Source organism: Pseudorasbora parva, chromosome 4 (assembly GCF_024679245.1).
Source record: "Pseudorasbora parva isolate DD20220531a chromosome 4, ASM2467924v1, whole genome shotgun sequence".
In the NCBI taxonomy this organism is placed as follows: Eukaryota; Metazoa; Chordata; class Actinopteri; order Cypriniformes; family Gobionidae; genus Pseudorasbora; species Pseudorasbora parva.
This window is the reverse complement of record NC_090175.1, coordinates 17,912,628-17,984,716: the sequence shown is the minus strand read 5'-3', so window position 1 is coordinate 17,984,716 and position 72,089 is coordinate 17,912,628. Positions and strand designations below refer to the sequence as shown.

The 72,089-nt window shown below is 37.4% G+C and overlaps 1 protein-coding gene across 6 annotated transcripts; it reads left to right on the top strand.

Moving 5' to 3' along the window:
* Positions 1-23,632: 23,632 nt before the first annotated feature.
* On the top strand, positions 23,633-70,551 carry rnf24 (ring finger protein 24). 6 transcript variants are annotated; one of them, XM_067441152.1, is made up of 8 exons: positions 29,896-30,004; positions 30,137-30,242; positions 33,596-33,649; positions 46,670-46,819; positions 53,907-53,949; positions 54,122-54,163; positions 62,773-62,852; positions 66,060-70,551. In XM_067441152.1, exons 3-8 carry the CDS (start codon positions 33,633-33,635, stop codon positions 66,199-66,201), a joined length of 474 nt encoding a protein of 157 aa, XP_067297253.1. In that variant the 5' UTR covers positions 29,896-30,004; positions 30,137-30,242; positions 33,596-33,632; the 3' UTR covers positions 66,202-70,551. The 6 variants fall into 6 exon arrangements, with proteins under 6 accessions (XP_067297254.1, XP_067297257.1, XP_067297253.1 ...); XM_067441155.1 differs by lacking the exon at positions 33,596-33,649 and having other exon boundaries at positions 29,898-30,004; XM_067441153.1 differs by lacking the exons at positions 29,896-30,004; positions 30,137-30,242; positions 33,596-33,649; positions 66,060-70,551 and adding exons at positions 23,633-23,782; positions 52,618-52,663 and having other exon boundaries at positions 62,773-62,826.
* Positions 70,552-72,089: the final 1,538 nt, after the last annotated feature.

Genomic DNA, 72,089 nt, shown 5'->3' with positions numbered 1-72,089 from the left:
TTGCCATCTTGTGAGCGAGTCAACGTGTGTCACTCCCGGATAACAGAAAATGGGCAAAAAGGCGGGATGTGCGCGGAGCTGAGGTCACGCAATAACTATAGACGGCAGATAAATGGCTATCCACTTGTAACCACTTCATTTAATTTAACTTAATTATGCAGAACTTTAAGGCTTTATATAACGTAAACGAATGAGTTATAAAAAAATTCACCCCCCTCAGAGTTGTCATGAAGATCAAAATTAGCCTTATAAGCCAAAACCACAATTTGTACCAGGCTGTAAAAAAATTTTTTTTCTGCTTTAAAGTTGAGAATTTTAACATGGGGCTCAATGAGATACTGCTCCCTTCTGGAGCCTGTCCCTAGTGGCCAGTTGAGGAATTGCAGTTTACATTACTTCCGTATTGGCTTCAAGAGAGATCGCGGGAGGTTGCCGCTTGCTTGTAGGCTTACTTTATCTGAAATGTTTCCAAGAATGTTTCAATCCAGAGAATTCAGCAATTTTAACCAGGACACGTTCCGTGCATTGCTTATCAATGACATCATACCTGCATCATCCTCGATTTCCGGTTATTTTGTAGAAACCATGGAAACACCAAATACGCTATTAGACATGCAGTGCAACTGTTTGGATGCATTCATCGACAGAAAAATAATCATTGTGTAGCTCAACACAGTTAGTGTTTAAATTTCCTTTTTCTTGATTTACCGTGAGCATGTTTTATCATGCCTAATATCTATCTAGCTAAATGCAGTGTGCAAGTGTCTCATAGCAGCTGCCAAGCGAATGCACAGAGTAGCATTATAAAGCAAAATGTTTATAATGCTACGGTCATCTGTGGCATAATAAAAGCTCTACGAAATCAAGGCGTCATCATGCCTTTTTTTTATTATTAAGCGGTAAATAAATTACATATTGTGGCTCTAAATGTTTGATTGTTTTTAAATAATGGAAAGGTTAGTACATGTATTCAAGGTATATTTTATTTTAAATAGGCTATTTAATATAATTTTCTTTTTATTTAAAAAAGGTTTGGCACACATAAAGTCAGTTCTTATGACAGTATACAAAGAAAAAGAAAATTCCATAAAATCTGGGTTGTTTTAAATTGGTTGTATTATAGACCTATATTTATCTGTTCATGTCTCTTTGCATAATGAAATACACAGAACGAGATGGGTGCAAGATGTATAATGATTAAATGCCTTTGAGACTAATTTAATCAAGTGGCAATTAGTGCATATTTGTATCTTTAAAAGGATTAATCCCATCAAACTTGTATTCATTTCGCTAGTTCTCATCACTTGTTAGTTTAGCAGATTCAAATGGCATGGTACCAATATAACACTGTGTCCTTGTTGTGACAAAATGTTGGTTACTCATTTTGTCATTTTTCTACAATTCACGTTTTAAAATGGATATGATTATTTCATAATCATTAAATTAAAGTAAAATATGATGGTGAATTAGTTCTGGATGCTTTGGTTTATGCTGTTATCTAATCATTTTACACACAAAGTTCTGTAGTCTGTTCGTTGTACATCAGGGTTTTTTAAAATATTTTTTTACACAATTTTCATATTCATTTTTTACAGTTCTATTTTTTTCACTTTGATGTATTTCAGCATGCACATGCAAAAGAGAAGGACTTCATGTGCTTGTTTTGTAAAGGGATCAGAAATCTCACATTTTAAAAACTTACAATGTTCATCAACTTATTCTTGGTAGAATTATATGATCATTATTTACATTTGAAGGATCCTTGTATTAGAAAACTTGATTTGATAAAGGCCTAGTTTATTCCAATGCCGTGTGATTTAAAGGCCTGCTTTCTGCAAGCTTTTGGTACATAAAAAAAATAAAAACAAAAAACACAAGAGGATTAGCACTGACCAGTACGTTTCTGAGATGTAGTCCCAGGAGAATAAACTAAATCTCATTCATGAATGGGTGCCAAAGCACAACTCATTACAATTAAAACACTGAGGATTAGAAGCGTTCCATTTGGGAATTAGAAATATCCCAGATATAGTTTTTTTTTTTTAAGTCCAATGTCAGCCTGTTTTGTTTTATAAACCCGGCTGTACATTGTAAACCCAAATAAGTTGGCAAAAATCAAAACAATTGAGGCAGTCACCTTAATTTTTAAGTTAAAAAGTTTAAGCAAGCCGATCTGCCAGATTTATTTGTACTTATACATTTTATTTTTTCTTAACCTGAACTGTTTAAACACTAATTCATACATTTAAATTTCCATGTAACCTCAATGTGAAAAATTTGATTGGTATAACATTAGCATAACATAACATGAATCATTACTAAATCTCCAACTTAACATTAATCTACACGTTATATAACACTTAATTTTAGCATTTGCGGTCCCTTTCGTGGGCCGTGGGCAAAGGATGCTGGGAAATAGAAATCCCAGCCCGGATTCAGTTTAACTTAAGTTTGCCTAAATTAAAATCAATAATTTCATAAAGCCCAAAACAATAAAAAAAAGTTCAGTTTTTAAAATATATCAGTTCTGTGACTATGAAAGAAAAAGAAAGGGTTAAATACTCATAAAAGTTCATCTGATTTAACAAATTTGCTTAATTTAAGTTTGTCCTACTTCTTATGTTGAGCTTTAGGGTTTACAGTGTAGAGATATCATTTGTTATTCAAAGGTTTATTTGACTTTAACGTTTTAGTCTAAATAAAATTGTGTTGGGAACAGTTTAGAACACTCTAGAGTAGGGGAACACATTCACAATTAACACAGTTGAGTTTTTCCTCAATAAACCTCTAATTGCTGTGAGTTATTGATAGTAAGGTAGCGGTTAGGTATATTGGGTAGGATTAAGTAAGGAGATGTATAATATGGTCATGCAGAATAGGGCATTTATATAAGTATAATAAACAAACCATATGCTAGTAATATGCATGCTAATAAGTTGAGTGGTTAATATTAATTAAACTATTAATAAGTTATTGGTTAATATGTGTTACCATTCTGTTTGATATTTATCAGAGTGAGGAAACTGTGAGAAGTGGCGGGTGGAGCATAAGTCGTTGTTGACATGATAATCTTCCGATTTAAAAGCTGGTCAAATTCCTCTGTTTTGAAAACACTGTAGAGGCTACAGCTAATTAACATTTTCTGTTTGTTTTGAGAAAAGCCATTTGTATTTTACACAAATACACAGATAAGCATCTCAGACATGCTTCTTGTTCGGTTTTGTAAACTCTCCAAATTATTGTTGACTGGATGGAAAATGCTTATCCACTGACGAAGGCTTTTGTGCGTGCTTGATTACCCATAAACATAATGAATGCCTTTAATCTCTGAGAAATCACCCATTTTGAGTCTCCTTATTGCTAAAAAGTAAGGACTCGCTTTAAACAGTGTGTCACTGGTTTCAGTAACACATGGGCTGCACTTTGTATCCGTTATCTTGGTGTTTCAAAGCAAGCTTGGCCACATACAAAGGCAGCCATTATTAGGCCAGCACGTGAATGGACACAAGCCTCGCGAATAAGTGGAACAAAGTGGAAATGTGGTAAAAGGCCTTCGCCAATAGGCCGGTCAACTAGAATGGCCCTTCTGTTGGAGACTTCAGTGGGATGCATAGCCTGCACATTGTCAATTCTGCCCGCCTAGCCTCAGTTTTCTCTAGCAGTCCAATTGGCATTGGCCATGTGCCTTAACAATACAAAAGAGAAGGAAGAACGTGTCTTTTCATGAATAGGAGGAGAAAGCAAACACAGGAACTGGGTGGACTTCTATTCAGGCAGCTTCAAAGTTGATGTTGGCAGTGGTTACCTTGTGGGCTGAACTAAGATTTTGTGTTGGTTTACTTATTAAAGTAGCCTAAACTTATTTCTTTAGTGTTCCACTCCAAATGTTTTTTTTTCTCTGTATCAGTAAGCTCTGTTTGTGTACTCTCTGAAACACCTCGACTAGTCTTGAGTTTTCTTCTGGGAACTTACACTGCACAATATTCCTCATTTAAAAAAATTCCTGCCAAAGGCATATACAAAAAAAATAAAAAAATAAATGAATCACACAGCACACTGATCATGCAGCCAACCACATTGTGCTTTTCATAGAGACTGCAGTTTAAAAAGACATCTGTAAAAATAGGGCACAATGTACTGTATTAATTTGATGGAATATTCATATTAAATACAATATTTTACCTATATTTCGATTTTTGGCCTTCAATGTGTTATGATTTGGGGTTAACAGAAATGTCTGTAAAACTACTGGATAATGGCCTGGTAATAAGCTGTAGCACTTTGTCTGTTATGATCAGTGTTGGGAGTAACGCATTACAAAAGTAATACATTACAGTAACTTATTACTTTTTGCTGTAACGCAGTAGTGTAAGGCATTACTAATCAATTTTCAGTAATATTTTACTCGGTACATTTTCAGTAACGCTTGCCGTTAAATAGAACGCCTTTCGGTTAAATAGAATAGTGATTTAAAAGCCCAGATACCGGTGATGTCATCACACTTTGATTAACTGGTCGGAAAATGTCCCCACCGTCTCATCCCTACTGTACATTCGCGAGATGGATGCGCATTGCTTAGTTTATCAGAGATAAGGACAAGAACGTAGGCTAGTCAAATGCAAATGCAGTCAAAATACAACCTTTTTCTAAAACCGAAATAACTATCTCGCAACTATGTCGCAACAATAAGAAAAGAACAAAGTTATTGTCATAACTTAGAGTTTACACAGTTCTGTTCTGTCTATGAACAGACCTAAGCTATTTCCAGATATTGCCAGATAATCACTTTACCTCTAAAATAATACTTATAACAGAGTTGGATTGTCATGATTTTTTGCATTGTCTTGAGCATTCACTTTTTTGCCAATTCTCTATTGTTAGCCTGGATAGCCCATGTCATTATTCTTCATCATATCGCCTACTGGATGTAAAATGCTCTCTGCCTACATTTTAGAATGTTAAGAGCTACTTCAGAAGTTATTTGGTGAAAGTAACTCAAAAGTAATACAGGAGTAATGTAACGTATTACAATTCTGAGACCGTAATAAAACAGTAATAAGTAATCTATAATATATTACAGTTTGGAAGTAACTTGCACAACACAACTGGTTATGATCCACATTTTTTTTTTTTTTTTTACAGTGTGGAAACCCTGGTTACCCCGAAAGAATTGTTAGCCGTCATTAACAGCATAGTTCAACGAGTCAGTGTTTCATGAAACTTCCATCAAATGTTAGCAAACAGCATCGCAAAGTTTGTGTGGTTGGAACGACAGCTCTCGACCTGCATGTGGTTAGAAGCAGTTTCTTGTTTGGATGACATGTTGACTTAATAAATCCTTATCTTGAGCAAAATGAGCAAGCTGACATTAAGTACAATCTCTATCTTTTATTTAGAATACATACAAATGTCATTCACGTCTTTTTAGTTTGTCAAAAGATTTAAAGCACTGGAAATAAAGCAAAACAACGGAGAGAAATTAGAAATATGTCCGTAATTTATAGCAACACATCTAGCATTAGGCCGTGTGTCCGCAAAAGCGTTTTTATCCAGCTGAAAATGCCAGGCGCTCTGCTGAAAACAACTCTCTGTGGGAGCTTGAGTGCGTTTATATGAGACTCTTTTGCTTGTTATGATATGGAATATCTGCGAAAGTGTTACTAGTGTGTAAACTGTTGTCTCATTTCACAGATAGTTTGTTTCTGTGTTGATTCTATACAAAAATGCTGATACAATGTAAAATATTTGTTTTAAATAAATTTTCTTTCTGTTATTATGCTGCTTGTTTTCATCTGTTCTGTTGATGACGTTATACAGGCAGAATGTGGCGGTTGGCCGGTGTTGTATCTCTCCCGCCCCTCCTCCAGTGTGATTGGACGGCTGGGTGAAGAGTGACTGTGATGAGCTCTGCGTTCTACTCTCAGTAAAACCAGTAAAGAAATAGCATTAAATAATCACTCGGCACCTCGTTACGCTCCATGCGTTTTTAAAACGCGGCGCTCCCGCATTGAAAACATTTGAATATGCCAGCCGCGTGAAAAAACGCTTTGGTGGACAGACACATGGCCTTAATTCGATCTCAAACAGATTATGTAATGTCTTTATACACCACTGAAAACTTAGTTACTGTATTAATATTTTATTACATTTATGTCAATAGATCCTCATAAATACTACACACTGCTTCTTTAAAGCTAAAGCTATGAGCTAGAAGGTGATTTCATGATTTCTCCAACATCTTTGTTGAACCTGGAACAACATTTCAATCAACCAATCAGACTTGAGGGACAAGTTTACAGTTTGTCAAGTTACTGCTCATGACCGGGGTTCGGTGCTTCTACATCAGTGTTATTCACCTGTTATTTTCCTCTGATTTTAGGGATAAGTTATGGGTAGAGTTAGGTTTTAGGGGTTTCAGACAGAAGTGCTGTTCCAGGATCAACAAATTATGTTAATCCAGGAACATGTCTTGGCAAAATCACAGTGGCTGAGCAATAATATACTGTTCACACATTTAGGGTAATTAAGATTTTTAGTTTTTTTTAGTAAGAAATTACTACTTTTTATTCAGCAAGAATGCATTAAATTGATCGAAAGTGACAGTTATAGACTTTTACATTGTTACAAAAAAAATGTGTTAACTTTCTCTTCATAGGATCTACTGCAGAACTGTTTTAGAAGGATTTCTGAAGGATCATGTGACACTGAAGACTGGAGTAATGATGCTGAAAATTCAAATTTGCCATCAGTAAATACAAAGAAAAGGGTACTTATTTAAAATTGGGACCCACTTTATATTACACTGTAAAAAAAATATTGTTGTTTTTTGTTGGTTTAACTTAAAAAAGTAAGTAACCTTGCTGCCTTAAAATTTTGAGTTTATTGAAATAAAAAAATTGAGTTGATACAATGAAGGAAATTTGTTTAATAAATAGAAACTCAAAATATTTTTGTATCTGAACCACATAAAAAATTTGATAAATCATGAAAATAGCACTATTTGGCATGTTTCACTGCGTCATCAGAAATAAAACGCACAATTACCCAATATGCAACCAGGTAACAATTTTTTACAGTGTAGGTGTCCTTAACTACTATGTACTAACATTGTTATTAATCATTTGATACAATGCACTTATTGTATACATACATGTTTTTACATTGTACTTACATTTTAAAAAATACCTGCATGTAATTATGTCTGTAATTAATATCTGTAGTTACATTTGTAATTACACAGTTGTTACTTCCCTTACACCTGACCCTACCCTTAAACTGACCCACACCACCACACCTGCCCCTAACTCTACCCGTATCCCACCTCAGTATCAGCAAAGGTGTTTTGCAATACAATTTGAACACAGTAAGTACATTGTACTTATTTGATGTAAGTACATACTTAAGGCCACCTAATATAAAGTGAGGCCAAAAATTGTAACAATATTTCACAACAACAGTTTTACAGTGTATCACCCACTCTAAACATATGTTGCATGTATTATAACATTTGTAAAGTAAAACCATACTCGGGTGACCTAAAAATGTGCTTCATGTCGTAACATCTAAACGAATTGGTTTTATTTTAATTTATTCAAGATCATCACAACCAGACTACATTAGGGTACACAGACTTTTTTTTTTTAAATGTATTTTTTAGAGTAGACTTTGTTGATTTTATCATAGAAAGGGTGAAAAATCTATATTTGTGTGTGTGATTAAAAAGCATGATACAAGCATAGCCAGCTGCTGTACCTAAAGTGAGATGAATTTTAATCAACTGCACATAAAGACTGTTCTCTTCGACAAGAATGAAAGTGTTCCAGTATGACCCAGGCAAGCCAAGACAGACTCGTTCGCTATCTCCCTCTTGTTCCCTCACCAGCTCTTTTGTATGCTTTCCCTCACAGCTCTGGTTGCGCAACACTCTGGCTAAAGAGATGTGTTTCTCTTCATTGTGGTTATGTGTCACAGTGCGCTGTTACCATGCGTTACGAGTAAATCCCGTTTTCCAGTGTACTATAACTCACCAGGGCCGCACACCCTCCCATTTTAAGCTTCTTACGTAAAGACTTAACAATGAAAGAATAAATAAGTTATTTAAGAACCTGAAACCACCTGTTGTGCTTAATGCAGTTTTTTTGTTGTGCTACACCTGTCATTCAGTCTTCAATGCACATATTTGTGGTTTGTAAAATATGATGAAATACCGGTTATCCTAAAGGTTAAATAAATAGAAACAGAGTTTAGGTAAATAGAAAATTGTTGGTGGTTTAACTTAAAGATGAATCAAACAATACGTTTTTTGGAATGGCCTCTGAGATTTTAAATCTACTTATCACTTTCAGTTAATGTAAAAATGCATTTACTTAAGAAAAAGAAAGGCAAGCCCTAAACTCTAACACAAAGAACCATGGAATAAAATGGTTTTTCAGGATAATTATGATTTTAATATAACTGTTACTCTATGTAAATAATCTTTTAACCCTCTGGTGCTTGTTGTGTGGCAGTCAAAAAGGACAGATTTTTTTCTCTCTCAATGAAATGAATGTACCAGGCTATTGAAGAGTTCAGATGCAAAAGCCACTTCTCACAAATGAGATGGCAATACTGAGTGAATGCTCTCCACATATAGTATACATTCATAAAATACTTCCACGTCAAACCACTAAATCCCAGCCTCAGCCCATTCAGAAATACCGGTACTTATGTAGAAACGTAGGAGCCTGACAGAAATGCTTATTTTAAAGAAAAGCGTCAGACGTACTTGGCTTTAGCATCTGATGTCTTAATTTGAGGTTAGATAAATGTTTTATGTGATTAAAATACTTTGTATTAAAATGATAAAATGGTACTAAATGGTACTTTTATGGTATAAAATGATATAAAATGGTACTTTTAGTACCAATGGTACTTTTATGGTACTAAATTATATTTATGGAATAGTTATGATCCATTTATCACCTGTTAATCAGCACTTTTTGATCATAGAATCATAAATTTCCCAACTTAAACTGTTAAAAACACATATAAGTGAATGCTTTAGGATATACACCAATGAAGTGGACTTGACGCTGAACATTGGAGGCATCCTCCACTAGCCATTGTATGTTCCTTGTGCTTTCCGCCCTGTTATTCTTAGTGGTACTCTGGGTGAGGTGACAGTGGGCGTCTGTCCTTCTGTCCCGTCTCGTTTTGGGTGTGTCTGTAATAACATGGCTCATATCCTCCTTTCTGAATCATAGGAAGGAAGCCTGTGACAATGACAGACCTAAACAATTCATGCATCCTCCTTTCAGGTCTTTCCTCAGAATGGGAAAGACGAGACCGGAGAGGGTGGGATGGACTTGGTTACCTGCATCTGTCTTAGGTCTCTGTGGGGGACATGGGACACAGGTTCATTTTGCAAATTTGAGTTCAAAGACCTTCTGCCTATCAGGAATCCGGTTCAGTTTTTTTAAGCATATTTTTGTGGTTTAATATTAAGGATCAAGATTGTGTCTGGGAAGTTTAATGTTAGTAATCAAATTTATATTTTTAATTGGATTAAATATGGATGTTTTCTTAACCTATTGGGCAGTCTTATGTTCCATTTTAATATCTAAATTAAATTAAAAATTGTTAATTTAAATACTCTTTATGTATAATTTTATATTCTTCATTTTAAATCTTAAACTACACTGTACATTTTTTTTTTTTTTAAATCAGGCCCCAATTAAAACATTTCTAGTGACTGAAATCATCAAAAATTTCAGTTGGCCAACTTGAATTTCTGTGAATTAAATTGCATCTATTTACAGAAATTCAATTTGGCCACATTGAAAATCTGATCAGTCACTAGAAAATTTTTAGTTGGGACATGAATTTTTTTTTACAGTATATGAAAATGTTGTCACAAAATTGACAATTAAATAAAATCTGTAATTTACATAAACTATACAGTAACAGTCAAATTTTGGAATAATTATGATTTTTTAAATTTAATTTAATTTAATACATCTCTAATCACAAATGCAGTATTTATTAGATTTTTTTAAAGACATAACAACTGTAAAATTGTGAAATATTATTCCAATTTAAAATAACTTATTTTATTCGAATATATTTTAAAATGTAATTTATTCCTGTGATGCAAAGCTGAATTTTCAGCATCATTATTCCAGTTCACATGAAATTTCCTTCAGAAATCATTCCAAAATGCTAATTATTCTAGAAAAAATAACTTAATTATTACAAACTTTTTAACCAGAATTGTATGTAAATATTTTTGCAAATGGAAATACTTTATACACTTTTTTTAATTACCACTGTCACACAGTCAAGCCAAACAAACATTTTTCCTCAAATAACATTTTTAAAAAGTTATTAATTAATATTGCATAAATACTAGCGATAAAATTCCCAAAACATTTAAATGATCATTCTCATCACAGAATGTTTCTAAGCGCAATAATAATAAAAAAACTTTTGGATGTGGTTAAATTAGTCACAACTATTAAAAACACTTGCTGTTTAGCTCAAGTAGATGGCAGACCAAATCTAAATATCTCACGGTTCCATGACGGCTAACTGAAATTAATATCTACAGCTGTCCAAACACACAATACAGTAAAAGGTACAGTCTGTGTTACTTTAATATCTATTAGCAATTTGATTTATCACCAATATGGAAACATGGTAGTTGATAACACAAATCAGCAGAGTGCTGTAATACTAGCAGAGATGGTTCCCTTCCAGGTTTCTTACAGCGGAACACTTGACCTTCACAACAACAAATATGTCACTCTCCCACAAAGTCAAACCGCGCAAATACAGGCGCATTACCCACTGATATCAAGTATGTACTCATGTGTCAGTAAATAAACATTTGATACCAGGAGCACTAAGCGCTTTGAAAAGAAGGGGTCGTTATCTTTTATCAAAAACAACAAAACCAGTGGAGAGGGTAATTGTGGCCGGTTATTAACGTCAGAGGCTATACAGGTTCAAGCTGTTCTTGCCCCCCTCTGCCTCTATAGGCTGTAAAATGATACTGTAAACAGTCCATCAGCTGAGTTAGTCAGCATACCTTCACTGTAGAACCCGACTAAGAGACGAGGATCATGTTATACACAAACACACTCTTACCCGCAGAAGGCTGAAGTTAGTGGTGAATTAAAGTCACAGTGAAATCAAATGTATTTTTATTTTTTTATATATACACCGATCAGGCATAACATTATGAGCTTATATTATGTTGGTCCCTTTTGCTGCCAAAACAGCTCTGACCCATCAAGGCATGTACTCCACTAGACCCCTGAAGATGTGCTGTGGTATCTGGCACCAAGATGTTAGCAGCAGATCCTTTAAGTCCTCTAAGTTGCAAGGTGGGTCAGTCTAATCATATTGTATCAGATTTGTCGGTTGGAGTCCTGCATTTACTTATTTTACAATGATCTAAGACCCAACCTGCTGGTCCTTTTTCCAGTAATGAATATTAGTACGTGTTTGGTGTTGGTGGGGCTGGTCTGTGCATATTAACCATGCCCACCCAGAACTGATGATTTCACATTGACATTCATATTTTCTGTCTGTCACACAGCAGATGGGCCAACAGCTGTGCATATCACAGATAACAGGGTGCTATTCTCCAGCTAGCAAAGATTTCTAAACCGTCTCAGTCAGAGCACAGCACAGTGCAGATGTACAGGTTATCGCTAACTAATTTTCAGTCCCAAAGTTCTAGCGGATTATAAAGACAAAAAAAAAGATTCATGCTAAACCCATTAGGGCACCATCTCTTGGGGGGTGTCAATTTAGCCTATACGAAGCACAATACATGCTGAACCAATTCCCAGTAAAATGGTGTGTGTTTGTGTATGTACTTGTTTATATTACATTGTGGGGACCGAACGATGGTAAACCCTACCTTATGGGGACAAAATGTCCCCACAAAGATGGCCATATCTGAAATCCTTGTCCTTGACATTTTTTGGTCCCCATGAGGAAAACATCTTATACCAAGTGATGTTTTTTGAAAATGTAAAAATGCTGAATGTTTCCTGCGATGGGTACAAGCAGTGTAGGGGGATAGATTGTACAGTTTTCTTTTAATATCAATGTGTGTGTATTTATATATAAATAATAATTATACACAATAGCAATAACTGACTATTAGAGTTGTTTTATCCCAGGCTCAACTTGCTGTAGTAGACCTATTTATAAGGTATAATTCACCCAAACACAAATTAACAAATGTAGTACACACTTTAACACAAACTTTGTCTGTCTGTCTGTCTGTCTGTCTGTCTGTCTGTCTGTCTGTCTGTCTGTCTGTCTGTCTGTCTGTCTGTCTGTAATCTATTATTTGTGAATACCGCCGGCGACTCTTGGATCCAAATTTAGAAAAAGCCTGGATACAAAACGATTACAAGAAAAACAAAACTTTGTACTCACATTTCGTATGTATAATACGCCATAAAATGCGTGTCATATGCACGCGAAAAACAGCGTGCCATAGACACGCCAAAATGAGTTTTGGAGTGTGCAATGTCGTGGAATGTATACGCCAAAACTCATTTTGGCGTGTCTATGGCACGCGGTTTTTCGCGTGCATATGAGACGCATTTTATGGCGTATTATACATACGAACCCCCCACCCCACCACCCTAAACCTACCAAAGCGCGTGTCATATATACGCCCCGCTACCCTAAACCTACCCAAGCGCGTGTCATATATACGCCCCGCTACCCTAAACCTACCCAAGCGCGTCATATATACGCCCCACTACCCTAAACCTACCCAAGCGCGTGTCATATATACGCCCCACTACCCTAAACCTACCCAAGCGCGTGTCATATATACACCATAAAGTGCGTATCATATGCACGCGAAAAACAGCGTATCATATGCACGCCAAAATGAGTTTTGGCGTATACATTCCACGACATTGCACACTCGTACTATTTATACGCATTTATGTGTGATCGGGTTGATTTATACGCATTTTTATGAGAATACCCTGAATAAATCAATGGCTAAAATGGCTGTGCACATGCCCCACCCCACGTCCTGTCACCGAACCCAGTCCAGGGCTATGCTGATGATGTGGTCGTTGCATCCTGCGATGAAGGCGGGATTAAAAACATGTTGTCATGCACTGACAGATTCATGATATGGTCTGGCCTGCAACCAATCTGTCATCGTGGAAGCCAGGCTGCACCATAACAACATTGTTCACCTGCTCCAGCCAAGAACTAGTCTGATCTTACCAGACTCTCGTACATTTCATTTGTACATAGAGTCCGGCCACTCTCCATTGACAAGTGTTCACTTCCGCGAAGGCGGTATATTGAAGTTTAAAACTATTGGATCTGCTATAACCAATCATTAACGTTTGATCGTGACGTATGTCATGCACCCTTCGCCTGTTTCACACATGGAAAGTGCAGCCGTATGCAAAGTGCAGCCATAAGGTGCTCTGCAGTGGTCAAAAATGATTGATACCTTCCCACCCCACGAGAAACCATTACTGTCCAAATATGGCTTCTGCCAACTCCTTCAACACTAACGGAGCGAGCTGGAAAATCTAACTTTTCCCGGCTTGTCCCAAGGGCCACAACATCATGGTCACCAACAAACCCCAGCAAAGATTGTTATTGCTCCGGCTTTACCTTCTGGATATTTGGCAGCGGTGCCATAACGGAATGAATGGTTTTTGTTCGCATCTTTCTCCGCCACCATTACTGAACTACAACTCAAACTAGCGTACAACATCAACATCATCGTTCTCACTCCCTCTGCTTGCTGATTGGACCGGTAAAAAATAGTTCGGAGAAAAGTTAAAAAATACACCACAGTCCCAGACGTAGTACTGAAGGAAAATTAAAATTGAGCAGAAGTACATAGGAGGGCAGAGCCAGGCTAGCCTAGAACATCAAGGCAGACTATTTTGTCAATTTAAAGAGTCAAAAATTTGGAGCATTGGTCCAGTTTAAAACTCCAGGGAATGTTGGCAAAACTGTCCTGTACGGACCACTCTATATCCCACACCATCTACAGCAATCCCTCCATCAGTGAGGCGATCCTTGTTTTCTTTTTAAAAGCACGTCTGCTGGTTCTTCTTGCAAAATAAAACTTATTTCTGTGGTTTCCCTCTGGATGGGAACCCTCCCTCCCTCTCTGCATGGGAACTCTCCCTCACCCATTTACCGCTCTGCATGCTGCACGACCCTCAACACCTGGAGTCAGTCACCCATATCATGAACAGCTGTTCATCATTGAAAGGACTATATACTGCCAGACATGACAGACTTGTGGACCTCATTGCTGCTCAGATTCCCTGTGTGGCTGATGAACAGATCTTTTAACACACTATTGTACGGTCTGAATGGTTAAATTCTCCTGTAAACACTTTTTTTAGGAATTGCGAATACACCCGATATTGTTGACATCTTAGAATGGCAAAACAGTTCAATTATTTGAAGTGTCATGTGCATTTGACTTGTTTATGGAGGACTCTTACTGCTCTAAAACTCTAAAATATCAGCCATTGTTCCCTTTCGAAAGGGAACTTGAGCTGCGTAAGCTGACGCTATGGGGGAACGCCTCCAGTGTGACCGGTGTCTGAGCTACTATCAAATCACAGCAATCCTATTGACCGGTGACAGCCTATGATGTCATCAAGGTGCGACCAGGAAGTATATAAGGGCGCCTTGCAAACATGACACCAGCTTCTTCATCTTCAGGGACTGTTTTTGTCTGAATGCTTCAAGTCTAAGGTAATCCAAATTCATTTATTTTCTGCCTGGGATTAAGAGCATGCACAATCAAGCTCTTGTGGAGTCATTTGTTTGATTGAGTGTAATGTGAGCGAAGTTTTCAATCCGAGATCGCTCCGTTCTCGTCTAGCGCTCTTCCTGAGGGAAGAGCGTTTTTGCATCTGAGATTAGTGATGTGGTCCCCGCTCACACCGAGGGTGAGCGCGGATGCACGTCACAGTCCCTCGGATGGGGTCGCCGATCGCCGCGAGGGGCGATGTTTCCCTCCGGCGATCTAGCGACTGACGAGATTAATCACGAATGCTCGTAGGGATGGCTGGTGAGAAGGGAAATAAATTTCTCGGCCATCCTGACCGTGTATGCTGAGCCGATGGCTGTTATGAGCGCGCTGCATGCAGGCTGCGGCCGTCATGCAGGCGCATTAAAGGAGAGATCGCTCGTCGGAACGATCGATTTCTCCCCGGCCATAAAACCGTCGGCTCAGTTGAGGTTTTCCATTCCTTCCTGATCTCCTGACTGAGATCGTGAGGGTAAGGAAGAACCCATATTCAGTGTATTCACGGACATCAGCAGGTGGTAAACGCTGATGTTTGGAGGATGGGTGGATATGGGTATGTGTTCTCGCCCCGGATTGCCGTTAAGAATAATCTAGAAAGATCCGGGTAGGCGGGGACACTAAGAGCTCCAACCCTGCCATCTAAGCTTCTTTCGACTATGTTTCAAGAAGTGTAGATGGCGGGGCATACACGGCAGCGGGTCAGCCTGGTGCTACTTTTACACCATGTCGGTGTTGCAAGTGTACTGGAAAGACCTGCTGAGGGATCTCAATCAGGGAAAATACCCTGACGCACTGCGCAGCTGTGCGCCATATCAGCGATAGCAGGGCCTGAGGGCCAGTGTCGCAAAAGCGCAGGTGGTGGTGTGTCCGAGGACCCGCACACCGCGGAGATCCGGGTCCCAGGCAGGTGGGAGACATCACGGTCTACGGACCAGTGACGGGGCCTGAGTGCCAACATCGTTTCTCATGCTCCCCGTGGTTAAAGGCGGGCCGCAAAGAGGCGGACTCCCACAGAAGAGGAATAGTATCACAACGCTGTTGGTGTGAATGAAATATCCCTCCCTTAGGTGGGTGAGTTAAGAATTACATCTAATTTACTGCTCTTCTTCATTTTCTCCCCAGGCGCTTCTTACATCCGGCCCTGGGTGGGGCCATGACGATGATACTCTAGACCCTGCCTCCCCTAAGGGGGTGTTCCTGGGCTCCAGTCACCAGATGGCAGGTAGCAGGCCTCACCAGGCCTCCCGGAGGGCCTGCTGGGTTGCAGCAGGCCTCATCTGGCTTCCCCTGAGGTGGTGGTCCAGGGCCTCGGCCACTGGGTGACAGGGATTAGGCCTCGCTAGGCCTCCCGGAGGGTGAGCCCCGGTTCCCGGTTCTTATGACAGTGAGCATGGTTGCTAGCCAGGGCTCCCTAAGGTCGTTCCCCGGCCTCAGTGCCGGCTACGAGTAGCCTGGCAAGTAGTAGGCCCTGCGGGGCCTCCCTGGGGGAACGAGTTCCTTGGATGGAGACACATAACTGGCTCAAGCTGACAGCTAGTGGTCCTACCATCAGGCTTTGGTCCTAGCCGGCAGCACCGGATGGCGGGCGCATACTCTAGCACGATGAGTTTACACTGCTGCTATGCGGTCCCTACAGGACAGGGACCTGCATAGGTTGCCTACAGCATGGTACCTACCAGGCAGGCTTAAGAGCTCCCCTCTTATGAGGGTTGTCTGTGAGCTTACGGCCGCCTGGGCCTGGTCAGTTGGTCGTAGGCCCCTCGGGGCCTCCCTGTGAGATCAGCCTGTAGGCCTTCTCAGGCCTCCTGAGCACCCCTGTAATGTATGTGCTCGGTAGATCCTAGGATCGAGCAGCTGACTCCCCTCGCTAGCAAGGGTCGGAAAGCACTACGCTGAGCGCTGTTCTCCAGGATAGCCCGTCTCTGAGGTCCGGCCCGAGGCGGACACTGCCAGTTCGCAGTCCCTCAGCTGGATGCCTCTCCAGAGGCGAGTTTCCATTGGCTCTGTTGTTAACAGACTGGGCTGGCAGACAGAAGCGTCCCGCATAGTGACGCCAGGTCAAGCCTCCCTGGTGGCATTCGGTGAAGTTCTTCCCGAATAGTGACTGGCTGGGGCGCCCTCGGGTCACCTAGCCACATTCCCTTAAAGGAACCCCTTCTGTCGAACAGGTTGGTTCCAGGCCTTTGAGTGGCCGGGGTAGGGTACATGAAGGTGCCGCAAGGCCATGGCTCGGGCTATGACCATAGGGAATGCTGTCACTGACAGCCTAAATGTGACCAGAGGGGGAGTGGTTCAGGCATTTCAGTTGAGTTTGCTTGTCCTGACAGTTGTCACGGCCGGTAGGTATGCACTCCCCTCGGCATGGTGGCGTGGGTATATCGTTCTCCATAGCGTCAGCTGACGCAGCTCGAGTTCCCTTTCAAAAGGGAACGTCCCCGGTTACGACTGTAACCTTAGTTCCCTGAGAACAGGGAACGAGACGCTGCGTCACTTTTGCCATGCCTCGGGGCCTGCCTGCAAACAGTCCCTTCAGACGAAGAAGCTGGTGTCATTTTTGCAAGGCGCCCTTATATACTTCCTGGATGCACCTTGATGACATCATAGGCTGTCGCCGGTCAATAGGATTGCTGTGATTTGATAGTAGCTCAGACACCGGTCACGCTGGAGGCGTTCCCCCATAGCGTCAGCTGACGCAGCGTCTTGTTCCCTGTTCTCAGGGAACTAAGGTTACAGTCGTAACCGGGGACGGTATCTACCATTGAGAACCTTGGGTAAAAGGTTGGGTAAAACCTCGGCTGGCGATCCGTGGACTCTGCATCGGGGGGATTTCTAAAATGGGCCAAACAGTTGGCCAAGTACTGCTCAATTTCAGCTACTATAGAAAGCATGTTTATCTGGAAAAGGCGATGTTTTATGTACCCTTAGAACTGCATTATCCATAACAATGTGCTGTTTTGTTTTAATCTGTTAGATTATTCCAAAAAATGTGATTCCTTGTGCAATTGACTTGTAATGGGGAATCAAATAAAGTATATAAAGTGTGTCTGTAATTGCATTAAATACTTTATCATTTACTTTATCAATGTCCCTATCAAAACCCTGATGTAATGTAATGTTTAGAATGTTATGCTCGTGTCTCTGCCCTCGCTCCTTTCCCACAGCTCTCCGCCCCGCTCTGCTTGCCACCGTAATCAAGAGGTAGTCCAAATACATTATCTTAAGTAATCCATCTGCAATCTGCAATGGACTACTATTTGTAAGTAATCTACCAAGCACTGTAACTTATGTGTCTAATATGCATTCTGCTAGTGTCACCCTTAAATCGTTCAGAAGCAACTGTTGAGAATCCTTCTGATTGACCTGACTGTAATGCAATGTACATGCATTATCAATGCAAAACTCTGCGAATTGCAGAGAGAGATTGACAGCAGTCAACATGGGTGTAGGAAAGTCAAAGAGCTCCGTGTTCACATCTTTTCATTAGCAAAAGAGGCCCTGTTGATGTGTTATGCAACTGTTCTCTAGCTGTAAGTAATGCCACAGGCTCAACTGTGAAATGTCTGAAGTGAAGTGTCCTCTAACGGCTAGCAAACAACCGATTACTTGGGGTTTTTAAAATGGTATCTTCTTTTGACAGTGAATTGAAGAGGACTCCATCTTTGTATACATTGAACAGACTGCTAGTTTGGATTGACTGGAATGGTCTTTTTAAAAAAAAAATATCCCTGACTTGGAGATATTTAATCTTATTTTACTTATATAGAAAATGATAGCTGTCTTTGCGCCTAACCCGTTTAATCACAATGACATTTTTTCCATCATACTCTATATTGCCAAAGGTTTTGGGATGCCTGCCTTTACATGCACATGAACTTTAATGACATCCCTTTCTTAAATCCATAGGGTGTTTAATATGACGTTGGCTGACCCTTTGCAGCTATAACAGCTTCAACTCTTTTGGAAAGGCTTTCCACAAGGTTTAGACATTTTGACCATTCTTCTAGAAGTGCATTTGTGAGCTCAGGCAATGATTTCGGATGAGAAGGATTGGCTCGCAGTTTCCGCTCTAATTCATCCCAAAAGTGTTCTGTTGGGTTCAGGCCAGGACTGTGTGCAGGTCAGTCAAGTTCATTCAACCTCAGCTTGCTCTTCCTTGTCTTGCTTGTCTTGACCGTGCTTTGTGCACTGGTGCTTAGTCATGTTGGAATAGGAAGGTGTCATCCCCAAACTGTTCCTACAAAGTTGGGAGCATGCAATTGTCCAAAATGTCTTGGTATGCTGAAGCATTGAGTTCCTTTCACTGGAACTAAGGGGCCAAGCACAAGCCCTGAAAAATAACCCCACACCATAATCCTTCCTCCACCAAACTTTACACTTGGCACAATTCAGTCAGGCCAGCCCGTTTTCCAGGCATCGGATTGCCAGACAAAGAAGTGCAATCTGTCCCTCCAGAGAATACATCTCCATTGCTCTAGAGTCTAATGGTGGCATGCTTTATGCCACATTTAACGCATTGCATTGCGTTTGGTAATGTGAGGCTTGATTGTAGCTGCTCGGCCACGTAAACCCATTCATTGAAGCTCTCTATGTACTGTTCTTGAGCTAATCTGAAGGCATTAAATTTGTAGGTCTGCTATTGACTCTGCAGAAAGATGGCGACTTCTCTGTGACCCCGCTCTGTGATTACTTGTGGCCTACCACTTTGTGTCTGAGCTGCTGTTTTTCCCAATTTCTTGCACTTTGTTATAATACCACTAACAGTTGACAGTGGAATATTTAGTAGTGAGGAAGTTTCACAAATTGACTTTTTGCACAGGTGGTAACCTATCAAAGTACCACTCTTGAAATCACTGAGCTCCTGAGAGCGACCCATTCTCAAACGTTTGTAGAATTTTATTTTATTGGAACACCTGAATTCAATTATTTAAATTTAACCTCATCCTAAAAAGGGCCTCATTTTTTGTCCTCTATTTCAGGCACTTTTGGGATTACGGTATTCACCTCTTCATGAGAAATCGCTGCCTGTATTCCTCAGTTGTAAGTCGCTTTGGATAAAAGCATCTGCAAAATGAATAAATTAACATTTTGGAGGGGTGTCCCAATACTTTTGGCAATATAGTGTATGTTACTGTAAGCTCTTCTTCTTCTTCTTTTCCAGCCATTTTTTTTTTTTTTTTTTTTTTTAAACAAATACCAATTCAGATTTGTCAAGTAAAGATCTTGCATCAATGCTACAGAGAAAAACAATGAAATAAAGTATTTCAGGCAAGTATAATTGAAAAGTATTACATTTGAGAATTGTACAAGTATGCGTTTCTTATACATATAAGCATGGTGTTCTATGACAAGTGCTTAGAAGAGTCGTTTCTCCAATAAATAGACGGCTGAGCAGTGTAGAAAGCATTCTTGATACTGTTGAAAGAGTAAATCTCATTCAGTCATAACAGTAATGAAGACATCTGCTGTGATTGCTTGTGTAGAAACATGTGAATAATCTGTGTTTGATTTTCTATAGAACCATGGACATTCATACATCTTCTCTAGCTCCTGTAAGAGCAGATCAGTCATTCACACTTTCTCTGGTGGTCATTACCATCAGTGCAGCTCCAAATGAGATGAAATTGGGCTGTGTGTGAAATGTCTAGTCCTTTCAAGACATTACTATTACATGTAAATCGCTACCCAGTTCTATCAAACATGATAATCTCATTTTGTATAAATTGCATAGCCATGAAGAGTATTTTGCTGCCACCTAGAGGATACATACATGTAGAACAAAAAACTGAAAGCCTGTTATGGAAAGTTATTTATTTGTGTAAATATTTCTCTTTTTTTTTCTTTTTTTTGTATTATTTAATTTTTATTATACTCTTAGTCTTCAGCTCCACTTCTTCCAGCCATGACCTCTGTCAAGTCTCTCTCTATCTTTAAAGGTCAATTGTTGCCTTTAGCTGTTTAGTATTACATTCCCAATAACTGTTAGAACAGCTGATGCACCAATCAATCTACAAAACAACAAACAAAAATGACACTGCCCAGGGTGTGTTTGATGTGTCAGTTCATCTTTAGATAATCATATTTAGAAAATAAACACAGTCATTGGAACTTTATCCCACTGGTGCCAAGATCTTTCTCTTTCAGAGATTTCTTAATTAGATTGGCATCTTTCATTTAACATTTTATGCAGTTCAGTGTATTTAAATTTTTTGTTATACGCTTTTATACAGCAAAAATGCATTCAATTGATAACAAATACAGTAAAGACAATGATAATGCTACACATTTTGTAAACAACTAAATTATGGTTTCCACAAAAATAAAAATAAAAAAATAATTAGAAGCACAACTGTTTTCAACTTTGCTGATTTGATGCTTAAAGCGATAGTTCACCCAAAAATGAAACTGTGATGTTTATCTGCTTACCCCAGTGCATCCAAGATGTAGATGTCTTTGTTTCTTCAGTAGAACACAACTGAACATTTTTTTTTAAACTTCAGCTGTTGCTGTCTGCCAGTAATAATCCATTTGAATGGTTAACAACACTATAAGAGTAAAAAAAAAAAACATGCTTAGACAATGTGCACAAAAACCCTGCTGCTCATGATGACACATTGATGTCTTAAGAAACAAACCGATCGGTTTCTGTGAGAAACACAACAGTATTTCTTTTTTTACCTCATATCCAGACAAATCTCATAGTGTTGCCATCAGTTTATAGATAGATAGATAGATAGATAGATAGATAGATAGATAGATAGATAGATAGATAGATAGATAGATAGATAGATAGATAGATAGATAGATAGATAGATAGATAGATAGATAGATAGATAGATAGATAGATAGATAGATAGATAGATAGATAGATATAAAACTATGATCGCGCCAGTTTTGACCTTACCAGACAGAAGTAATGACGGACGGGAACACTCAGCCGGATCTCACGAAAAATGCGTATAAATAATTCGAGTGTGCAATGCCGTGGAATGTATATGCCAAAACTCATTTTGGCGTGCATATGATATGCTGTTTTTTGCATGCATATGATACGCATTTTATGACGTATTATCAGAGGTGGACAAAGTACACAACTCTATTACTTGAGTAAAAGTAAAAGTACTACTGGTCAAATATTACTCCATTACAAGTGAAAGTTGTAAAAAAAGATTTTTACTCAAGTAAAAGTACAGAAGTATTTGTTTTCAAAAGTACTTAAGTATAAAAGTACATTTCCTTTTTTATGCCAACGCATTATTTTATTATTGTTGTATAAATGCACACTGTCATAATAATTTAAGTCATTCAGTGATGCTCCATCTGACATACTACCATACGACTAACTTAAACTCATTTAAATACTTGTATATAAGTTACAAAGCTCTTTACAAAGCTGATGTCACTTTAAGGCCGAATGCACGGATCCAATACACTGATACACATCTGATATTCTCCCAACTTTACCATTCTCTTTCTCCCAGGAGTTTATATTTTTAATATTTTATAAGACACGCACCAAGTGTATGCCAACTAAACTAATCTTGATTTTTTTTGAAAACTGAAACATACTTTCAAAGTATGGCTCAGGGTGCACACACTTGTGCCTAAGAACCATCTTCTTCCATTTTGCTATGAACAGATCAGTGTTCAAAAATTTTGGGGGAAATGTATATGACTATAAGAGCGATTCCTGATAGACTGTCTACAACAACAACAACAAAAACTAGAAAACCAAAAAAAAAGTAGGAAAAAATCATCCACCGACTTTCAGAGGTGCAACTGAAACGACTTTCGACCTTGATAGAAATGTAGTGGAGTAAAAAGTACGATATTTGTCTTTCAAATGTAGTGAAGTAAAAGTCATAAGTTTCCAGAAAAAATAATACTCCAGTAAAGTACAGATACTCAAAAAGTGTACTTAAGTACAGTACTCAAGTAAATGTACTTAGTTACTGTCCACCTCTGCGTATTATACATACGAACCCCCCACCCCACTACCCTAAACCTACCCAAGCGCGTGTCATATATACGCCATAAAGTGCGTCATATGCACGCGAAAAACAGCGTATCATATGCACGCCAAAATGAGTTTTGGCGTATACATTCCACGACATTGCACACTCAAACTATTTATACGCATTTATGTGTGATCGGGTTGGAACACTAGATAAGATTCGTCTGATACGAGGTTAAAAAAATGACATAAATATTACTAATTACTATCTAAATCCCAAGTCAGCCCTGACCAGTTGAACAATACAGGATGGACATGAAACTGCTCTTTCAAATAAATAATATAAATATTTCTCACAGAAGCCGATCAGTGTCTTAAGACATCAGTGTTTCATCACGAGAAGCAGTATTTTTGTGCATGTTGTCTAAGTGTAACAGAGTTTAAATCATGTTAGTTAAATTCATGCACAAATTGGCTGTTGCATCACTTGTACGTATGTTATACCGAGAGGCGGTGCTACATATTTGCCAGCAGTTTCGCGATGGTCATGACTCTTGTTGCTGGTAAGCCGCTTTGATCAACGTCCTGTCTTAATAACTAAATTTGGACTGTTTTCAAGTGCAAAACTTTTATACTACACACAAGTTTACAGCTTTTGTGTGTCATCTCCTAGCTCTGTCATTCAAGTCAGATATGTTATTTGTGGTGATAAAATGAGTGTGTGTATTGACATGCTTGTGAACTCTGAACTGTTTATTTTGCCTCTAATCATTCTTTTTGGCCGTGTATTTTCCCCAGGCCAATAAAGACGCTTTGAGTGGCCATGCACCTGATTCTCTGCTTAAAGTTATTACCATCAAGATCAACATAAGCATGCTTTTTTTTTTTTTTTTTTTTTACTCTCATAGAATTGTTACCCATTCACGTGCATGGCAGACTGCAACGGTTGGAGTTAAAAATCTTAATTTGTGTTATACTGAAGAAACAAAGACATCTACATCTTGGATACTCAGGGGGTAAGCAGATAAACATCACATTTTCATTTTTTGAGTGAACTATACCTTTAAGAAATATTTCTCATATTAGAATGATTTAAAGGATCATATGAAAAAGTCTACAGTAATAGCTGCTGGAAATTCAACTTCGTAATGATAGGAAAAAAATTACTCTTTAAAAAAAATATATTAAAGTAAAAAAAACGGTACTTTATTTAGTAAATTCCTAACATTTTTATTTATTTTTTAATTTAAAACAGTAATATTGTGAAATGTTACTAAAATATTGTGAAATATAATAATAATAATAATATTGTTAATATTATATATAATACTGTTTTACTTCAAAATATTTTTGTTTTTTATATATGTACAGAAGAGACTTTTATCAAAAACATTTAGAAATCTTTCCAGCCACAAACATTTAAATGGTAGTATATAAAATATACTATGACAAACCTAGATTGAGATATGGGATTTTGTCTTTTAAGTTTTATGTGTAATATATATATATATATATATATATATATATATATATATATATATATATATATATATATATATATATATATATATATATATATATATATATATATATATATATATATATATATATATATATATATATATATATATATATATATATATATTCCTAAAGTGTACATAGTAGGCTACCGAAACCTGAACTAGTGACTGTAACATTCTAAGAGTGTTAGCCATTTGTAAACACTAGGGGGCGTACACATACTCTTCAGAAGTAGGTTTGCAGTTAGATTTGGGCCTGTATGCAACACTTCTCAGAAATGCTCTTAAGAATAGTCTTAAGCTTTGACTGAAGTGTCAAACATTCTTAGTAAAAAGCAGGACTTGTCTAAGAGTAGGATACTTTTATAAAGAAGCTAAAAGCATCTTTCAGTAAAGTCTAAGACTGATTTTTGAGTGCTGACTGATATCGATTTCGATCTTGATTCAGTATCAATTTATATGTAGTATATAGCCTACTGTACATAATAAGGAAAAATTTGTTTGTCTTAGCACTATTTTAAACGTTTCTTGGGTCAAATTACGTGTTCGCATTCATTAATATTCACTTGTGTGTGCTTATTTAAGTTGTATCATTATTCATTAAAAATATTAGGATGCAAGTTAATAGCGTTTTAAAATGTCACTTTTAAAGAAATTTTTGTGTTTGATCATATCTAAATATTTGTTAAAATGCAAGAATGCAATAATTTTTTGAGCAACTAGATTAGATACATGTATATTAAGCGCCATAAGGCACCTACTGGGTAATGGCATTACAAATGAACATTATTATTTTTTAGCCACAAAATGATTCTAATTTACCTCTTTGAATTGGAATTCTCTATTTTAACCTTAATTACTACACACATTGTAATATAAAAAAGAGAAATATTAGAAGAAAAATATTTTAAGTGGTCATTAATTGAGATCGCCTCAAAATATTCAATAAATATTATTGAACTAAAATATAGAACATTTATTTAATTGGAAAATAGTTCCCGTGTATGGTCACATTTGAACATCAATGATTATGAGTGTGACCAATTAGTAAGGCTTTAGGGAGGCTAAATACAAGAATAACATTAATGTTACCAATGTTGCATCTCTATCACTCTCCATAATAAAACTATCCTGTAAATATGGTTGATTTTTAACTTAAGTCATTATATTTACAGGATAGTTTTAGTACGGAGAGTGATAGAGATGCAACATTGGTAACATTAATGTTAGCACAATGAAACATGCCAAATTGTACGGACATAATTTTCCAGGCTGTCATAAAGGAAATTATGAATGTATGCAAAAACAAGAGAGGACCAATAGAATATGAATAACTGATTATGTTGCAATCAATGTATGATAGACTATATATTATTTTTATCTGTTTCATTTTTCTAAAACATGTACTTGTAGTTTGCCTTTTTTGCCAAATAATTTTGTCATATAAGTATCTTCACTATGTCTAGTGTTTTGTTCTTCCGTCATATTTTAACATATATAAGTATAAAAAACATTGTCCTAATATTTTGATGGTTTAAAAACGTAATAAAAAAACAAACAAAAAAAAACACATCAAAAACACAACAAACCTCCACACATCACTTTTGGCCACCACTGTAGGTTTGGTGTGGTCAGTGCATTATATTTTCGTTGGAAAGTGTGTCTTCTCCTCTCTGCTGGCATCTTGTTACTCCTAACTCTGGAGCTGAGACCTAACACTTAGAAACCTTTATGAATCACACTTATTCTTAAGTCTAGAAATTAGAGTAAAATGACTTCATTCAAATTACGAGCGGCTTTGCCCCTGAACTTTTGATTGCAGCTTCTATGGTGGCCATGGAGACTATAGATTAAGCTTCCTAATGTGCTGTTCTCTGTTCATTTGCTCAAAAATGATTCATATAACTATACCTTCACATCCTTTTTATGGAGAAAAAATATATATATCAAGAGGATGCTTTCATCAGTTGGCCTCTTTACACAATTTGAGGCGAAGTGCATTGCAGAAATGTTTCAAAGGTTTCCTAGAATTCTGAGAGTCAGAGGTCAATGGATCCTTTTTCTGTAAACTTCATCAGTCTTTGACTGACATCTCTATTGTGTGGGATATATTCCAAATCACAAGCTGTGAAAAAACAACGCCACAGCTAAAGGGCTTGGACATTTTGTAATTTGAATCGCATCGAGAACTCGGCACTTATGTGTCCATAAACATTTAATCTCTGCACATTGAATGGAGATGTTAATTAACAGATCAAACAAGGAAATGAATTCCTTTTGGCTACTGGAGAGATTCAATACATGTTAATAACCTCATTTGAAAGAGAAACACTCAACAAGCCTAATATTTATAACGCCTCAATCTCAAAGTCATAATTAAAAGACAAGCGTATAATATATAATTTAGATAAAACATATTATGACCAATACTTTTAGAACATGTTTAAGTACTGTGATCATAATGTGGTCAATGACTAGGATCAAGAAAAGGAAAAATAGCATCAATTTAATCAAATGACATGATATCTGTTTTTATGCAGAGATTGATTTGTTTACATGTGGTGGTTGTCAAAGAGATCACTTTAACCGTCATTCCAGAGGTATAGAGATGCAACATTGTTAACATTAATGCACAATGAAACATGCCAAATTGTACGGACATAATTTTCCAGGCTGTCATAAAGGAAATTATGAATGTATGCAAAAAAAAGAGAGGACCAATAGAATATTAATAACTGATTATGTTGCAATCAATGTATGATAGACTATATATCATTTTTGTCTGTTTCATTTTTCTAAAACATGTGCTTGTAGTTTGCCTTTTTTGCCAAATAATTTTTAATAATTATTTTATCAAATAATAATTTTTGCCAAATAATTTTCAATGTCTCGATACCATAGGCCTTTAATATTCCATGTGTAATACTCCATTCTATATCATTGGCCTGTACCAAAGATAATGCTTCCTGCCTCCTTGCACCCTTTATTACCCCACATGTCACTTGATTCAGTGCCAGTCTAGCGCCCGGTGTGTCGGCCTCAATAGGGCTTTGTAAGCGCTGCCATCCTGGTCTCTCGACCCACCCCCAGGCAGCTATTCATGGGTTCCCATGATTCCGCTCAGTTGGCTCTGGTACAATATGTGTCTGTCAGTGGCACCTCATTGGCATGCACTGGCACACGCACATAGGCTGTGTCTCAACCAAGTGTGCCCACTCACTGCTTTCCAGAGATGGTTAAATCCAAAAGGGTTTGCAATGGGCACGGATTCGCCCTAGATTCATCAAATATGATTGCTACTTTCATATTTAATTGCCAAACATTTTCATGTTAATTAAAAATACAAAGAAAAATTATATTATATTATATTATATTATATTATATTATATTATATTATATTATATTATATTATATTATATTATATTACATTATATTATATTACATTATATTATATTATACATTCTCCAAACTGCTTGGGTTGAATTTATTATGTTATTAATATAGTATTATATTTTACAAATAAGAACAAGAGGCTACAATTTGCACAAGCTCACAAATTGTACAGTTGAAGACCATGTTGCCTGAAAAATGTTCCCTGGTCTGATGAGTCTCGATTTCTGTTTAGACATTCAGATGGTCGAGTCAGAATTTGGCGTAAACAGAATGAGAACACGGATCCATCATGCCTTGGTACCACTGTGCAGGCTGCTGCTGGTGGTGTAATGGTGTGGTGGATGTTTTCTTGGCACACTTTAGGCCCCTTAGTGCCAATTGGTGATTGTTTAAATGCCACGGCCTACCTGAGCATTGTTTCTGACCATGTCCATCCCTTTATGACCACCATGTATCCATCCTCTGATGGCTACTTCCAGCAGGATAATGCACCATGTCACAAAGCTTGAATCATTTCAAACTGGTTTCTTGAACATGACAATGAGTTCACTGTACTAAAATGGCCCCCACAGTAACCAGATCTCAACCCAATAGAGCATCTTTGGGATGTGATGGAACAGGAGCTTCGTGCCCTGGATGTGCATCCCACAAATCTCCTTTAACTGCAAGATGATATCCTATCAATATGGGCCAACATTTCTAAAGAATGCTTTCAACACCTTGTTGAATCAATACCACAAAGAATTAAGGCAGTTCTGAAGGTGAAAGGGGGTCAAACACAGTATTAGTATGGTGTTCCTAATAATCCTTTAGGTGTGTGTGTGTATATCTATATATATATATTATATGTATAATGTATGTATATATGTATGATATAGACTGATAAGATTATACACACACACACACACACACACACACACACACACACACACACACACACACACACTGGTTCACTATCTTTGTGGGGACTCTCCATAGACGTAATGGTTTTTATACTGTACAAACCGTATTTTCTATCCCCCTACACTGCCCCTGCCCCTAAACCTACCCATCACAGGAAACATTCTGCATGTTTACTTTCTCTAAAAAACTCATCCTTTATGATTTATAAGCCTTTTGAAAAGTGGGGACTGCTGGTTCCCACAATGTAGGTGATCTCAGGTTTTACTATCCTTATGGGGACATTTGGTCCTCATAATGTAATATAAACAAGAACACACACACACACCCACACCCACGTATATATATATATATATATATACACACACACACACACACACACACACACACACACACACACACACACACACACACACACACACAAAGCTACTTTGGTTACTACTTGTGAGTGTATTAAGTTATTATAATATATATTATATTGCAATACATTATATTATTATTTATTGTCCATACTACTTATTCAAATGTAGGGTTGTGGGTGTTATATATTATATTATATTATATTATATGCATTATATATATATATATATATATATATATATATATATATATATATATATATATATATATATATATATATATATATATATATATATATATATATATATATATATATAAAATATGTACAACTACACTGGACAAACAGGACTTGCTGAATCACAGGAGGATATGTCCATACAGTTTTTTTTTTTTTTTTTCTCCAGAAGAAACAAATGTTTCACATATCCTTTAATGAATTCCATAGCATCATAAAACATTAACATTTTAACATCAGCTCTGACATGAACATTAAGGACAACTCAATCGCATATTATAGAGGAAGAAAAAATGAACAGAAAAGTGTAGCCTATAATAAAAAATAAAGAAGAGGAATTTAATTATTCGCAAATATCCATATTTTCATTGCTTTGCGGTTTTAAAAAAATCCTTGTAAGGTTTCCAAATAAATCTTCATGTGTTCGTAATAGTGGGCATCCTTTCGGACCTTTTACATTTGCGTATGTAGAATTTCCTAAGAGATATTATAAGATTTAACATAAAAACATGACTTGGAATTTTTTTGTCGTCATAAAAAAAAAAAAAACGTCCGTAGCCTATGGCTACTCTATGTAAGGAGATACAGCAGGATTACGTACGCATCTACCCCTCCCCACCTCTCTGAAAGCATCCGCATCATCCCTCCCTCCCTCCCCACCCCGCACACACTGACTGGACTCCCCTCTCTCTGTGATGAAGGAGGAGGGACCTGCTCGTGTCGTGAGCTACGTGCAGAGTTCACATATACCACCAAAAATCTCAATCTACCAGCCCATGCAGACGTATCAGGAGCGCACACACTTCACTACATTCTCAAGCGATTTTAGGGTGTGTTTTACAAGCATCTGTGAATTTACAACCTACGATGCTTGTGTTTATATGATTATTGATTTGTAAATATCGCGCTAGAATTGCTGCAGATTAAAAGTCGTGGTTGACTGATTTATGGTCGGTTGTTAGAAAAAGGTTGGAGCTGAATTACACTGCGGAGGCGCTGCATTTGAGCTCTTTTCATCTGTTTGGGTCTGAGATCGAGCAGGAGGGAGGAGTGGCGGAGAAACGGCTGGTAAGTCCATAACACTACACCACATGAGCAAATTACAGTCATGTGGCTGTTGCACTATTATAAACAGACATTCTTCCTTGGCATAACGTATTCCTCGAGTGCACTGATTGAAGCGCGAGACTAACGGTTAAAATAAACTGATGAAACAAAAACTGATGTCTTGTATCAGACTCCGTTAGCCTGCTGCTTAGCGATGTCCTCGTTCTTTTGAGTCGGACTCTTAAAAAGATTTGGTTGAGCCGTTCATGAATTGGACTGAATCGGTTTGCTCTTGAATCAACTCGCCGACTCATTGATGCGCGAAACGCCTCGTTCGAACATTTATAATCAGATATGCGATAAAGATAAAGCAAAAATAATAATAATGAAAGTTACTTTAAAAGCTTAAAAAATACTCAAAAAATGTGCATAAAGCCTTGCTTTTTATTTAAAAAAGCACCTTATCGACGTGTGAATAAGCGTTTCGGTTAATAGATTAAAATATATTAGAAATTCAGATTAGCAGTTTGTAGCAACTGAACTCACAATGTAATTTTATAAAAATGTAATTAATTTGCAATAACTGAAAAAAAAAAAAAAAAAAAACTACATCCAGTCTAAAAGTAGCCTACCTGGGAAATGCAACATTTAAATATTTGTGCAATGATTATTATTAAGTTTATATTTTTATTATATATTTTTAACAACTTTTTCTAACAACCGTCCATAAATCAGTCAATCATGACTTTTAATTATATATTTATATAAACACAAAGCATTTGAATTCCTTTAGAGTACAATTAAAAAATCGAAATCCAGTCTTACCCTGCCTACAAAATCCAATAATAATAATAATACAAAAAATAATTGCATGTATATTTAAAACTGTTGCAGTTCGTATAGTTTAGTACTGGATTTAGATTTTCTTAAAATAAAAATATTTTATTACAATAATGTAATACTTCGCCTATTACATCATGTGCAGTTTTTACATTTAATTTCTACATAGTTAAATAGAAATGCAACATGCATTTATATTCAACATGCAATGGTGCACCAATTTACAATACTAGTGTTATCAGTAGGCTATTAATAAAATGTAACAAATACATAATAAACAGTAATATGTGCTTATACTTTAAAGCGTGATGGACCGCGGACGACTAGCTACGTCATAACGTAAAGAACGCTGATTTGTTTTTAACTGATTTTTTAAAACGAACTGTTCGAACGAATCGATTCGCAGAAATGAATCTGACTTCCTATTACTGTTGCCGATAGCAGAATGGCTAGTGAGCTCATGTAAGTTTATCTAAGTGTTTAATGGTGGCTATAGACGTATAATGTTTATGTTAATTACAATTAGACATTTATGGGTTTGCTTCTACAAGCAGAGAGCTTTGATTTATCCGTATAGTCTCAGATGACAGAGACACCGCCTACTATCAGACGAATACAAATATAACCGGATTAATACATCCAGCAACGGTTTAACTAATCGAATGCGAGTCTGCGTTTGGATTTCCGCAGCACCGAGGCTTTTTATCTGCTGTGTGAGAGTCTGCCACTGCGACGAGCGCTCTTTAGCTGAATGCTCGTTTATTCGTTTGTGTTGTCAAACATTCTCGACGTCATAATGATAATAACGAAAGCGCGTGAGCAGAATGTTCTAGTCGCGTGCTGGCCTGACCCCAGCTGTTTTTTTCCCCACGTGCTCCTTTTACACAATGTAAACACAATAGTAATCGGTGCCCTTCATTATGAACTCCAGCGCTGGAGACTGTTTGCTGCATCGACACTAGAAAAAACACGTTAAAATTGTATATTGAGGCTTAGTTTTTTAGGGGTGAACATATTTCTGATCCTGGACCTAATTTTTTTTATATTGAGATATAAAAGCTGAATAAATAAGCTTTCCGTTGATGTTTGGTTTGTTAGGACAATATTTGGCCAAGATATTTGAAAATCTGGAATCTGAGGGTGCAAAAATATTGAATTATTCAGAAAATCGCCTTTAAAGTTGTCCAAATAAAGTCCTTGGCAATGCATATTACTAATAATAACGATGTATTAATAGTAGAAAATTCACAAAATATCTCCATGGAACATGGTCTTTATTTAATATCCTAATGATTTTTTGGCATAAAAGAAAAATCTATAATTCTGACTATATATTTGATATTTGCTATTGCCACAAATGTACCCGTGCAATTTATAACTGGTTTTGTGGTCCAGGGTCAATGTTATAGTTATCTTAGTTATATTCAGTGACATCTACGAAATGAAAGGCCAATTTACTGTCCTACACTGTCAGAAAATTGCACTCAGTTACATTGCTGTCACTGAGGCGGTACCCTAAGGTACAATACCAAAAAGGTACAAATAAGTACATTTATGGCACTAATACACACTTAAAGTACTGATATGTACCTTTCAAGGTAGGAGTGAGTAAGATACAAAGTTGTACCTTTAGGATACCGCCCCAGTGACAGCACTGTACCTTTTTTTCTGACAGTGTATAGCATGCACAATTATAGCATATTAACATTTGTTTGAATTCAAACGTCCATGACCCTATCAGAACAAACCAAAGGTTTCTCAGGGTGAACGACATGTACGGCATGTAATAAGAACTAATCAGGAACTTGTTTTTGTGCACAATGTCCAGAGATGTCAGTTTGCCTTATGCCATCCTGGCTGCTTGGTACTAGACAATGAAAAGAACAGCCCCCTATGGTGAAGAGGTCAACAGTGTGACCTAACGTGGAGCAGTTCTCAAAAAAATATAAACATTTGCCCACAACTCACTGTTAAAAGCAGTTTATTCATGGGAAGTTGACCCTCGAAATCCACCTGTTTTCACCCTGCGTTCAGATACAAGCAAGTTTATTAATGTTTCAACATGCTGACGTTTAAAACAGATTTGATCATTTGCGATGTTTTTGCTTTGTGATGTACAAAATGCTTGTATGTTGCTGTATGCTTATGACTAACAAATATTCAGCTTTGCTAATATAACTTTGAGGCTACTTAACATGCAAATGAGCTGCTGAACACATATTGGCCAGTCTTTGATTCGTACATGATGCTTATGAATAGTTTTACACATTCCAGACATGACTCATTGGTCATTTGTGGTTGGTGTTGTTAATTTTCAAGCCTAATTATGTCTTTCTATTGATAAGTCCAGAAATTGTTTTATTCAGGTAGAATATATGTGGAAACGCATCCTGGATAAATGAAGCGATTCGTCATCAGCTGGATTTGCATGTTTGTTCCCCTCAATACTATTTTATGTTTAAAAAAAAAGAAAAGAAAAAAAGATTACATAACTTTCAAAGACACAGATGTGAATTAGTCATCATGTTTTACAGGCTCCTGAATTCTGAATCCTGCCTAAAATCCACAAAGATGATATATCTGCCAGTGTAAGTGTTAACATAATGCTTTACAACATATTTGATAGCTGAGTTGTCTGGTCATTTAAGGACAATTGATCACCGAAATGCAGTTCTATAGATTGTCTAAGCAATATATTCTAAAGGAATAAAACTGTCTCTTGTGTGAACGATCACTCGGCTGAGATCGCTCGCCTACATAATAATGTCTTGTATCAACAGCCTGTAAGTCTTTTTAATGAACAGTTGCTCCGGTATTTCCGGTAACTGTGTTTTTATAGACTCTTTGAAAGAAAATCACCCTGTGCTGTTTTAGAAATGCTGATTTTTGTAGCACTAGCTAAAGATACTTTTGTAATAGTGATACTGTACCAAAGAGTTATTGTGTGCATATTTGTGTATGTATTTACATGGCCACATGATGAAAAGAAAATGAGAAATAAGACTGAAAGACTGTGGCAAAACAAAATACAAAGTTGTTTATGAGATAGCCCTGTGGGAGATGTCGTCTGAGAGGGTAAATTAGGGGCAACAGCTGCTGGTGTCACTTCTACAACTTGTTTGTACCATCTCATGTTACCTTTTAAGCTCACAAGACAGGACACTTGCCCTCTTAGTTGATATAGGTTCATCGAATCCCTCATAAAAAGCGACTGCAGATCTGTCAGATCTATCGGAGAACAAGCCAGCTTGCACTTTCAGCAGAGCAGAGCATTAGGGGAGAATTGTTGCGAGATAAGCTATTTGTTCGCCTGTACAGCATTTATTCTGGACGTATAAACGTATTTTCTCTTCCAGTGCTTAGTCAACTCAGCAGTGCGTATTCCCTTTCACCCCGACATGAAAATTCTGTCATCGTTTACTCACCCTCATGTGTTTCCACACCCATATGACATTCTTTCTTCTGTGGAACAGAAAAAGGACATTCTTTTCCCTTTTGTGTTAGTTGAAATAAAGTCATATGGGTTTGGTTTGTCTTCTCTGTCCTGTCTAATCCCTCACCTGCAGCTCTGCTCCTGCCTAAAGTTGATTAATTAGCTGTTGGAGTAGCACCATTACCCTGGATTAAACACTGTATTAGATGACTTTCACACTGGGCACACTGGTTGGAGTCCGAGCGCGATTGTTTCCCATGGTGTGCCGAATTCTGACCCCCACCAGATTATTCCCCGACTGAGGGTACGTTTACACAACAACGATGTACTAAAAAGGGCTGCAAGTCGCTTGAAACAGACAGCGAGGAGATTTAGATGTTCCAAACGGTGTGGAAATGAACAGGTTTTTATCATTGCAGAAGTGAGCCACAATAGGATCGCAAATGGACAAAAAAGCGAACTTGACACACGAGCATATTCAAGGAAAAGCCAGCATATATTAGTTCTCGGCTAATGTCCGTCATGTGTGTCTTGTGTTTTGAATAATGATGTGCACTGAGCACGCTCCCTTCTCACCATCCAATAGTAGAGACTTCTCCATGCGATGAAGACCTCCCTTACCTGCTGATTGACTACAAGTTTGTTATTGGAGTCTTGAAAAATCAGAGCTTTGAAATAACACTTACCCCACCTTTGACGTTTCCCTCATTAATGTGTTGAGCGCCACCTCGAGGAGTCATGAAGTATCAACACTGGGAGCAGGGAAATCTATTTAGAGTGCCTTATTTTATTAATTAAAATATCAATATTTGGTGACAGCATATTTCGGTTCTCGTATCGCATGGAGAAGGACAACGATATATTGCCCTCTCGATATTTTGACCGACCCCTAGTCCACAGTATAGGTTGGTTTAGGTGTGGCTGGGGTGGCTAGGGTTAAGATAAGGCAACCAGATAGCAGACTCAACTAGGGGGGGGTAATCATTTGGCAGGGAGTTAAAATTCCGCACAACACCGGTGCCCCCCGCAGCAAAAGTGAATGACGCATGATACAAAACATACCTCGAGTAAACCACACTCCACCTTTTGAACAGTTAGATCACATGAGTGTCTACGCTACGAAAGCAATCCGGTCTAGTGCCTTTTCAACAACCAGTGGAAGTGGTCGAAAGTGGACAAGCTCAAAACCACATTTTCGACCACATTCAAACTTGGATTTAGCGATGTCCACGTGTGATTCGAAAACGCATCTTAATACAAGGTGTAAAGAGGGCCTTTGAGCAACTTCAACTTGTCCAAATTCAACTCACAACTCTCAATTCAAAGCACAATGTTCTCTCACCTTCCTATCTAGTTCTTGCGGCTGTCAGAGCAGAAACGAAAGCTGCGGCTCTCTGTGTTTTTCCGTCATCTCCTGTCGTGTTCATATGTAAATTGAGTGAGATCATTTTGTCCATTAGATCGGAAGATCTGTAAAAGCCCATACATTTACCCACCCAGACCTTCTCCTTGAGGAAATCTGGACTGAAGTGGTTGATAGTGAAGAGACAGATTAAAACACCAGGCGCAAATGGGAATGTTTGTTATACGATCCAAAAATATACGATTCAGTCAACCAATACTTATTTTAATACAAGGGCCAAACAGGAAGAAGCGCCGTCATTTTGGATTGACTATAGGGGTAAATCGTGAGAGTATATTTACTCATTACACTGATGAGAAACATGCATGTTTATGCTGATGTTAGAAGTCACTGTCTGATAGTATCTATTATTCTCTATGCTGAGATGAAGCCTTTAAAACAAGGTGGGGAGGGAGGGTCTTGTCTTGGCATAGTTGTGATTTTTCACTGCCACTGTTGACATGGTTCTGCAAGACCATCAAATCGTGTTAGGTAGTATATGTAAGAAGAAATAATAAACTCGTGACCACATATTCTCTCTGACCTGGCACAGACACTGTCAGGACCCACACCACTCCCCTTACGAAGCTGGAGGCCCTCTAGTTTTGTAGTAATATTAAGTTTCAAATGTGCAACTGGGATAGCCAAGGCTCAAGGCTCAGTGGAAATTTCCACTTCAGATTCAGACAGCAGCCTTTGTTCTGGGGCAGGGGCTTGCCACAAGCCGCTGGAAATTGGCTTGGGACTCTGTTGTGAAAGAGTGCAAACAGATAGCTTTCCAGACATAAAGAAAAATAGAGAAAAATGCATGATGCTAAAAAGAAAACAATCTAAAAATCGGTCTCAACTTCTGGCAAAGCATGTTCCTGTTCTTCAGTGAATTGAGGGATATTGAGCAATTCAACCTTTTCAACCCTTAACGGTCAGTACTTTACTTCTTTTTAGAAACGCAGAATCATGTGCATTGCATAAAAATGTGTTGCTTTCCAATGCCCCTTTTTACTGGCAGTCATCAGGAATACTAATTATCCAAACTAATATCCCTAATTGATCATGTTTGGAGTCCAGGCGGCTGTAAAAAGGGAGCGATCACCCATGCTCAGTAGGGGCATGTTGACAGAAAAAACATGGTTTTTGCAGTTCCTAAGCCTTGAGCTATTGAGCTCCTCCTTTGAAGGTGGGGGGTAACAACTACCCTCCCTATGATGGAAGATTACCAGATGTACTCTGAGGAGTCGTCTTTCTGGTTAACCACGTTCCCATGAAGAAATATGAGTTTAAGTTATCGGCATATAGTTAGGTCATAAAAGCAAGTATTCATAAGGGTGGCATATTGATTTTTATGGGTGTTACACAAGTGTGTCCTGTGGTAGATGAGCATGAGTTATGAGTATTAGAGTTATTTTTGTCTTGTTGAATGGATTTTACTGTCTTAGAATGAATAAGCAGTTTACGTAGTGGAAAGATTATATACCTTATCGTTGTTACAAAACCTAGTAATCTAATGTCTGTCTACCTTATATTTTAGGGAATTATAGGTACACTCTTGGTTTGATGCAAAAAAGGCGTTACGGCAAACAGTCTCAATCTAAGAAACACTCGTCTATTTTGTATAGAAGGCGATACCAAAAGGAAGCTTTTCTTGGAAGTTCGCTTCGGCAGGCTTTTTCAAACTCCTGAAATTAACTTCGTTTCCGTCTGATTTCGTGCGAAATGACGTCACATCATTTCTTGGATTTCGCTTGAAGTTTGTCCCATATTTCTCTGAGCTATGCGTTTTGATTGCACGTAAGAGTATTGCACTTATAACTTAGTGACATGCTTGCTAATGTCAAACGCTATTGGAATAAATTGTGAGTTAAGTGTTTCCTGTATAACATGTGAAGAGCGCTATGGTGTGATATGCAAAATGCATTTTAATCTTGAATGCCGGTTAAGATGCTGCCTTAGGTTTAAGTGTTAACTTTCATTTTAATGTAATTTATATATAATACGTTTGAGCCACTCAGTGAATGTGGGAAATATCTATGCGTTAAAGTATGCCAGTGTGTCTTCAGCTACCAGACAACGTAAGAGAGGTCATTATAAAGGTGTGTGCTGATAGTCTGCTTGACTAGGTTTCACAGCATCACTGGCTGTGCAAACACTTTAGCAATCATGGTTGTGCACAGAGTGTGTAATTATAGTTCTCTTTACAGCAATAAATGTTTCCTTTTGCGTCTTTGTTGAGTGTCAAAGTGAGACATGACTCATGAGCAAATTTGAAAGTAAAGTTAAATGTCAGAAACTTTCATATCCTTCAGTATGGAGAATTGTCTTGGTGGCCTAAAGAGAAAGTATATATTTTATTCCAAAAATACCAGGGTGCTTTTTCTTTAAACCTCAGGATTTTTTCTTTGTTCTTACTGGCAACAAACATGGACATTTACTGCCAGAAAACCATAATAGGACTGTGGTCAAATTTGTTGGAAATATTATTTAATAACAAATTTTCTCCTTTAAAGCATGTGTTTGGTGTGGCCTGGTGGTTAAACATTCTGACTGGTAACCAAAAAGGTTTTAGATTTGAAACCTGAAAAGTTTTCTGAAAGTATACTGTATGTAGTTTAATAATATACCTAGTTTATTTTCGATTATCTGCTAAATGACAACTGACTTAATGGTTAAAATAAAAGGCCCAATTTTAACAGTCTGAAGCGCATGGCTCAGGTGCACTTAGGGTGTGTCCGAATCTACTTTTGTTTGTTTAATGATTGTTGGTGTACCAGGCGCATGGTTCAAAAAGGTTGTATCTAGTCTCATAATGAGTCATGGCTGTGTTTTGGGCGTAAAGTGCAATAAACCAATCAAAGTCTCAGCTCCCATTCCCTTTTAAAGCCACTTTACATGGCGAAATTTGCAAGTGGTAAGACTGAACATATTATTAATATTTAAAAATGTTTGTGTGCTGCTGCGTGTCCCTGTTTGTGTTATAAGCAGAATGTACGCACATGATGCACCCACCTTATAGGCGCACATTACTAATGCGCCCTTTAAAGGTAGGATAGGTAGGAATTGGTTGAAAAAAATTTTTTTCCAAATTTGTTTAAACTTTCTTTATATATCAATAGATAATTAAAATGTAAGTACTCTGAAAAAGAAAGTATAAAAATTGAGTGTCTGTAGACCTCTCACGACTGTTTTAAAGACAGCTCATTATTTCCATTCACTCCACCTTCTCCCTTCTGGGCTTTTTCCAAAGCCACGCCCCCAAAACACATGAATGCGCCTCACCGGCCGCTCAGCTGGAAGACGCATTATTTACCTCAGACGAGCAGTGTGCATGTAGTGACATCATGTCAGAATCACATGTAATATAACATCAAACTTTATCAGTATGAATATAAACAAATATGATGTCTTTTAGTACTCACTATTAAGCTAGAATACTGATACTGGTAAAGTTTAAAATATATTCTTGTTTGATTTGGTAACGAGCTAGTTATATTTATAAGGCAAAGAAAATGAGTAGCATCATGTTTTTCCAATAACATCAGTTATACTGTAATGAAGATGAATTTCGTGTAAGATTCATAACATATACTGTGTTTTGCATGTAAGAGTTTCCATGATGAAAGCATTGTTTATTAGTTGTAGCTAAAGCTAACTTGGTTCTAAAAAAAAAAAGTTCCTGGATGCGGTGTACAAGCTTTTACATATGCCATTATTTTGCCTTGGTTTCTTGCCTCTTGAACTGCTCAGATCAAACGAGCGCGCGCATGTGGGCAGATCCTGTAGAGAAAGCGGTTGTCGCCATGGTAGTGAGAGAGAGTGTCAGTCGCCCAAGCCAATCATCGTTTCGTTTCGTCCCGAACGAAAACAATGAGTGGTGTTTATTGCAGATTAAAAAGTCTAGAGTCACTCGATTTTTATACTCTCCTTTTCAGAGTATTTACATTTTAATTATGTATTGACATATAAAGAAAGTTTAAACAAATTTGGACAAAAGTGTTTTAGATCAGTCCTACCTATCCCACCTTTAAATAACACAAAAATACTGCGCTATTACACCAGTATTTGGTTGGCCAATGGCACGTTGTTTTCAGTTGCCTCAAACCAGCGAAATGAAAATTGGACATGAAAATGATAACTGGGCTGAAACTAGCAAAAAAGGCACCCCTGAAAAAAATTCACAGCTTTGCCACAGAGGATGCTACAATGGACATTTGTATGAAATGTAATATTCTACAAGTCACTTTTCTCTTAGTTAAACTCATAGTGAAGCAATAATTAAAAATAATTTTGCTGTGCAAGTTAAAGTTAGTTAGCTACAGGGGTGTAAGTAATCAAGTAAAAATACTTTGATACTTTACTTAAGTATTTATTTTTTTGGGGGATCTGTACTTTACTTGAGTATATTTTATTTGCATCTACTTTTACTCTTACTCCACTACAATATTAAAGGCAAAGTTTACTTTTTACTCCAATACATTTCCCCATGCCCGCTCCAAGTATTAAGTATTTATTACACTTGATTTCCAAACCGGTCTGGTCGGTCATGGATGATCCAGTCGGGTATAGACTTGGAAAAGCTGACAAGTCAGGTTTGCAACACTAACGTTAGCTCAGTGTTTCCCCAACTTTTTTATTTTGCGGCACACAATTTACTATAAAAACATCAGTAACATTTTACAATACAGGTGCACTATTATAATTCATGCCTAACTAATGCACAGATAATCATGAGTTAATGTATTACTAATGAAGAACTAAACCATTTATTAATGATTACTGCATCAGCAACTAATGAACATTCTCTATGATTAATAGATTAAGTAATATATGAATTGCTATTAATTAAATATAACATCATTAATTCCCTAATAACATATTACATGAACTAATAATGTAAATTCATGTAGGCTATTCAAAGCCATGCATTCCGACTCTCAGTTGTCTGTTTAATTCATCATTAATCATAACAATTGGCAAAATTATAGTATGACTTTACTTGTTGAGGCACATGACTATTAACTAATTGTTACGTAATATGTCATTGTGGTTATGGCTTTTGAATTAATGTTGAATTAGTTAATAGTATCTTGCTCCTCATCTGTTTTATGGAGCTAATGTTATGGAACATGTCTATTTTAAGTTTAACCCCTATACTGCGTTAAGGTGCTTCATTGTCTCCTATTAATTGCAAATCTAACAAATTCTTAATTGCAGTATCTAATCTTATCATTTGTTCAATTAAAGCGTTGCATATCAGTCCGAAAAGATTTTATCTGCTTAATTATTGATATTTACAGTTAATTTGAATATTTACTTTTTACTTTCGGTACTTGAGTACGTTTTAAATCTGATACTTTTGTACTTTTACTCAAGTGATGTTTGAATGGAGGACTTTCTACTTTTACTGGGGTATTTTTTTATTTAGGTATATATACTTTCACTCGAGTATAACTTTTGAGTACTTTTACCACCTCTGGTTAGCTACCTGAATAATTTGTAGCAGAAAATGTATAATATTCAGATTGGCTAGCTACCTGAATAATATCATTCGTTTTAGATGGTCAGACATTTGAAGTTAACTAATTGCCACTGTATTCAGGTCTTAAAATAAAAGTTTCTTGGGTTGACTGCACAATACATTTCTAAACTCTGTGAATAAAACTTCTGGATCCTACGGTTGTAAATTCTAAACCCTGTACTACTTTTAAAGTTAGACGCCTCCTCAACTTTTCTCTTTTTACAGAACTCTGAAACTAAACTTTAGCATAATCCTGCTTTATGTAAAACCCCTGCCACCTTGATATATGTTGTGGTGGGTGCACTGAAAGCTTCACTATTAGCATTGGATAAATGTACCAATTGTGTTCTACTGGTGTGAATGATGACCAGACAGATACTTTTGACTTTGGCACAAGGCCTGCATTGACTTCAGCTGGGAGAATTCGATGTATGTGATGTACTCACTCCATTTTTCCCACTCTGCTGGTGGGCTGTGCTCTCTTGGGTGGTTAATCAGGCTTTTCCTCTGTTGTCTGGGATACTGTCAACATTTATATTATTCACAGTAGGTTTGGAATTGCGATTAGAGAACACACATAAATTGGAATATGACATTGTGCCCTAATATCTTATGTAATAATGCAAAGTAGATATTGTTTATAATGGGAGGCAATACAACAGACAAGAAAACTGCAACATTATGTACTAGCAATAAAATTGTTGTTTATTGATATCTTATGATATCTAAAGAAAATGCAAAGTTTATAATAGTACTAATATTATTAAAATAGATCATATACAGTTCTTCACACAAATACAATTTTGTTTTCAAGTAGCAATCATAGATATGTACTAGTGTTGTGAGAAAGTCGTCTTGTGGGAATAGATTTGTTTTCTTTAACAAGGGTCCTTCAAATGCTTTATTATAGTTCAAGTGTGCACCAGTTAGGCTATTAAGACAATTTTTTTGGACAATTCTCTCTCCTTGGTTTACCCTGAAGTTGAAAAAGGAAATAATGTAGATGGCAAATAGGGTAGGTTTTGTTGCATTGTTTTATTAAAACCAAAAAGTGCTTTACTATGGTACTTAAGTGCACGTGGCTCGCTGTAAACGAATCATTGTGTTAGTCGAACAAGCTTAAGAGCTTTCTTTTTATAACCCATTCGAGTATATTAAGGATTTTAAAATGCAAAAAATGAAGGGCCACTCCAGTATTACTCTGCGCTTCCTCTCAGCTCTGAGAGTGACTCGCGGTGCGGTGCACTACTGAAATGCTTTTCCTCCTCAGTGGAGGTAAAAATACCATTTGGCAGTGTTGTAACAGCAAGCTGAGCATTGCAGAATGACCTTGTCTGGTCAGTTTGGTGACATAATGGGAAGTAGGGGTGAAAAAGCACTTGATATTGCACCCTGTGGTATAGAAGATCTGAAAAAGAAGCTGTTTAGTTTTACTTCCCTTCTTTTTTGGTGGTAGCAATGGCCTGACAGACACTTCAAAAACTCCTTTTGTATTTTAGGTTGTTTTTCACAGCAGGACACTGGCTCCGGGATAACATTTGGTGTCTGAGACTCTCTTGCCCCGCAAAAGTCGGTTTGTGAAACTGTCACTCTGGTATACAAGGAGGTTTCCTTAGCAGTGCCCCTGTTGTGACCTCTCTGAGCTTTCCCACTTCTCACTTTTGAGAAGTTGACATGCTTTTAGACCATCTGACCGGCTTACTATACTGAAGATTCCCTTTGCAGACAAGGGTCATGAAAGTTACATAACTTTTTTACTTTGACCATCAAGAAGGAGACAGGAAGGAAAGATGTCTACTGCTCATTTAAGAAACATCTTCTTAGAATCACAAGATCACATTCGGGTAAAAAGCTGTGTGCGAGAGCCAGATATGTTTTAAATGGTTCTTTCTTTTTTCTTTGGTGGAACAAACTCCTACCGAAGCAAAATTGGACAAGGAAAGCCGCAGTGCAAACAATAAGTGCAGAAATTAGTTTGCAGAAGCATGAAACACTGTCGGATGGGAACAATACTATAACTGCACTCATTAAAAAATGTTATTAAGTGCAACGTAAAAAAAAGGAACATTGTATTTGAAATGGCAGCAGATATTTGCAATTACTGGATGAATTAAATTAAATTTTACTGATACCAAAAATGGTATTACAGCACAATATTTGAACTCATAAATTGCTTATTTTACTTTACGTCTTACTGTTTTTTTAGTGTCTAAGTGATACCTTTTCAACAATATATTACATGACTATCTGAACTTTATGATGCTTTTACCAATTCCTATTTGATTAGTATGACCATTTTTCATCACGTAAAGGGAAAGTATCAGCTACTGTATCGGTGACAACAAGCTGTTGATTATTAGTTATTGATATTAGTAACAGAATCTCAAAATCAAATTTATTTTTTTAACTCGAAAAACGTGTGTGTACTCAGTTTTCCCTCATTATGGTTGATAAACACAAACACAAATCTCACCTGGAATGCTGTTAGTGTTAACTGGGGTGAAAGTGATGTTGTAACAAATGCATACTTTGTCTCCTTGTCTCTGAGCGGCTCAGTGTAGCCTGACTTTGACCCTTCCTGAAATTGGAGGCAAACCAATTAGAAGTAGTTAAAACAGTTTTTGCTCACTTATTATCAGCCATGAATACCTTGTCTGATACTGGGAATACTGACATTTTAGCTGTCTTTTTGTTGATTCAGGTTAATGTATCATCAATCAGATACGATTGGTTGGTACAAATATGCACCTCAGTTATCAGAAAAATCTTTTGACATCAAACATTTGAACAGTAGTATATACTTTTTCTCATGGTATAAGTAGATACTTTGCCCAGTTCTGTTGCGTGGGCCGCATAATGACTGCAGTGAAGTCAAATATGTTACAGAGGCTGCTGTTTTGGGCCATATTTTGCAATTGGCAGAGCTTGTTAAAAGTTCTGTTCCTTTTGTGAAAATTTCTGTAAGCAAGTAATCATTCCGCAACATTAACACAAATTAATTCCTTTTCCCCTTAGTGCCAAATGACACTCAAAAGGTGGAAATATAATTGCCTGCAGCCAGTGGAGCCTCTCCCAGACTTGAAACCATTCAAAATGGCCAAACCCTCTATTTTTTGTTTTAATATGCATGTCCTTCCGGATTCTTTTCCATGTCCTGAACTTGTGAAGTTTTCCTAAGGACATGGATCATGGCATTTGAGGGCTGTGTGACATAAACCCGGGCCACTAGAGCTCAGCCGATTAATGCTTGTAAAGCAAGATAATGGAATTAAAAGAGCAGTGAACCGTATTTTGCCACAGAGGCAAAATGGCATCATGGACCCGACAGATACAAACCTCTACCAAACCAATAAAGTTACTGTTTACTAGTACATTCTGTATTGGTAAGAATGAGGGATGTTGTTATATCAATAACAGAGTGTGTGTATAGCCAGCTGGATATTGATTTTCTGTTGGGATATTTACCCTGATCTGCCAGAAAGTTTTGCATGGGTCAAGCTGTAATGGACACAGACAGAATAAGACCGGCAGAGACGGGGAATGGAAGTAAACAATCTGTTCATGGTCAGTAAGAATCTGGGTAAAAGTGGGAGCATTTCCGAACGTGTCAAAGGCCCTCACATTCAGACAGGTCCAGGATATCAAATGTTTATGGGGACAGTAAATCTGCTAGTATGTCTGTGAGAACAAAGTATGACGGATCACACCCAGCTGCATGTGCTGTTAAGTCACACAGCGGTTCTCTACCTCCCCCTTTGTTTACACACACAGTCTCACATGTGGCTTTACTCGAGTCTTATCTACTAAAGGCATGTCCAGACATGCCCGTTTTGGGGGGAGTAACATCCTAAATGTCCAGTGAGAACTCTCACTCTCACACACATAAGTAAACAAAGACCCCCACACACAAACATACACTCGTTTTAGTTTTTATGTAGTGGTGGGGATGTGCTGTTGAGCCCAGTTCCTAAATTAAGACTTTATGTTGTAAGTAGTAGACTATCCTACTATCTATTATCCATTATTTAGTTACTATACTTTGAGGCGTTTGCTAATTTGTTGGAAAAATCTTACTCTAAATGTATTATACTTTTATTTTATATTTTGTTTTCTAATATATTGAACACTTTTTAGGTTGACTGTACTCACGCCATTCATGAATTTAAGATTAAGAGACTTTTCTCTTTTGATTTATGACATAAATTACACACAGTCATACCGTAATGGGATTTTTTAACTATAAATTTAAACCAAATTCCATAGGGAGCCAATGGCAGATTAGCCTTCAAGTTTAGTTTGCAAACCATGTCTTTCCGGCATGCCTGAACAGCTCTATTGCAATGTAGCATTCCTTAAACTAACGGATAATTAGCACTACTAGGCAATTGGACGGCATTTTGAAGAAAGATCCTGATTATGTGTGCATTTGTTGGAAAGATCTTACTCTAAATGTAATATAATTTTATTTAATATTTTGTTTTCTAATACATGGAAAATAAAGTTTCCACACTCTAAAAAATGCTGGGTAAAAAAACAAAACAAGTTGGGTTGAAAATGGACAAACCCAGAAATTGGGTTGTGTGAATGGGTCCATTCACTGGGTTCGAATAACCACATTTCTGGGTTTGTCCATTGTCAACCCAACTTGGGTTGTTTCTAACCCAGCATTTTTTTAGAGTGCAAACAATTTTTAGGGTGACTGTACTCACACCATTCCGGAATTTAAAATTAAAAGGTTATTCATCTCTCTGTTTGCAATTTTAAGGGTTTATTTTGAGTATTTTTCCAGTCAGAAATGAATATATTAAATATTAAAAAAACATGCTCATAACAGAGAAAATCAAAGCTGCTCTGACTCTCAGTAGATTAGTTAACACTAATTTTCCACAGATAGACAGTGTGGGTATTGCTTAATGGCTCCTGCAGGACCAATGTTCTCAAGCTCTCACCGCTGGAATATTGCATGCACTGCCCAATGCACAATTTAAGGCATTAATGAGTTTATTCATTGGTCTATTGGGTACATAAGAAGGTGTTCTGGAAACAGTCCAGAAAACAAGCCAAGCAACATCAAATCACAGTCATATTGATAAGAGCATTCGCTTATACGTGTCTGCAGACAGGGTGATTATTTTCCTTTGGGTTTGAGTTGCACTAATGGGCATATAGTCTGCTAGCATTTGCACTAGCATTTAGTGTTGAGATCAATGAACCACTTTCTGATGTTTCTTTGTCTCTTTTCCCTCTTATTCTCTGACCAGGTTATCCATGACCTCAGATTTACAGCATTACACTTTCAGGATGCCGAATATAGGGTTTCAGAACCTTCCCCTCAATATCTACATTGTTGTCTTTGGGACAGCCATTTTCGTCTTCATCCTCAGTCTACTCTTCTGCTGCTACCTGATTCGGTAAGACCACCTGGCTCTTCTATTTGTGAGGCAGCAGAATGTGTTTCAACAAGCTGTAGAATGCCATACATTTGCTTGCATATCCTCTTCAGCCAGTTACAGGGTTTGAACGTCTTGATCAAATCCCTAAACATACTGGCTTCAAAGCGGAACTGTTGTAATTTAACACCTAACGCACATTTGAGTGTAATTTGCATCATGATTTGTTTGGAAATTCATGACAAATGCAATTAACCCAGTGTGCGCAAGTGGGTGTAGTTGGAACCTGTGGTGTAGGAGTCAGTATTGCCAACAGGAACAGACTACATCATAAAAGTCACAATTATACCACAAATATAAAAGTAAGTTATTTAGGAACCTCATGTGCTGACATCCAACTGCCTTAGATTATGTCACTAATGCTGTAACAAACCATTGTGCATCTAGGCAACTGTTAAATGCAGCACGCACAAAGGTAAAATAGAAAATGGAAGGGAGTTTAAAAGACTTCCGTGAGAGGATAGAGGAGAGCTGACAGATGGTGGTGGAACGGAGATGTCCTCTTTCATCTTCACACCGTGTCCATAGCATGAGAGGCAGCTTTTATCATCCTCACTTTGAAGACTGAACCAACTCTGAATTTCAGAGCCATACTTTAATTATTAGTGGTTGCTCAATAAAGAGAGGGATAAATGAGCAACTCCATTGAATTCCACAATATATACTGTAATTGGGATGTTCAATTTTAGTCTTAAAATTAGCCTTGTTAAGCCACGGGTTCCCTCAGGAATTTTGGATTTAGTTTTGGATTCACTGGGGTAAAGTAAGGTCTGCGGTTAACATTTACTTGAAGAGACTTTTCTGTTTTGATTTATGACATAAATTACGCACAGTCATACCGTAATGGGATTTTTTTAACTATAAATTTAAACCAAATTCCATAGGGAGCCAATGGCAGATTAGCCTTCAAGGTTGGTCTGCAAACCATGTCTTTCCGGCATGCCTGAACAGCTCTATTGCAATGTAGCATTCCTTAAAATAACGGATATTTAGGACTACAAGGCAACTGTACGGCATTTTGAAGAAAGATCTTGATTACTTGTGTCTGAAATGGTTTCTTTACTTTTGATAGTTTGTATGTGCGTGAAGAGTGAGAAGGTCACACAGCACAGTTTGGAGAAGCTAAGAGAGCTACTGACTTGAATAATCTGAAATGAAACTAAAACCCACCATCACAAGCTCCCCCTGCATGGATTTGGCTTGAAGTTTCCATGTAGATGGATGTAAAGCTTTTTGTTTGCACATTAAATGAATCCAAAGCAGCTTAATTGCACAATCACGAATCAATGCATTTTCGACATTAAAGACACAACTGTACATTGTATCACCAACTTCCTTTATGGACTAAGTGAACTCTACAGCATCTGCTCAATAAAATGAAGGACATTGATTAACTTTTCAAGTGAGAATGGACCTGGTAATGATAAAACTGACCACTGATGCTTTACAGCTTAAGAAACTATCCATTCTTCATCAGCTACGGAGCTGCTGTTATCCAGTCAAATTTGCCATGTGACTATTCTTGGCAGCAGAGATACTGTAGCTTTAATGTGTAATTGAAACATGTAGCATCTCTTACTTAAGTCGGTGAGAACCAGCAGCTCTCATTCAAATTCAGCCTAACCAGTGGGGGAGATGGTAAGTTCCTTCACATTTATTATATACTAGTTATGTTTTATTTGACTTTGCCTCCCCCTTAAAGGTGCCAAAAATGGAGGTAAAAATATCCAAAAAATGACCTACACGCATCAAAAGAATGAGAAGAAATAAGGGCGATGATGTGATTAAAAAAATGTCAAGTTATAGTCCTGCAGAGATATCAACCTTAATTAGCAGTAGCATTACTAGCCCCGGCCCGACAGGTATCGTAATACCAGTCTCGGCCATGGGAGGTGGTATGCGGGCAACATAACCACCAGCCAACCTGCAAATACACTAATAACTCGCACGGCTTGTGGGCGTACTTGAACCTGATGTCAATCGTGTGGAAAGTACAGCCCACTACTTCATTTCAGTTCAGGGAAGAGAGCGGACAGATGGCCGAAGCCCTTGGCCCCTTAAATGTATCTGATATGATAATAGCTGCTTTACCTGACCGGAAAAAGCGGAAACGGACTGTGTCCCGTCCCGTCCCGTCATAATAAAAGTCCCGGTACTCGCGAGCCGTGTTTTTTATAACAATCGCTCCAGCGGCTGTGCTCAGCCCCACAACACTCGGTCCTGCTCTGCTTTACACTACAGTAACGTTAATAACCGCATCCATGAACATGATTTCTGCCCGAGTCCTATTTTCCACCGGCTGTGAGGTGAAGACCACATGCTGCGCTAACACCTGGCGTCATCAAAATACGCCTTTGTGTAGAATAGGCGACCTCTAGTGGACGGAAAGTTGCATAGTGCACCTTTAAAGGGTTAGTTCACCCAAAAATTTTAATTCTGTCAATAATTACCTACCTTAATGTCGTTTGACACCTGTAAGACCTCCGTTCATCTTCGGAATCACAGTTTAAGGTATTTTGTATTTAGTCCGAGAGCTTTCTGTTCTTCTGTTCCTCCATTGAATGTATGTAAGGTATGCAGTCCTTTTCCAGAAAGGTAATAAAAACATCATCAGAGTAGTCCATATGTGAAATCAGTGGGTTAGTTAGAATCTCTTGAAAATACATTTTGGTCCAAAAATAACAAAAACTATGACTTTATTCAGCATTGTCTTCTCTTCTATGTTTGTGTTCAATCCGCAAACAAAGATCCGAACTGTTATGAATCAGTGTATTGATTCATGATTCGGATTGCGTGTCAAACTGCTGAAATCACATGACATGACATGACAAAACACACAATCTGAATTCTGACTCGATACGCTGATTCGTAACTATTCAAATCTTTGTTTTGGGTATACTTAAACTGTGATTCCGAAGATGAACAGAGGTCTTACGGGTGTTAAACGACATTAGGGTAAGTAATTATTGACAGAATTTTCATTTTTGGGTGAACTAACCCTTTAATGTATTTTCAAATGTGTAAATGAATTGGTAACCTTTTACAGTCTTATATTATTAATCTTAATGAAAATGAAAACACTGGTTTATTGAATGAAAAACTCTCAGATTACCAAGTCATCTATAAAAGAGTTTGCCTTTAGCCCAGATAACAGACTTCTAAAGATGTGGTCTCCCTTACATTAGATCACAAATATTCATGGATTCCTCATTGAATTAACCAGCAAATATGTGTTATGCCCCCATTACAAAACCGCATAGGCCTACAATTGCACTGAAAACTATTTGGAGACTTAAACACTTAAAAAATCATTAACATCATTACATTACAAAACAATATTGTTTTAAATAACTGCACATGCACACTTTTCACATTCAGCATTTCACAAAGGTATGTTAGGTACAGTACTGTCACTGTACATCTGAAAACCAGTCCTGAAATATTTATACATTACACCAGCAATTGCAATTTCAGCAAATACCAAAATAGTAGGCTACCATTCTACCTAGCTGCATTTTTCATTATATTTTTAGCTTGCTATTTTTCACCTTCACGTGTACCTTCAGCATAACTGAAACAATATGCAAGGGCCTAGAGTGCTTATTCATAGCTTTTTACATCATTTAAAAATTGCTTTTGACAAGCTGGAGACGTCCCTACTGAGAAGACCAACATATGCTTTTGGATGCTGGTCTGTGAGGTCTGTGAGCTTGTGTCCCCGACAGGTTTCTCATTAGACTAGTTCAGCCAAAAATTTCGCTTTTGTCATTCATAACATATAAGGTAGGGCGTAGGGGTACGGATGTAAGTTGTGTGGGTTTTGAAATCATCCAAGTGACTAAATGATGGCAGAATTTTCCTTTGCGAGTGAAACTAATCCTCTAGCTAACTTAGCCAACTAGTTTTGGCTATAGTCCACCAGCTAGACAAGCATGAAGTTGGTCTTTCCAGCACGGATTTTAGTTTAGAAGATCGAGATTAAAAGGATGATGGTCTTTGCAGATGGTCCCTTGACCTCTTTAGTTGTCGAATCAAACCGTTATTTTATCGTGAACATTAAAGACTTAAATCAAGGACCACCAGATTGTAGAGTCGTGAGACCGTGTGGACATTCAATGTGGAAGATGAGGGAGTCGTGAGCTCGAGTGGACCTGTGAAGGACGTCGTGATTCAGAGCAAACACACGCGGCCGCACGTAGCAGCCATGCGCCAGCTCCGACACACAAATGTGAAATGCCCCTGTGACTGGCAAACACACACTTTTAGAAGAAAAGGGGTGGGTGGGTGAGTGTTTGTCTGGCACAGTCATCCTCATGGGAAGGCAATCGAAATTCACACACACGTCTGAGATTGAGCACTCAGTGTGACATGTTAATAGCTGCACCGTTATATTACGATGCAGGATATGGTCACAAGGTGGTTTTCAACCTGATGAATTGTAATACCTGCCTAATGGTGTGTTAAAAAATCATGACTGCCTGTAGTTTGTCAAACAACAGTTAATCTTGACCTGGCCCGACTCAGGAACTAGACTGAAACTATTTTTGGCCTTGATTGTGCAACACAATATCTTCGTGTGCAATCCCTTCACAGGATAATCTATTTTTGCTTTTTTTATAAACGTGCGCTAGACTGACGTGTCGTACTCGTGTATTTTGCAGCATCGTACACATGACGCGCCATTTTAAAAATACAGTGCTTAAAGCCACAATATGTAATTTTTTTTAGCAGGTAGAGGTGGCTTATTGAAAGAAAAGCCGTGGATTGCTGACGCCTTGATTTCACAGCTTGTATTATGCCACTTTTTCCGGTCATGCATATGTGGGGAAACGCAGCAGTGTTTTATCATGTTAGATCAATTTAAGGGGCTTAAAAGTTATGTTATAAAGTTATAATGCTATTGTGCGTTCGCTCGGCAGCTTTTATGAGACACTTATTGCACACTGCAGTAAACTAGATCAATTTTAGGCATGGCAACATAAAAGAAACTAGATTTAAACAAAAAGACTAACTGTGTCGATCTACATAACAATGATTAGTCTTCTATCGATGAATGTACACATCAAGATGCATTTACTAGAAAAGTGAAATGACACAATATATTTTTTCTTGTTTTCTTGTTTTCTTAAAACAAGCAAAATGATCTGCCAATGGGTAAGAAAAAATAATCTTGTTTCTGATTGAAGTCTTGTTTATTGTCTCTGTCCCAAACAGAAATAAGATTATTTTCTCACCCTATTGGCAGACAATTTGGCCTGTTTTAAGCAAAACCCACTTAATTTAGATTTTTTTTTCTTCCAGAAAACAAGAAAAAATATCGTGTGTCATTTTACTTATCAAGTAAATGCATCTTTAATGCATTTACTTGATACTGCAATATTTAGATATTGGGACTGTAAACAAGGAAAAAATACTAAGAAGAGCATTTTGTGCAGTGTATCCAAACAGTTGCTCACCTACCTCATAAGAAATTTGATTTTAATCCAAAAATCTTACATATTGTGCCTTTAATAACATTTTTAAAAAAAAATAAAAAAATGCTTTACAAAAGTGTTTCTAGACCTTTTAAACGCAAACATAGTTCTGTGATAATGGCCTTTTAGACATCAACATTAGTGCCTGAGCTTTTTGTGGGGGGTTGATATGTTTTTGGGGGGTTGAATTGTCTAAATTCCTCCAAAGGGAGTATCTACACCTTTACCTGATGGTCTCTTTCGCAATGTCAGTTTCTCTCCAAGACTGTGCTGCCTGTTTTACAGGTCCCTCTCACTCTGCTGCGAGAGGTTAAGCTTACTTGTAACGGAGGTAAATTTTACAACACGTCTCCATTTTTCACATCTATCCAACTCTCTTTTCACTTGAGTTCTTATCTTTAAAGTACTATATTTACTACTATATTTATACATTTATGGATGTGGTTGTAAGATACTGCAGTATTTTATGTTCCTTAGACCTGTGCTTTTCCTTTGTACGGGAAGTAATTTTGTTCAGGCCTGAAATATGTTTTTGTTAATGTTGAATGAATTGTCATATCTTCCAGATAATTTAAATGGAAAGGGTTTCAGCACAACAAACAATCATAATCAAAATGAATGTCTTATTTTACTAATGATCTAACAACTGTTCAGAAAGTATGCTTACAAATTTAAGGTTAAAAATTGTGTATAGCGTTTTATGGTTTTCTTTAAATAGCTTCACTAGAGACTCTTCCATCATGCCTGACACATTCCAGTTATTTTCCATCAGGGTTTCTCTCTCTCTCTCTCTCTCTCTCTCTCTCTCTCTCTCTCTCTCTCTCTCTCTCTCTCTCTCTCTCTCTCTCTCTCTCTCTCTCTCTCTCTCTCTCTCTCTCTCTCTCTCTCTCTCTCTCTCTCTCTCTGACACACACACTTGCTCAAGATGAAAATAGTGTTAAATGTAGACCTTCCATTGCTTGGCTGCCTCCATTTCTTGAGTTCATGCCAAGAGTATCTGTATATAGTTCTTTTAAAGGCTCTGGCACCAGTCTAACAGTCACACTCGGTGAAGCATTGCAGCGGTGCGAGTGGGTAATGCCTGGGCAGTCTGGTTCAGACAGGCAGTTAGTCTGGTCAAGCTTGATGAGACAATACAAGACCTAAATCACCCTAGAACGACTATAAAGATAACATGCCAAGGCAGCTCACAGCACTCCTATAACTGGACGCAGCCAATGTCAAAGGAGAGGAAATGTTTGTTTTTTTAAAGAGAAACAAGCCATGGAATAGTAATTTGAAAGTAGATGGCAATGTGTTTTTTAAATGACCAACATGGCAGATTTGTCAAATTGTGACTGAAAAAAAGATACAGGCATGTGTCGACCATATAAATCTGGAACATACAAACAGAGGTCCAGAAGCACATACAATGTTTTTTTCACACCCAGCAATACCACTGGCATTTAAAATGGACTGTATTTTAGTGTAACTGGATGATTTTTGCCTTTGTTTGTATAGTATCATGAATGTCTCTCCAAAACAGGTTGTTGTGTCTCTCTCTCTGAACTAAAACAATGATTTCTTTTGTCAAGGTTACGGCACCAGGCACACAAAGAGCTCTATGCATACAAGCAGGTAAGCTGCTGACGTATCTATTCAAACACTTTACTGTATTGTATAAATATGCATTATTTACTGGGTATGAACGGTAGTGTTTCTGTTTTTTTCTCATGTAATTTCAAACGTTACGGTTATAGAGTCTTACTCTAAGTACATATAACTAAGTGTTTTTATTTTTAATTTCCAGGTTATTCAAAAGGAAAAAGTCAAAGAATTAAACTTGCACGAGGTAGGAGTTCCCACTTTCATTCAGCTGCGCAGGCCTTTTTGGTAACACATTACATTAGGGTTTATAAAGGTGTTTGTTTATGACTAACAACTCATTTACAAATGCATTGTACGTCTTTGATAAGCAGTTATAAAAGCATGAATAAAAATAGCCATTCAAAACCAGATTCCTATTTATTTAAAGATGAAGCAAACATAGTGAAAAATAGTACTGTGCTGTATTTGTGGTTTTCTCATTAATATATCATGACTGCCACTTTCTTACGATGTTGCTAACCAGAAGTTACTTATGATACTTTCCAAAAAGGTAATGATGCATTGATTCAATATATTAATTCATGATTCGGATCGTCAATGTCACGTGATTTCAGCAGTTTGGTAGTTTGACACGCGATCCAAATCATGAATCAATAAGCTGATTCATAACCATTTGAATCTTTGTTTGAGGATTGAAAATAAACGCGGAAGAGAAGACAATGCTGAATAAAGTCGTATTTTTTGTTATTTTTGGACCAAAATGTATTTTCAATGCTTGAGATTCTAATTAACTAACTGATGTCACATATTGGACTACTTTGATGATGTTTTTATTCCCTTTCTGGACATGGACAATATAGTGTGCATACACTTAGATACGCTGTCGGACTAAATATAAGATATCTAGAACGGTGTTCAGAAGATGAACGGAGGTCTTACGAGTGTGAGTCATTAATGACATAAATTAAAATTTTGGGTGAACTAACCCTTTAAGTATTGATTGATCAATGGATTTCTACTTGGACACTTGTCAAGTTTAATGCTGTCACAAATTATTGTCAGCCATGATATTAATGAATATCAAATACATTTAGGGTTGTGTATTGCTTTAATTTGAGCAATTCCAATACTGCTTATCGATCCCCAGTTTCGGTTCTAATAAGGTAAACAAATATATAAGTCAAACATTTAGATATCAAACATAAAATACAAAGACAGCAGCAGGTATATTAGACTGCTGTCACTTGACCTAATGCGTAGACCAAATATACTGACATATGCGTTTTCTTAACGTTTTACATTCACAAAACCTGAACTGCCCTCTACCCTGAATGTAAGGACTTTTTAAACACACTCTTCATGTTTAATAATAGCATGAGCTTATGTCATTTAACCTTCACCAGTTCGTACATGACCGCTATCCTTTTGCTAGTGTTAATAGGCCAGACTGACTTCATATGTGAGTGCTAATGAAATGGTAGCGACAGTATTGAGGTGTGAGGACACCAGTGCTCTAGTTGAAAGCACAAACCCTTCACTACTGTTTTTATACTCAGCAAGGCCAATCTGAAAATAAAAGTGTAATTAATATTAGCAGGGCTGTCAGTGGTTTTATATTAGTCATTTCATTTGAAACATTGCCTTAAAGTGCCAAGCAAATGTCATCCGCACTTGTAAGGAAAGTTTTTCATGGTAATCCGATTTTTTGAAGGAGGGCTTTTTGTGCCAGCAGTCATGACACCCATTTGTCAGGCTCAAGGTTTTATATTTGATATTGATTTTGTTCATGAATACTTGAAGAATAAAAAGATGTTTCCATTTCCACATTTGCAGGTGTTCCTGTCTAGGACTGCACGATATATAAATCATGTAAACATTGATAACTGCATGATAACTGCATGATTTTAATACTCCAAAAGATTACAAAATGCATACGTTTTTAGGTTGATGCAGACAGCAGAGTGTGGACTGGACACATGACTGTTACATACTTGTGTCATGCTTAATGGTATTAAATGCAGTAAGTGAAGTACTCGCAAGCACAGAAAGCCGCCTCTCAGACAGCGCATGATACTCTTCCACAGCTTATATGACCATATACACAAAAAATCGGAAAATGCTTATCTTGTTGAGTATTCACATCTTAAGTGCACCGAACAGTTCAGAAAGAAATCGTGCGTGCAACACTATATTTGATCCCTGCAGGTCTTAAAGTGACAGCAGCTTAATAAACCTGATTTCATCTGCTCGCGTAATGTTGATCAGACAACAATGACAGGGGAAAATCACTCGCTGCTCTTGACTAAACTTTTGTAGCTTCGATGTGAATCGGAATATATTTAAATATTTAATTCATACAGTGAAGTCGAAGCAGTGTTTTATTTTTATATTTCATTATTCCATTTCTGTTCAATAAACCTAATGTAGGCCTACCTACCCCCCCCCCCCCCCGCTTTCTTTTTTTGCTTTTCATTTGCAGTTTTTAAATATAATTTATTAACTTAAATCGTTATCATTTTGCATATCGAGTACTGCATTATTTAACAAATTATTGCATTTTTCTTTAATGTTGTGCAGCCCTATCCTGTCTTTTTGATAGGAAAGATATTAATTTACTAGGCTGATTTGATTATTCTTTCAGCAAGCAGTAAGGATTTAGTATATATTTAGCTCTTTTTAACTATAGATAAATCTATTCCACCATCCAATGCTGAAGATTTGACTTGAAAATTAGTGCAGAAATTTTTTTTAAAAATCAAATGGAGTTTTTTTTTTTTTTTTTGTATTGGAACATTGTTGAATAAGACTCAATTAGTGTTAAAAACATTTTAAAATCTAAATTAGGCTAAAACTGTTTAGTTTAATATGAGGTCATGAGGTTATTATAGTTTTAAATTCTGAGTTTCATATTTATTTCTATTTTATTTTCGGTTTTAATTTAGTTAGTAGTTTTTATGTTTTATAGTAAATTTATATATAGACATTATATAAATTATATAAAATATAAACAAATTAAAAATTACAGGCATAAAATTCCATCCATTATTTCTCTGAAAAATTTTTGTCTCAGTTTTTTATATTGATAGTGGAAATATTACCAGTAATAACACTGAGATTTGTCAACAAATCTTGCAATGTTTCAATAGGGCATTTGTGGAAATGAAAATAAATAAATTTGGGATTGCACTTGCATATGAGCTCAGACAAGAAGCATAGGGGTGGGGGCTGAGCTAAAAGCTGGCTGGTCTCTCCGTCCTGTGCACACAAAAACACTATTATGAGTGTATGCTACAGGCCTGGGAGTTTTTCACTAGTATAGTTAGAGGTTACTTAACGTTTAGCACAGCCATGCACAGCTACTGTTTCCCCCTAAGCAACATAAACTAATTGTCATTAATTGTTCCGAACTTCGGAAATTTCATAAACTGTCACATTACTGTGGTTAAAGACAAAAGTTAGAATTCTGCCATTATTCGATCACCCTAATGGTGTTCCAAAGCTGAATGACTTCTGTGGAACACACAGCAATGTCACACTTTATATTACGTGACCTTAAATACTGTATGTACTAACATTAAATTCCTATAAGACTATGGGATATACTTTGTAACTACATTTTTTTCCTACATACTGCTAATGAGTTTGAGGTATGGTTAGGTTTAGGAGTAAGTCTATGGATCATAGGATTAGAGTTAGGTTCTGGGGTAAGGGTTTGGGTGTTAATTAAATGTTAAAAGCTTTTAAATGTAATTGCAACTCACCAACATTTATGTACAAAATATGTATGTTGAATAAAATGGTTACGTACAGTACATATTAGTTAAGGCCACCTAGTATAAGCGTAAACTTAGGTAAACTATATAGGTCAATTGTGTCCAAATAAATGTACTATCTGGAGCAAATGACGACTGAATTTTCTAGATTCACTTCACTAGATCCAATACTGAATTAAGGAGTGTCTGACCACAGCATGTAGCCTAGGCTTTTAAGTTCAAGCCCCCATGAGTTAGAAAGGAGATCTGCCTGACAGAATTATACAGCATCAAAGAGCTCTATCAACTCTATCCTCAATCTTACATAAGATACAGGGACCATCAGCGTGAGACGAGTGAATATAATCTCAGCTCTCGAAACATTAAGTACCCTGATTATATACATAGACATTGTACGGTACCACACATTGTATGGTAGAGCTTGTGCACGGATGATTGATGTGCAAACCCACCGGTGCAGAATACTAGCATATGTGCCAGACAGTTGCCAAGATATGGATCTTCAGATGGCAACCAGTGAGAACAGCATGGACATAAATATCACTGCGTCAGTGAGTAAGATGTATCGTGCGTAAATCCACCGCAGTGAAACAGTCGGAAATAAAACTGCATGGTTTGTGTTTTATAATACTTGCAGCTCACTAGGTGAGAGAGCAAAGAGACAGGAGCGGCAGCATGAAATGGACTGAGCAATGCTTATGAAGGTTTATTCCCGTTTGTTAAAAAAGATGCCGGGGAGTCACATTTGAACTGCAGAGGTGGTTCTTTCAATTCAGAAGCCTAGTGAAGAGAAAGAAAAAGAGGGACAGATGATGGTTCAGTGGCATACTATCACTGTTTAGGCAGTTAAGGCCTCACTATTCTGATAGGAATGACACAGGCCTGGTTTGTTGGTTGGATGATTGATTATAAGCAGATTGGCCTTGCTTGGAGAATAAAAACAGCAGTAAAGGTACTGTCTTTGTTTTTTGATTTTTGCAGGACTTACCATTAGTTTACTAAAAGAAAACCCCTCAGGAAGTGGCAAGTCATGCAGTCCGTGAGGGACAGGTTGTTAATGACAGGTTCTTGTTGTAAATTCAGTATGTCAGGCAGGAAATCCAATTCATTCTTATAATTTGAAACATTTAAGTAGAAGCAACTTTACTTTAAAGCTACACTGTGTAACTTTTTTAGTTTATTCTTAGCTAAAATCACTTAGTTCTTTCAAAAATATATGTGCTCATTAATGTATATTTACTTCTTTCAAGTAATAATGTATTCTCGTAATTTTAAAATAAACAATTGAAAATACATACGTGTCAGGGGTTCGGATGGCGGTCGCCATGTTGCTCATCCATATTGAAAGTACATTTGCCAAAGAGGGACATACCCGTAAATTCAAGCTTCGCTTTTCGCGTTTTTACACTCGATGGCACCGTGTCGAATGGTCGAATGTGAAGAGGAGGATTGCTTGAGGCTGCTATATGATGATGGAGGATCACTCTTAAGCCCCTTTCTAACTGCACGTCGGACCCGTAATATTCCCGGAACATTGCCGGGTCGCCTTCTGTGTGAAAGCAACCACGTCCCGGAATTGATTACCGAATTCGACCCGGGTCGGGGACCTAGTAACATTGCGGGATATGTATCAGAGTCGCCAAGGAAGCGGAAAAGAGAATTAAGACGGCAACGCGACAGGCAAATCAACAAGACAAAAGTAAATTTTGGAGTGGCCTTTCCAAGATGGAAAGAGCTCATGAGGAGCACCGATTTTAAAAAGAACGCCGACGTTGCCTGCTTTCTTCTCGACAGGTAATATTAATTCAGCCTATTTGTTTATATTGGAAGTTTTATTGTTGCTTGGCTAATTATATCATGGTGTGCTGTGCATAACACTAGAACGACGTCTATGATAGTTTTCCTTGCGTCAATGATGAAAAAGTATTGTTTACCTTAATTGTCTTTCAAACTCCCTCTGCACGCGATAAGATAGCGGTACACCAACCGGAGCAACGACGGTGAAGGGGAGCTCGCTGACTGATTAAACATTCGCCGTATCCGGTCGGCTAAACTCCGAACACATCTTCCTTTTTTAAGAATGTCTTCAGTGCCGCTCTTTGTTCTTTTCTCAGAGGAAAGCTTAACTCCAAGTCTTCCGGAGGCGCGGGCAGAGCTGATTCGAAAGACCGCCGCCGTTCGCCAGTTTCTGTGTTTACTAGAAGACTGTGTTACTAGAAGCACGCAAACGCAACTCGGCCGTCGTCATTATGGCCCCGCCCGCCGACTCTATAGCCTACCTACACGATGTGATTGGGCCGTCCAGATTCTGAGGAATACAGCTCAGATAGGAATTGAGAGTTGCTAGACCACACTTGCGGGCAAATTAAATTTGCTGCCGCTAGGGTGCGTCTAGATTTCTAGGCTAGGCCATTGTAGGAGTTGAAACGAAATCGAAATTGAGAGGAACAGAAACTATTATTCACTAGATGGTCATATACCTTTTCACCACTAGATGGGGGAAAATATCCCACAGTGTAGCTTTAACGTTAAACTAAATAAATGTGTGCTATAATTAGGCGCATGACATAAGAGGCGCCGGCGAGATCACGTGGATTTTTTCCTGATAACAGCAGAAACAATTTTAAAAAAATTTGAACAAAACATACTTTTTGTTCATACAGATAAGATTTCCTCAGCATCATTCAAAACTTTTAAGGGTTAGTTTTACTTGTAAAAGGGGTTAATTTTATTTGTGTAAACTTACAATAACAGTAAAATAAAGAAAACAAACAGGATGCGCTTTCTGTGAACTGAAGCGCGTCAGAAAAATGAACTGAAAACTCAAGAGTATAGGCTACTTGCCTCAAAGACATGAGAAGCATATATATCTATAGAAAACTAGAAATTTTTACTTTTAAATAAACCAATTCAAATGGAAAACAAATACTGCAATTTGTATGATGTGAGCATCTCTCTAGATGAGTACACTACACTGCAGAGATGGTGAGTCAGCATCATCAACTTCATCTTTGCAGCCGACACGGACTCAGAAAACACTAGTTTATTAATACATAATCAAAATGTCTCCTTGCTGTTTTTTCATAATAATTACTTTTGCCGGTGCCTGTGCTGCAAACTTCATGTGTGCACTTGAGGGCATCTGTGTCGGGAAGTAACTAGCATGTAATTTGATTATGTAATTTAATTACAAAATAAATGTAACTGTAATCAGTTACAGTAACTGAGAAAATATGTAATTAAATTAGTTACTTATGAAAATATTGCTGATTACAAAGGGGGTTATATATATTTTCTGTAAAAAGATAGGATACATTGAATAATATGAATTTGTTTGCCTGTGTTTGATGTGCATGATACCTCCTGCCATTTAAAGTCTGTTTAGTAAAGCAACACTATTCTGATGCTTTTGATTGGTTCTCTTATTTGAATTTGCAGCGCATCTGCCAATTACAGCAATCCACATTGTCGCTGAAAGCTTAAGGCTATACCTATCTGAGAGTTGCCAACATGGCAAGTGATAAAAATGTGTTTCAGTGCTGGAAAATTAAAAGTAATCTAAAAGTAATTAAATGTTATCAGTTAGATTACTTTAATAAAGTAATTGAAAAGTTACACTACTTATTACATTTTAAATAGGGTAACTTGTAACCTATTGCATTTCCAAAGTAACCTTCCCAACACTGGCTATAGGAATATTCTGCTCCTAGTATATATTTAAGTAATTAAATCAGTATAAACATGTTGTTAGTCAACTAATGGCTTAAATGAACGACTACTAGTTGTCTAGAAACATCTTTAGTCGGGGCAGTCTTAGCTACATGTTTAGTGTTATGAAGAAACATGCACACACATGGGCGTATTCTGTCCTTTGTTGGCCCTGTTAATGGCATTCTTTCCTGACAAAACCCAACAGTGTATATTCAACAGACAATGTCTTCTTCTTGCAGTCTCGCTCATCTCAAACAGAGAACCATTGTGTCTCGCTAATTCGCTGACCACCCCCTGGCCATGGTCAGTGACACCTAAAGCACTAGGACTGTATCTAGCTTTATAATACACACACAAAACAGTAAATAACTGTTATGACAGACACCCATGTGCCCAGGCACATTTGTCCGAAATCCCTTTTGTTCTCTTACAATTACTAGTTGTCCATTTCCCTGCTTCCTTATTTGCTGTCTGCAAGATTAATGAAATATTTACTTTGTGCATCGTTCTGGAAGATGTCCTAGATAATATAAACTACCGGTTTTAACTTTCACTTGCATTATGAATTATTCCAGCAAGACGTTATAAACAAATTAAAATTGTGAATTATATCAGTTAGTTATTAATACAATTTGTCACAACCGGGGTCAGGATTTTTGTTTTGTTTTTTTGGCTAGTGTCTCTTTCATTCACATAATTAAAAAGTTTAGTCATTTTTAAATGTCTCATTCAAGTGAGATACAAAGCAATGGTTTAATCTGCTTCACTAATACAACCTGTCTCAATATTTGACTTTACCTCAGTTTACCTTGTCATTTTCTTATACATTCCTTTGAATTTCATTGACAGCTTTATCAAAGGAACTAGCTATTAGCCCTCAACCTTCTATGGAAAAGCCAGTACAGAGTCTTTTGACTACCTTCAGATTACATCACCATTTAATTGTGTCCAAATGTTCACAGAATTCCACTCTCTGACGTGAGACAGGTTGTTAAGCAAAGTGTTTAGCTTGGCTTTTATAGTACCAGGTCTAGACATTTTTTTTTTTTTTTTTGATGAAATGTCATATCTGCACCCCAACCTGGTATACTTCACTGTGATTACAAAGGAAACTTTTTGAGTGTAGACCATTTCTTTACTTAAGATGGAGCAAGCCTTCACGAATATTGGTTTTACAGCCTATCTATCAGAAAGTTAACAATCCTGAATGAATACAGCACTATAACATGTCTTTCTGTCTCGCTGATCTTTGAAATTGAAAGCCTCCATTACTAGTAATTGCACGTTGAGACAAGTTTATTCAATGGAATGTTTATATTTCAATATTTTATCTGTGCGTTCATTGGAATGTATTGTTTTCTCTCTACAGATTTGTGCGGTGTGTTTGGAGGAATTCAAGCAGAAAGATGAGTTGGGAATCTGCCCGTGTAAACATGCCTTTCACAGAAAGTGAGTACCTTGACATATGTTGTTTTCTAAAATAGCAGCACCAAACAAGTTTGGCAGTCTGTTTGTTTGAGCGACCCCGATCGGGCCAAAAACTGACATTAGAGTTTGAGGTTGGACTACCTGTTTGAAGAACAGTGGCAGACAGGTCGTGTTGGACAATTGAACAAGCCATTGTGATTCTGCTAGTGGCAGATATTACATCAGTTACACACGTATAAAAAGGTACCTAAATTCAAATTGTGCAGTTTATATGGTTTCGAGCGTGCTGATAACTGTGCACTGCCATTGATCTAGTTGAAATGTGTCTGACTCGACCATCTTCTCATTCGCCCCTTTGTGAAACATTTGCACTGGGCTGTATGTCAGAGTAAATGCCAAAGTAAATGTCAGAGCAATGCTTGGACACTTATCAGAGGGTCTGGGAGCTCTCTGTTCTTTTTAAACATTTCAACATTTTAGTTTGCCTCTCTAGGAATCCAGCCAAATGTTAGAGCATTAATGGGTCATTGAAATCATATATATTATATACTATACTGTGTGTATTTATACATACATGTGCAGTATTTATCCTTTTGATTGATCATTCAAAACCTAACCTTTCATTGAGGTGAGGAATGTAAAATCGGGGGGAAATCACATTATCAAATAATTGTTTTCCAAAACACATTGGCCATAATTATTGACACCCCTAGAAAGTATATCCCCATTAATATTACATTTTCTTAGCACACCAGGTTGACTAGGAACATGGAATTGTCCAGCTGTGACGTCTTGTTCCACAGGAGTATAAATATGAGGAAACAAAAGCAAAATTCCCCTAATAATTCATTATAATGACATGTCTATATTGTCTTAATGCACAGCCAAAGATTGTCCAAGAATGGACAATGAACAGATGGAGAATTGCAGAGATTATTTGAGTCTTGCAGTCAGAAAACCTAAAAAATATATTAAACAACCCCTACATCACCACATGTTGTTTTGGAGGGTTTCAAGAAAAAAACATTCTTGCTCATCTAGAAACAAAAAACAGGTTTGGTTGTCAAACGTGACTGAAAATTTAAAAAAGGACCTGGTTCTGTAGTCATATGAAACTATAAAAAGATGCCTGGATGCCAGCTGAACTCAGCCTTGCCCACAACATTTGAGCTTGGGCGGTTCGGTCTGGCCTTGATCCATAGAGGAGTGATTATGCCCGAACAGAAACTGTTCGGACCAATGAAATCATCAGGGCGGGCTTTAGACGATGATGGACAGATGATAAACAGTAACTAATCATCCACATCATCAAAGGCGCTTGGATTATATTTGTTCAAATCCTAAACGGAGAGCTTGTTTGTATATGCATTCAACTTCACAATTTCTCTCTGAAATTATGATCATGTTGGTAAGTAAATGTGTATCCTTAAATTCTTTCTTTCTTTTTTTACAACACCGGCAAAGATCATTTATTCCAGTGCGCGTGCAGACAGGGTTGCCAAGTTTTTACAACAAAACCCGCCAACTACTTGCCCTAAACAATAGCTTCTCAGGGGGTTCCCCGGAAAAAACGGCATTTGGGGGGTAAAATATGTGTTATTTTGGTAAAGGTTGCCTGCTAAAATTTGCATTCATGGGTCTATATATCATATAATTATCACTTCAACAAGCAGAAATGGAAAATAACCCGTAGAAAAAACGCGGACTTGGCAACACAGTGCAGTTGAGCTCTGTTGACATTTGACATATAACGTAAGACGTCGCTTCGTTGCTCTGATTGGTTGTAGGTCCAATTGATGTCTTTCCTGGTTTGTTTGAAACACGCCCCATAATTACAGCCCAATGGAGCAGTATTCAAACATTTATACAAAGTACCCCATGGTAAAGAATATAGCTGAATCTTTAATGTTGAGATCCTATTTTTTTTGCTAGAGGTCCTGGACATCTTGTTCAGATACATGATGGATTCTAGCAAATACCAACAGATAAACAATCTAAACCTGACAGCATCTGCTAGAAATCTAATAATGGGCCGTGGTTGGATCTTCCATCAGGACAACAATACAAAACAAACATCAAAATCAACACACGGATGTGTCACTGACACAAAATGAAGCTTCTGCCATCACCATCCAATGTTCCCTGACCTGAACCCTATAGAAAATGAGCTGGGAATCTGAAGGATCTGGAGAGATTCTGTATGGAGGAATAGTCTCTGATCTCTTGTCAGGTGTTCTCCAAACTCATCAGGCATTATAGAAGAAGACTCAGAGCTGTTATCCTGGGGAAAGGAGGTTACAAAAAGTATTTCATAAAAGGGTGCCAATAATTATGGCCAACGAGTTTTGGAGAAAAGCATTAATCCCCTACAGGTTAGATGTTTGCAAATTGTTTGAATGATAGATCAAAAGGATAAACAATGCATTTATTTTTATTTCTGATCATATTTACCAGGGGTACCAATTATTCTGACCACAACTGTAGGCCACGAGGGTGCTAGCTGATGAAAATTAATAGACATGACTACATGAAACAATATGTGATACTATGTATCATTTGCACATCACAGAGAGAGATAGATAGATAGATAGATAGATAGATAGATAGATAGATAGATAGATAGATAGATAGATAGATAGATAGATAGATAGATAGATAGACAGACAGACAGACAGACAGACAGACAGACAGACAGACAGACAGACAGACAGACAGACAGACAGACAGACAGACAGACAGACAGACAGACAGACAGACAGACAGACAAACAAACAGAAACATACATATTATGGACTGATTACTATTGATATACCTCTGTCAAATCACCCAAAAATCCCTACATCCAGACTGTGTCAGTAGTTAAATGTAGACTTCTGTATCATAGATCTGTTTGTGTACCTGATGGGACCAACACGGCCTAAAATAGAACTGTGCTTACAGTGAATTATTCATCAGAGCAGAGATGCCAACATCTCACTCAGACTAACCTGAGATTCAGTCTCACATACCACATGGGCTTCCTCCAAGGAGACGCCCAGCTTCGCCAACACAACCAGGCCTGAGATATCATATGAGATCACTTTTGACTTGCTACCAGTTGTAGTTCGGGTTAGTGGAGCCTGTTTGTAGTGGGCAGATTCAGAAACTCTGCTGTGATCTGGGAAATGTTAAGCATAAATTTATCTAGTTTGCCTTTCATGCCTTCCACATTCTCTGTGTCTCCCTCAGGTGCCTTATCAAATGGCTGGAGGTGAGGAAGGTATGCCCGCTGTGTAACATGCCCGTCTTGCAGCTGGCCCAGCAGCAGAGCATGTCTGAACCTGTGCCCCCAACGCAGCAGCCACTGCCCGGGGTGGAAAATCTGGTGTAACCCCTCCTGTTTCTCCTCAAAATTTGACCACCACTACCTTCACACTCCCTCCTGTACAGGTACACGCTCATATCCAAGGACAGGCCGCAGGATTTGTGCCCGGAGCCACGGTGACGTGTGACCTGCATATGTTCCTGTCCTGCCTTGGTGGATCTATAACGGATTTTTTTCCAAATTACAATAATAGATGATTTACTCCATCAGTTTTATTTGGGTTTAGCTTTTTTTCCTGTGGGATAATGAAGACGAATTAAGTTTACATGGCCAAGTCATGTTTAAAGTAACTGTTCCACACCAAAGCACTTTTCTGAGGACATCAGTGAAAGGCAAAAAATACAAGGACTAAAACAAAATAACAACGTTAAAAACAAAAAAAAAAATACTTTTTAACTGTTTTTTTTTAACAAGCACTTTACACAAAACTCAAACTTAGTTGCTTGTGCTAGTAGCAAGATCTTGTTTTATATTTTATGATTTCAAACTATTTTTTAGTTGATGTACACAGAGCAAACCATTGGTATTATTTTCATTAGAGAGGGTTATGTTTATACTGTATATTAAAGGGACAGCAGCTCTCCAGTGTGTATATGTTTGTTTGTTTGTGTGTGGCGGTCAGTAGAACGGCTGTATTGGTAGATACGGTTCGCTGCGACCTTTAGCTGGTGCCCAAAACAAATGTGAATGCAGAGTTCGTGTTCTTACGGTCAGGACGTGACCCAGCAGTATTTGATCTGTGTTCTGTGGACGCCTTTATATTTGACATGCTTTTTAACTTAGGACTGTTAAATACACACAAACACACACACGCACGTCTGTAGCTTTTTTAAGGCTGTATTTGATGAGAATTTAAAAAAATGCAAAAGAAAAAAACAGGAGTGTTGCACAATATCACGATAGATGTCGTTTCAAATCTATGATTTCCGTTTAACTTCCAAACATGAATGACATTTTTTTTATATAACCGAGACTTAGAGAGACTTCTATACCTTCATTACCTATCCATTCCCCTACAACTTCAAAAGGATCCAACCTCTAGAAGATCCAAAAATGTCATAAAAGGCATAAAAATAATCAATCAAACGGTCTAATTCAAATCCAAGTCTTCTGAAGAGACACGATGGCTTTATATGATAAACAGATTCACAATGACGTGCATATTGTAGTAAACACGGACATGCAAATTCTTGTGTGACGCGCAAGTAAATGTTGGATGAACTAACCGTTTACAGTTTGGGAATAGTCATTTTGACACTTTCTTGCGATTAGAACTGGCATTGATAATCTGAGAGAGATGAGTGTAGAGAGACAACGAATGCCTGCATTCAAAGAGCTAATGCGTGAGGAGGAAAAAAGTATCGCCATTTGTATCGAATTATGACACAAATGTATCGTTGAGTGTATCGTTACACCCAAGCGTCAACCTCTCAGTCTGCTTCCTAGCTCAGTAGTCAGGGACACTGATCAGGTTGTCAGCCCATTGACTGATTCACTGATCAGTGCTCTGACCACTGAACTAAGGAGCTGATTGAGACGCAGCCCGATAATACGGAAGTGACTTAAACTGCAATTCATCGACTGGCCACTGGAGACAGGCTCCAATAGGGTGTCACTTAAATGGCCATTTTTAAATCAGAAAAAAATGTTTACAGCCTTGTACAAAAATTGGTTTTGGTCTATAGAGCTAATTTTGCTCTTAACAATTATATTAAGCCTTAAAGTTCTGCATAATTAAGGCCGTGGCCACTTAAGTGACTGGTGGATTGCCTGCTGACACTACTAGCCGTTTATCTGCTGTCTATGAGTCCTCCCACGGTTATCTGGGAGTGACCCGCTGCCAAGATGGCGACAGCCGGCTCCGCCCACTTTGGGCTTTAAAAATGCTGTTTAGAAACCTACAGGTGACGTCACAGACACTATGTGCTTTGTTTTATACAGTTCTGTGGTTACCCCTAAAAAACACTACCGTCACTCTTAGAGTTTATTAGATATTCTAAATAATTGTCCAACCTAGTCTAAATAACTGATAATTACAGGCCTATAAATAATAGGCTACCTTTAATTTTGTAAGGAACTTGCAGACCCCCTGCAATACGTATAACTTTGGGAACGGCTGCCATTAACCTCTCCTGTTTCCACTAACTGTTCATAGTTGAAGCATTAGTCAGTTGCTGGCTTCCCCATCCGCACAGTGTTTTTTCAGTTTGTTCGTCAGCTGCCTAGTTCTGCAGATGTGTTATAGTTAAAGGAAATGGTTCCAAACAAGGTGTTAACCAAATTTAAACCGAACAAAATGTCCCAAAGTAGGGTTTTGCCATTGAGTAATTATTATTCCATAAATCGCCTATAGGTTTTATGTGCCAGGTGCTTTTTTGGGGGATGTATTATATTTTCTTAGTTATCCCAAATCTCCCGTGAAGCTGTGGGTCAATTCAAAGCTGCAAATGTGTGTGCTTGTTTTTGTGAAATATGGCACAAATGTGTATAATGACATGGGTATGACATGGCTATTACAAGGAGAGGGTGAAACTTTTCAAAAGGCTTATAAATTATACAGAATGAGTTTTTTGAGAAAGTAAAAATGCAGAATGTTTCCTGTGATGGGTAGCTTTAGGGGCAGGGGCAGTATAGGGGGATAGAAAATACGGTTTGTACGGTATAAAAACCTACTGTATAATTACGCCTATGGAATGTCCCCACATTTCACAAAAACAAACGTGTGTGTCTGTGTGTGTTCATACTGGATCTCATATTGTGCTACATAGCTTCCTAAAAATATACTTGGCTTAAAGCCCTAGATCTGTCTCCAACAAATATTAATAAATGTAATGCCTCTCGAGCGAGGCAAATCAAACCAGACACGCTACAGAAACAACCTCAGATCTGACTAGAAGTCACTGAGATTGGAGAATGCCTTCAGTACAGACCCAGCTGACATTCACAGTCTAGTCTAGTATCATTCCGGCATCTTTCAGCTTGTCAGTGAATCAGCCCAGCACTTTGTAACACAGAATCCTCAGCCACTATGATCAATGATGCAGTCAGCAGGATGGGGCGTTCTTTATTCTCCATAATAGAATGGAAGCTCTGGCTCTTTCCTGCTCTATAGTACTCGTTTTTCCCCCATCATACTAACCTCCTAGGGTCTGGCTGGGTCTCGGTTCCCTTCACGTTAAGGCAGTCTAGAAAAAGATGTATATCATCACACTTTTGGGCTGGCCAAAACACAAGAAATGATGCCAAATACATGTTGTTGCTGAGTAGAATTATCTGACACGAGTAATGCTTTATATAAACCCAAACTAAATCTGAATGAGTGCTGTCTGGTCGTGGATCGAATGTTGCAATACTCATTCATTGCCAAGCAAACTGCCCAACATGTTCTGCAGAGTCTTTGTTTTTTTGTTGCTTTTTGAGAGGCTAGATTCAGACTGTGAATTAAGTTAAGCTTATTTAATGAGTTTTTATTTTTTATTTATTTTTTTTGCGCATTTGCTGAGTGTGTGAAGAAATTCTTGTGCATAATATCTAAACAAAACAAAAAAAGAAACATTGTAAAAAAACAAAAACAAAGAGAGAAATAATAAGGCTTTTTTATTACTTCTTTTGGTTTGCTCTGGTACTTTGTCTTAACAAAGTGTAAAACACTGAGGGTTCCCTTTAGACTTGTAATTGCTTATCATGGACAAATATTGTTCAATTGTGAGTCCTAAATTAGGATCTCTCCTTCATCTTTTTGGCGTTTGTAACACAGCAGGTCTTAAAGAGTCACTCTGATCACGAATGTATACATATAGAGAGCTGTGGTTCGACTGTGTCATTATAATGTGAAAGTAGTTGATTGTGTCGAAAATCGAGTTATGTCACTGCACTTTTCATATTCTTCCGTTTTGATGGTATTGCTGCCTCTTCCGTTGAGGCAGAGCTGAAATGGGGTTAAAAAAAAAAGTCTTATTTATTGTGTGCTAAGGTTAAAACCCATAACATTTCAATAGTATGTTCTAACAGTTCTAATTTAGTGATAATGCAGATTAGGCACAAAAAAGGCTTTGTTGACAGTTTAAAGCAATTTCAATATCCAAACTCGGTCTGAAAACATATCTAGAAAGTTAAATGAGTGCGTGTATACAGGAGGTAGTCCTCAAGCAGATTGGGAATGTTGTTAAGCGATAGGTTACATTTTTGCTTAGCATATTCAAACTGTTGTTTTTTTGTTTTTGTTTACCGATTATTACTGAGAGTGCCATATCTGGTTGACCAATTGTATTTTCGAAAGACAAAAATAGTATTTCAGTTGCAACTTTACAACTTTTGTTTGTTCCTAACAGCTTTTTAGACTAGAAAGCATTTTATGTCTAGTCTTTCTATGACTAGAAAGCATTTTATTGTGGTGGAAAAAAGGCTGTTGGGAAGAAATTGGCAGTATTTCTGTAAAGTAGTGGTTATTTCGTAGAACGTGGTCAAGAGTCACTAAGGCACATAATGTAATTCAAACATTGTTTTTTTTTTTTTTTTTTGATACATGATTACTATCAAAACTAAACTGCCAATTTATCAACTATTCCAAAGTCGTTGTGAGCCACGATGAAACTTTTAACTTCCTTCTCTTTTCCCCACATCACTCTTTTGCCTCCTTCTGAGATGACCTAATATCGGCCCATCCCTCACCGTTGTGACCTCACAGATGTAAACATTAGCCCCGCCCCGCCCCGCCCCGCCCCTTCCCCTCCCAACACTTGTCTTGTTTTAACACTGCTAATGTTTGTGAATCTCACAAACATGTTTGTATAAGTAAGAATTCTGCAGCAGAATATTTTCTGTATAGTATTTGTAAACTATATTTTTGTATATTTAATCAACATTTTGAAGAAAATGTAAAAAAAAAAAATGCAAATATGCTTCTTTTTTTGCTAATTTTGTGTTATATTCATTAAAATATGTTGCATGTGACTGACTTGAATTGTAAATAAAGTTGCCAAGTTTTTGAAATAAAGAATATCTGTTGTCTTTCTTCAGTTTGAAAAAAACTAATTTCTTCAAGATCTTCGCTGTATTACAATAAATGTAGATTGGGGGGTAGTGTGATAAGCTGTGTCAAGTCCCCCTGCGGTAAAAATCGTTTTTTTTTTTTTTTTAAAGTTGATTTTATGTCTATGTGCTGTTTTTAATATACTTTGTGATAAACAAAAATATGATCATTGATAAGGAGGCAGGCTTCAGCATATCATTAACTATGATCGCTCTGAAGCAGGGGAGTCTCAAGAGAAGCCAAGTTATACTTGTATATTTTTCTGTTGATATGAAAAACAGTGCACATTTAGCAAGTGATATATGTATATAATGTATATTACGATGTTATGATGAACCATGTCTTTCTCCACTGATGTTTTAAGTTGTTTAAGGCATTTCTAAGGATGCTGATTTTCAGAAGGCAGAGTGAGATAACATTAACACTAACATTACAGTTTTTGTTCAGCACAATTGATAAAAAGAAAGGCTAATTTTGTCAAAACACTACACACGATTCACACATCCACACACATACAAGTAGCAGAACAACAAACATCCATCAAAATTTTACAATAATAAAAATAAAAATAAAATTTTTTGATGAATTTACAGTCCATATTGATGAATATTTGGTGCTCTCAATCTTAAACAGGCCAAATTTCTACTTTTCAAATTATATAATCTAGGTTGGATTATTTTTCAGAGATATTGTTAAAGTAAAAGGATATTGACCAAAACAGTCCTGTACATTGATTAAAATATTTATTTCTCTTCCCATTGTAAAATCCTTTGATTCATTCATGTATTTTCCGAGGTGAGTTTTTTATTTATGTGCTGAGGTTGGCCTGAACTCTCAGTCCTCAGGGTTGCATGAATCTTCT

Coding starts and splice junctions, on each gene's coding strand:
- rnf24 (XM_067441152.1), top strand. Junction 53,950..54,121: donor AGCTCTATGCATACAAGCAG/GTAAGCTGCTGA, acceptor TTTAATTTCCAG/GTTATTCAAAAGGAAAAAGT. Junction 62,853..66,059: donor AAACATGCCTTTCACAGAAA/GTGAGTACCTTG, acceptor TGTCTCCCTCAG/GTGCCTTATCAAATGGCTGG.